Source organism: Manihot esculenta, chromosome 12 (genome assembly GCF_001659605.2).
Source record: "Manihot esculenta cultivar AM560-2 chromosome 12, M.esculenta_v8, whole genome shotgun sequence".
Taxonomy (NCBI): Eukaryota; Viridiplantae; Streptophyta; class Magnoliopsida; order Malpighiales; family Euphorbiaceae; genus Manihot; species Manihot esculenta.
Window position 1 is genome coordinate 1,126,107 of NC_035172.2, and position 71,601 is coordinate 1,197,707.

General features: G+C 38.0%; 5 protein-coding genes across 16 annotated transcripts in view; 1 reads left to right on the forward strand and 4 right to left on the reverse strand.

Annotated features, from left to right (window-relative positions):
- LOC110628746 (F-box protein At1g67340) overlaps positions 1-1,617 on the forward strand; it is a 2,108-nt gene extending 491 nt beyond the window's left edge. Inside the window, exons 2-3 of the mRNA XM_021775544.2 lie at positions 149-311; positions 430-1,617. Of these exons, the coding sequence (XP_021631236.1) occupies positions 149-311; positions 430-1,176 (910 nt within the window). The 3' untranslated portion in view covers positions 1,177-1,617. The remainder of the gene's footprint in view (positions 1-148; positions 312-429) is intronic.
- Positions 1,618-7,045: 5,428 nt separating this feature from the next.
- On the reverse strand, positions 7,046-8,929 carry LOC110628273 (REF/SRPP-like protein At1g67360). Of its 2 annotated transcripts, none has more exons than XM_021774860.2 (3): positions 8,771-8,929; positions 8,441-8,671; positions 7,046-7,699 (listed from the first exon to the last, which is right to left on the reverse strand). In XM_021774860.2, the coding sequence occupies exons 2-3, from the start codon at positions 8,669-8,671 to the stop codon at positions 7,250-7,252; spliced, it is 681 nt and encodes a 226-aa protein (XP_021630552.1). In that variant the 5' UTR covers positions 8,771-8,929; the 3' UTR covers positions 7,046-7,249. The 2 variants fall into 2 exon arrangements, with proteins under 2 accessions (XP_021630552.1, XP_021630551.1); XM_021774859.2 differs by having other exon boundaries at positions 8,441-8,697; positions 8,771-8,882.
- A 2,044-nt stretch (positions 8,930-10,973) lies between these two features.
- Positions 10,974-25,207, reverse strand: LOC110628270 (meiosis-specific protein ASY1). 10 transcript variants are annotated; one of them, XM_021774848.2, is made up of 22 exons: positions 18,099-18,759; positions 17,913-17,969; positions 17,003-17,099; positions 16,841-16,909; positions 16,641-16,733; positions 15,477-15,603; positions 15,311-15,380; positions 15,126-15,167; positions 14,647-14,775; positions 14,444-14,557; positions 14,255-14,297; positions 14,109-14,150; positions 13,839-13,963; positions 13,678-13,690; positions 13,495-13,571; positions 13,307-13,408; positions 12,728-12,878; positions 12,572-12,648; positions 12,413-12,470; positions 12,153-12,319; positions 11,935-12,072; positions 10,974-11,794 (listed from the first exon to the last, which is right to left on the reverse strand). In XM_021774848.2, exons 1-22 carry the CDS (start codon positions 18,099-18,101, stop codon positions 11,741-11,743), a joined length of 1,848 nt encoding a protein of 615 aa, XP_021630540.1. In that variant the 5' UTR covers positions 18,102-18,759; the 3' UTR covers positions 10,974-11,740. The 10 variants fall into 10 exon arrangements, with proteins under 10 accessions (XP_021630540.1, XP_021630542.1, XP_021630539.1 ...); XM_021774850.2 differs by having other exon boundaries at positions 11,935-12,081; positions 12,153-12,271; positions 18,099-18,757; XM_021774847.2 differs by having other exon boundaries at positions 11,935-12,081; positions 18,099-18,754.
- Positions 25,208-27,748: 2,541 nt separating this feature from the next.
- On the reverse strand, positions 27,749-30,360 carry LOC110628849 (cytochrome P450 78A5). Its single transcript, XM_021775668.2, has 2 exons — positions 29,341-30,360; positions 27,749-28,573 (listed from the first exon to the last, which is right to left on the reverse strand). The coding sequence occupies exons 1-2, from the start codon at positions 30,283-30,285 to the stop codon at positions 27,968-27,970; spliced, it is 1,551 nt and encodes a 516-aa protein (XP_021631360.1). The 5' UTR covers positions 30,286-30,360; the 3' UTR covers positions 27,749-27,967.
- A 7,979-nt stretch (positions 30,361-38,339) lies between these two features.
- LOC110628824 (mitochondrial import receptor subunit TOM20) lies at positions 38,340-43,801 on the reverse strand. 2 transcript variants are annotated; one of them, XM_021775635.2, is made up of 7 exons: positions 43,575-43,801; positions 43,263-43,341; positions 43,002-43,171; positions 42,870-42,917; positions 42,098-42,184; positions 40,363-40,535; positions 39,557-40,258 (listed from the first exon to the last, which is right to left on the reverse strand). In XM_021775635.2, exons 1-7 carry the CDS (start codon positions 43,671-43,673, stop codon positions 40,213-40,215), a joined length of 702 nt encoding a protein of 233 aa, XP_021631327.1. In that variant the 5' UTR covers positions 43,674-43,801; the 3' UTR covers positions 39,557-40,212. The 2 variants fall into 2 exon arrangements, with proteins under 2 accessions (XP_021631328.1, XP_021631327.1); XM_021775636.2 differs by lacking the exons at positions 39,557-40,258; positions 40,363-40,535 and adding an exon at positions 38,340-38,783 and having other exon boundaries at positions 43,575-43,799.
- Positions 43,802-71,601: the final 27,800 nt, after the last annotated feature.

Consider the following 71,601-nt stretch of genomic DNA (forward strand, 5'->3'; position numbering starts at 1 on the left):
GCAATTCCTACCACTTGCACCGGAAATTGTTTATGGATTATGTTTCTCCAAATTGGAAAAATTTTGATTATGAACCTGCAAATGAAGAAATGAAACTTCTTTTTATGGCTTGTATCTAACCGTGTATCTTTCGTTTTCAATGAAACAGATGTAAGAGATTAAATGGTTTAGGCCTTCATTCTCTGGTTCTATCTAAAGCTTCTCAAAAAAGCTTCGCTATTAAGGCCAAGGACTGGTCCGATTCCGCTCATCGATTTTTGAAACTCTGTGCCGATGCCGGAAATGTTGAAGCTTGTTATACTCTTGGCATGGTAAAATTTTTTTTCTTTATTTTTTGTATGAAAGGAAAAAAAAAAATTCATGTGTGTATACAAGTGATGCTAATGGAAGGGAAGTCTTAACCAAGCATTGATTTTTGGTTGTTGGCAGATTCGGTTCTACTGTTTACAAAACAGAGGGAGTGGAGCTTCTCTAATGGCCAAAGCAGCGATTAGCTCGCACGCGCCGGCACTCTATTCTCTTGCGGTTATGCAGTTCAATGGCAGCGGCGGCTCTAAGAACGACAAGGACCTACGAGCCGGGGTGGCGTTGTGTGCGCGAGCTGCTTTTCTAGGCCATATCGACGCCCTTCGTGAACTTGGCCATTGCCTACAGGACGGTTACGGCGTCCGTCAAAACGTCGCCGAGGGACGCCGTTTCCTTGTCCAAGCAAATGCTCGGGAGTTAGCCGCTGTGCTTTCTAACCCTAATTCAGGTCTTAATAATCGTGCCTGGCTTACTTGGAACCCACACGCTCACCCCAACCACAGGCATGCAAGTGGTCCTGGATGTCCTTTGTTGAGCGACTTTGGGTGTAATGTTCCGGCTCCAGAGGCACACCCAGCGAGCCGGTTCATGGCCGAGTGGTTCGCTGCACGTGGCGGAACGCCGGGTCCGGGGCTCCGATTATGCTCTCATGTCGGATGCGGAAGACCGGAAACTAGAAAACATGAGTTCCGAAGATGTTCCGTTTGTGGAGCTGTCAATTACTGCTCACGCGCGTGTCAAGCGCTTGATTGGAAACTTAGGCACAAGGAGGAGTGTGCTCCTGTTGTGCGGTGGGTAGACGAGGACGATGAGGTTGGCAATGGTGAAGCTGGTGGTGAAGGAAACCAAAACGTCGTCGCTGGTAGCTAATAATGATAGCGCAACTTCGGAGACTGACGGTAACGGCAGATGCGCAGATGTGATTACTAACGGCTGGATAACGGAAAATGATGATAGCTAGACCATTTTGAGTTGAAGTCTAAATTTAAACTTCTACTCTGGTCGTTAAATTAGCAACAGAAGATTTGTTCCTCTTGTTTGTATAGAGGGGTACCTTTTTTTAGGTTAAAATTATTTTTTTTTTCTTTTTAATTTAAATTGTAGAAGATGGATTCCAAAGGGGCTTTTAGTGTATGTGTCCTTAACCGGCTGCATTAAGGTGCAGGTGACTTTTCCTAGTGGCTGAGTTGCAAGGATGCTTTTCGTTTTTCTTTTTTTTTACTCTAAAATTTTCTGCCTTTTTCTCTGCGTTAGAGTCGGCTAAATTTGGTTAAGTTTCAAAAAAATGCAAATTCTGGCAATTTTCTGTCCCCTGTTTTTGGGTTAATTTTGTGTGAAGATTGTATGGTATGAAGAACAACATATTGGTTTTCGAAGGGAGAAAATAAGACGAAATTAGGTGTGGGAATGAGATAAATAGCCAAACTACCGCATGTGAATTGCTATTTGACATTTATTTGGTTATTTGCTTAAGATTTGATTTAGCTTCGAGGTTAAGAGAAGGGAATTTGCATATCTTAGATGTTAAAAGAATGTCCATTTCAATCTTTCTATTGAAATAGCTTCCAAATTTTAGAGCTTCCTTCTTGTAGATAATTGGCAAAGCAGCAACTTGAAAGAAAAAAAAAGCCAATTTTATGGGTGCTTAATTATTGCAATATTCAACCATCCTTATTTTATGTTTCTGGTCAAAAAAGTGGAAATCCATCAAAGAGATTGACCATGAAAGAAAAATTATAATAATTTTTTGGAAAAAAAAAAAGGGAAAAGAAATGGGTGTAGTGGGAGAAACATCCATTTATTTGTAAGTGGAGGTTTGTGTAGAAAAAGCTTGATGCAATGGTCACGAAAAGGGCAAAAAAAAAAAAAAAGATAAAAAGATTATTCCCATAAAGAGACCACATCTGATGGTGGGTATGCACTTATTCTTGCTTTTATAATTATTATCTTTAGTGGTAGTACTGAATATTTGGGTGGTCCAGGCCCAGCCCATTTAATAACATTAGTTGGGAATCCCAGCTATGGTTGAAAGCTGCTGCATGCATTAGACACTAGACAGGCAGAGCCAGAGCATTTTTGCAGCAAAAGCACATCCAAACTAAGCTAGTACTGTTAGGAGAGGTTTGACAAATTTTGGATCTGTGTACCACCAAATCTACAGCTGAATCTGGAAATTTAATTTTATTTTGTTGTAGGACACTATTTCATGTTATTTGCCAGTACTTCTTGGCTTTGGCATTTGTACTTCCTCCTTCCCATCTCACCCACCATTTCAACCAACTCATTCCTAAATCGTTTTCCATTTAATTAAAAAGATTTCAAGTTCAAGTTTATTTATTTACTTATTTTTATAGTGAAAAATAATAAATTTAATTTCGTTATGTAACGTGATTGTTATTGAGTGTAGAGTAATTTGAATGTATAAATGGACATTTACTATTGTGTTATCTTTATAGGTTGTTTTCATTTCTCAAAAGTGAAATCAAAAAGTGAAAAAAAAAAAAAAGAATTAGAATAATTTGTCATACCATTTTGTAAGAATAATAGAAGGAAAACAAAAAGAGAATCTTATAAACACAACTTTTTCTTTCCTGATGTTTACAAGAGAGTAAAGATGTTGTGTATTTAATCAAATAATGCATAAACGTGACTTAAAAGAACCTAAGCTTAATCATCCACATAGATAAAGATGCTTTAGAACTCTATTTACTAAGTGGTCAACTAAAAAAGCGAAAATAATAATAATAATAATAATAAATTGGTGTAGATTTAATGTCAAGAAACAACCAATTTGATAGAGATGCAATAGACTCTATTTAATAAATGCTTAAATTAAGTCAAAATAAAAGATAAAATTGTATAGAATGAAAATGAGACAAGCAAATTTCAGATTTACAATGACTGAAAAGCCTACTACTTTCTGCAAAGCTTTCATTTAATTGCTTCTTGAGTTGACAGTTAGGGTTTTATCTTACAAGAGAAAAGCAACACAACAAAATAAAGTGGGCTTTTTCTTCTTCTTCTTCTGCACATCAAGGGAAAGAGACATCCAAGGTTCATTTAACAAATGCATACTCATTGAATTTTCCTACTTGTATTTTTGTAACCACTGAATAAAATTATAATTTAAGTGTAAAAATTAAAAAAATTCAGTTTATTTAAAATAGACGATGATTTTATTTAATTTCAAATATAATTAAAATTTATAATATATATTTTTTTACTATTTAAATAGACACAGACGGACTGGATTGAGCCCATAGAAAGAGGCCTTGGATTGAGCCCAATTTGAAACTAGCTGCCTGCTCATCCGCCGTCGTCAACTTCAGCTATTAGTCATACTCACAGGCCATTAACGCTTCTCTGATTCGCGAGTTCTAACCTCTCAACAGGTACTCTCAGTTATCTCATTATTCAAGCGATTTCCACATTCTATATGTATTCACCAAATCGATTTTAGGTTTAGATTTCTTATTGAAAATTGGGGTTTGATTATGAGTTTATTTGATTTGAAATACTAGGGTTTTTTAAAGGTCGTAAGGATGAGCTTTATCATGGAATTCGCTGAGAATTTGATTCTGAGGTTAATGGAAGATCCGAAGGAGAGGGATCGCAAGTTCAGGGAGCATGTATATGCTGTGAAGGATCGATGCAACAAGACCAAGGAGATGTGGAGTTATCCTCTCCGCCCTTATGGATTCTGGACATTCGAGCGCCACAATGCGCAGCTCGCTTGGGATGCTCAGATTAGTCAGGTGCCTGGCCGGAGGGATCCCTACGATGACCTCATCCAAGAAAGCTATGGCTCCCCCAGATGAACATTAAGGTTAAGTTTCTTCTTTCAATTATTGTTTTGAATGCTGGATTGTTGGATGAAGTTGGTGATGTATATTTGTTTTTAAGCCATTTCTGAGTAGGCTTCTCTCTTAGAGAGTTGAATAGAGGAAATTCACTATGCATCTGGCTAGGATCATAGTGGAGAAAACCGAGCTTTTTTTGTTTATCATGACACCGAACTTCATTGTATTTGTCTTCCAAGTTATTGAGATTGTTTAGAAAGTTTTTAAGACGTGAAAATTTTTGCTACAATTCTTCCTTTCTGACTTTTCCTTTGATACCTAAACTAAACTCGACCAAGATGTTATTGTGCTGCAAAAAATTATTTAAAACAATTCTACTGCAATTCTTGAGTCCTGATGAACATTTTCGTTACATCGAAATTGAGAATATGAAGTTGTTAAGGTGGTGCAATGAAGTTAATTTCAGAAATGCAGGTTATTTCGTTTGAGTTGTGATGTACTTTTGTCTTTATGATCCAGTTTCGTGTGTTGGGTTTGATTTGGTTGAGTGATTATTGCTCCTTTTGTTTTTTTCATTATAAGGTCTATGCCTAAGGTGGTGCATGATACCTGCTATTCCAATTGTTCTTGATCCCAGAGATCCACTTGAAGCAAATCCATGTTTCTTTCCCCTAGCCACTTTAGGATTTGTATTAGACTAAAATTTATCTGATCATATTGAAGACCAGCTAAATTAGCTTCTGAGGCTAGTTATGCGAGTCTGATTTTTATTTGTCGGAAGATCATAATTTATTGAATGGACAAAGGCCCAAGGCCATTACATCAAGATCATAAACACATGGGAAACCTCTAGGGCCCAAAGCAAATACAAGAACAAAAAAAGCCCAACCCTAGAAACCCGAATATGACCCATAGAAATCGATCCAGTAGAAGAGGCATCCAACAATTTGAGCCGGTTGCCGACCATCTGGAGAAACTAGCTTCAAGAAGACGATATTGTAACCTCCTAACGACAGTAGTTATGGAGATCATAAGAAAATTGACGGAAGAATAAGAGGGCAGAAAGCAAACAACGGCCAAAAGGATAGCGAAACGGTGTCAAGATGGAAACCAACTAAAAGCCACCAGATCGAAGCTGGAAAATCAATGAGCACGCCAACCTTAAGGACCACCAACAAAAAACCAAGGCAAGTTTCAACAACCAAGTGAATGCTGTCAAGGTTGGAGTGGTGTGCTCTTCGGCGATCCACTTGCGCCTTCCGGGGCTAAGCTCCACGAGCCACCACTGTCGCACCGCTGACGAATTTGGACCAAAAGGAGCGCAGGATTGAGAAGCCACCTTTGCATGCAAGAACAAAAAAAAAACACACCAAGAAACAAGCAAAGAGCATATCAAAGCTAATCTCTCGAGGATATCCACAGATCTGCTAGCAAAACAAACAAAAAGAATTTATACAGCCCACCCAGAGATGGGGGAGAGAAAACCTACTCTCCGGCAGGAGGAACCGACTTGCAGCAAGGCGAGGGAGACGAAGCTACTAGAAAAAACCAAAGAACTTTTGAGAGGAAAATCCTCTCTCTAGTTTAACTAGGAGAGATGGAGTTTTAATTCAACAGCACAATTGATTTGCGAGTCTCTGATTAGGTTGTGTTTTAAATGGAGACTCTGTCTGTGAGGTTTTATTGGTGTAATTAACTAGTTTGAAGAAACTGAAGTGAATAAACCCTATGAGTATTTGGTTCTCGTGTCACAGTAAATTAATGATCAGTGAGTTGTTTGGTTATTTTCATAAGTTTTGCGATAAATCTTTCATGTTACTCGTTCCTTCAAGAACAATTGGCTTGGATATGCGCCATAACTTCAGCAGATACGCAAGTAGATGAAAATTTTTTGTTGGTGAAACTGGACCAAACTCATCACTATATAAATGAATTAATATTTGATTCGAGGTTAATACTAGAGTGCATCTAATTGAAGTTCAACCTTATATGGGAATGGATTTTAAATGAAGAATATATATCAAGTGCATAAATTTAGATATAAATATTTGACTTAATGGTCGTTAAGCTTATTCTTATGTAAAGTTGAGCTTACAGTTAGCCGCTCACTTAATACTATAGCAAATCTATATACTCATTTATTTGACTGTGATTTCTTATTAATTATATGGGTTTCAATGAGAGCTGGGTAGCAAAGCTTAGCTGATTACAACACAGCGTGTCTTGACGTAGAATGAAAGTCGCATTTTCAACCTTTCTACTGTCAATATTGTGGTTGGTCTCCTGCATTGTTTATCAGCTTGTTTGTGATAATCTTTGAATATTCCTCACTATTTCATGATTTTGAATAATTTGTCCATGTCAACTCATTTTATTGGGTAATCATTTTGTGTGTTTACCTTGTTTGCCCACTAGTTCATGGTTTGTTATAGTCTTGAACATTTCATATTATGTAATAATTTTGAATTTTTTACTCAAATTCGAGATTTTGACAATCATAACCATGATTCCAATTTCATTCATATGAACCACATTGGTTTAGATTAAATGTTTTAATAACTTGTTAATTCGACCGAATACTGGTGTTTATGATCATCTAACATTTAAGAAGAGTGCTATTTCATAGTATGGCATTTAGTATGAAACATTTTATTTTAAAATTTGAAGGAAGTTTGAAGGTTGTAATTTATACCTGATAATAGGTACTAACCAAAGCGTATGTATGTATTAATGGGAAAAGCAAGGCGATTCAATTGAGGTATGAATAAAAGTCAGGTGGGTGGATTGTGCTTGCTCTCGACTCATTTATCACAGTTGAGGATTATTTTTAAGTATCTTAGCAAAATAGCTCCACTCTGACATGTTTGCCAGCCCTTTTTACCAAGACACGTGTGTTCGGAATATTATCCTCAAAAGTAATTACTTAGGCACATGGTAACTATTTTCAAATAAGACCGACTACTACAAACACGATTATTGTCCAAAAAACACAGAGCTGTATTTACAAAAACCTTTCACATTTATCACCACATTAACGAGTCCTAAAGATTCCATTTGCTGGCTTCCCATCTCTTAGCATTTCCGCCTAGACCCACGCACACTATCACATTTTCGCAAATCCCAATACAATTCAATGCATCCTTCTAATCCGAATCTGATGAATCATCATGTTTATGTTCAGTTCCATTTTCTTTTTTCTCTGCTTCATATTGCTTGTACGCCTTTGCTATTTCATCAATTGGAACCAATGGCACATATGCAAAGACTCTATAACCCTTCTGGGCCATGTCCTTAACAAGATAGTTGTACTTTTCCGACCAGTGGGCTGCTGTGGGAGTAGCCACATCTGCAACTTTGTGAACCACAGGAAACCGGTTCAATTTAATCCATACCTTTACCGATTGGGTCAGTGCAAAATGCCTAGACTCTGTGGCTGCATAACGCACTGCAGCACGTGGTCCCCCAACACTGGCCTCATGCACAAGTTCCAGAACCTTTTGGGATGCTACCTGTAATAAACTCTGGGCTTGATTCACAGCCTGCTTAGCTACTGCTGGAGCATGCTTGTCGAACTTCCGTGTACCTTCATCTACCTGCGGAAGCCAAACAGTTCATTAGCTTTTCTTCAGTCACATGACCAAAGTAGTAAAAAAAACAAAATAATTGTTTCATCTGGGCTCATTCTCAATCCAAAATAAAAAAAAACCATTGAGTATAACGTTATCAACCTATAGTTTATTTTAAAGGCATAAAAGAGTCAAGGTTAGATACAACAACATAGAACAGAACACCCTGAGCAAAAAGTCACTAATGAATTAGAGTCAGTTATGAAAAATGCACTTCCAGCTCAAAAAACCACCAAGCAACAAAGAATAGTTCAGTTTTTGCTTGGGTGGGTTAGTTCAGGAAAAAAAAAAAAAGATAAATAAATAAATCGACTCAACCGATCTGGAAACATAGCTATAAACACTAAAGTCTAAAAGATTATGAGGCAGATCGACAGAAAAAGGCTAGTGAATCCATTTAGCGGCTAATCGAACCGCTCGCTGGGAAATCATCTCCGCGGAAATTTATAAATAAATAGAAACATTAAGCAACTCACTAGGAAGTCGTTCCGTTTCAATTCTAAAGATTACAGTAACCGTCGAATAATAAGAAGAAAAAAGAAAAGAAAAAAAAAACAGAAGAGAAATATTGGCCGTAAACTTCAAGAATCGGAAACTGAACAATCTAGGGGGAAAACAACAATCACCGTCTCTAATTAGGAAATGCTACATAAACCAAAAAAAGGTCAGGAATTTCGAGTTCCAAGCAAAAGGATCGTACTAAATTACCTTCTTATCTAGAAAAACTAGAAGATCATCAGGAACGTCCTTAAATTTCTGGCAGACTGGGTTCACGACAGCAGTTACAGCTCTCTCGACGGCCCCAAACGTAGATCTCAAAGGCCCTGAGTTCTGCTTCGCATAATCGTACAGATTGGAGACGCATATCAGCGCCTGTATAGCAGCCATCCTTGCGAACCCTAAGTGCTTCAATTCTGAATTCTTCTTCTCGTTCTCCATCTTTAACATCAAGCACAGATCGATTGCTATCTCAGCAAACAGATCAACACTTGAAACAGTTAAGAAAAGCAATCAAGAAAGGAAGAGAAGAAAACGGACCTTAGAGCGTAGAAATGAAGGGCAGATTATTCTGTTTCTCTGCGTTTCTTTTCAGCTGCTTCTGTTTCTTCTTCTTCTTCTTCTTCTTCTTCTAGTGGCTCGTAACTGAATTTTCGGGTATTGGGGTTAAAGAGCTGCGTTTTATAGAATGGAGAATGGGAGAAGTGGTATAAGAGACGTGGCAGCGAATCTGAGCCGTTGAAATGATCGAACGATGAAATGGAAATCTTGGTGGGGAGTAGGGTGGGTCCCGATTGGATCAGAAATAAATCTGACATGGGCAATCTGTAGAATGGAGCCAGGAGGTTGCTTCTCGAGGAGAAAGTAGAGGGTTCGGGAAGACACGTGGCATTTGAAGAGAATGAAGTTAGCGATATTCAAAGAATTTTCTTTTGGTTTCATTACAATTTTAAGAGCACGAGTTATTATGGTAGTAGATTTTATATTATTGATTTAGTTATATTAATTAATTATTAACTTTTATTAATAATTTATTTTATAAATATATATTAGTTACATATTAATAATTTTATTAATTTTATATAACCACATATTATATTATATTGTAAAAAATATAATAATATTAATTCAGATGATTAAACTAACGAGAGTCACTCTCTCTAGAACATTTTCTAGGACCGAATGACAAGAACTAGAGGCGCAATTTATTTTTAATTGTTTTTGCTTTTCAGTATTTAAATTTATAAAGTTTGTAAAGTTTGAAAAGTTTAAGTATTAAATAGATTAAACTGACAAGAGTCACACTCTTTAAAACATTTTCTTGGATTAAATGAGAAGAACTAGAAGTATAATTTCTTTTTAATTGTTTTTGCTTTTCGGTATTTAAATTTATAAAGTTGAAAAGTTTATTTATTAAATATATTTTTATTATAAGTGTTGTGATGAATGATTAACCTCTTTTTTCTAAATAAAATTAAAAATTTAATTTTTATAAATAATATAAATATTTATTAAAAATATTTTATTTTTTAATGATTTAAATAAAATAATAAATGTAGTTATTAAAAAAATTATTTTTATTGATAGTTGGTCTTTAAAAAAAAATCTAAATTTATCATAAAAAAATTATTTATTTATTTATTTTTAATTTCCATCAATTCAAAGTCTCAAATAAAAGAGAATATTATTTCTTTATTCTCATAATTTTATACTCTCTAATTTGCCATCTTCCCGCTAAAGTGTGTGAGTTGTACTAATAAACGTATAATTTACTTAAAATAAATTAGCTAATCATGAATCCAACTTCAATTATTATCTTTCATTTTGGATTTGTGTATGAAGACAAGGAGAGGTCAACATCCTAAATCAAGATGATCCAAGATGCCATCCTATTTCATCTTTCACCTATCTTTGTATCCATTCGCTTTCAAAATTTTTTATCCGACAATGTCATTGGCTCTTCTTTCTAGAGGTCGCATCCGAAAAAGACATTTGCGAAGAACCACCATACCTCAACCATCAAATTTCCAACCTAGGGGCTTCCTGGAAATTCCATATTAATTTTAATCCGTGGGCTTCACAATTTCCCTCTGTATGTACGATTCCGATTTGATGTGATATTAGTTGAGAATAAAAATTGGATTCGATTCCTTAATTTTTAAGAGTTTAAAATTAATTTTTTATTTTAATTCTAAATTCTAATTCCAATTTAATCTTTCACACATTAGATTATAATGTTCTAGCATTTATTTTAAATTCGAAAATTAATATTAAATCTTTAACATCAAAATAATAATAAAAACTATAGCAATACTATAATATTAATATTAATAGCAAATGTATACGGAAATAATATTTTATAAGAATATTATTTTGTTCTGTATATATATATATATATATATATATATATATATATATATATATATCTTAATTATATCATTTCTAGTTAAAAGTGTGCATAAAATTAATAACTAAAAAGTATGATACATTACTAACATTTGATATATAGTAATAATTTTGATAAAGAATATTTATCCAACAAAACAATCAACATAAATTAAATTTGCTAGAATTTAGTTTTTATTCTAACTTTTTTTGTTCAGTTGCTATATTACATGATTTTTCAATTTGGTTTGAAACACTAATATTACAGCCTTCTTCCCTGGGTAAGATGAGAACAAGAAAATGGTAAAACAAATATATTATATGACATTGAAAAAACAATATTTATATGTAATTCATTAGGAGAAAATAAAAGTAAAGTTTCACTTAGGTTTGTAAGTTGCATTTCCCTTGGTCCAGAGGGCAAAACAATGGATTCCTTCTATTTGGGTTTCCTAGCTTACTATTTATTTTAGGGGAAGTGGATTTAAGTTGGCAAAATGCAAACCAAAGTACCTCTAAAATAACAGTTTTTGTTTTGAACTGATCTAAGACAACTCTATGGAACCATTTGCGGTTTATTCTTATGGAAAATACTTACACCCTTTATATAATATGCAAAAAGAATCCTTTATAGAAATCCACTTCTCTTGGGTTCGAAGATCTTGTAATCAAACTGTTCATAGCTTAAACAAAAAGTTCATTCAGAATAGCTCCTTTCATAATAATCCTTTTTTCAGATGAACTTTATTGCATCTCTTTCTCCTTGAGGATGTCTAGTGTTATCTCAACCGCAAAACTTAATAATAAGAAAACTTGAAAAATCTGAGATTAGAGATATTAAAGGTGATTCCTGATATACCATATTATTACAGTACTAAAAAAAACTGCAAAGCAAAAACCAGGAAGTACCAGTGTGGTGTGTAGAATCGATCGATGTATTTAGGAAGTAAAATGATATCAAATTTACTTTTCTCTGCTCGTGATATTATCCCATATCATGTTAGCAGTTGTAGATATGTGTAAACTGTAAATTGTTATGCTTGCTTCCTGTAAGACCTCTAGAAAAAGCTACTTCTTTCTATTCAAAATAAGAGGAAACTCCATGAAATTGAGCTCCGGAAGCTCTCAAACGGCTTGAGATCTCTGGCGCTTCACGTACTGAATAATTGGCTCCTTAACCTGCCAAGGTAATAAAAGGTCTCACCAAGTGTATTAAAGATAGAGCCTATGCAATACTCACCAGTCCTGCAATAGTATAAAGGTGATGAAGCTGAACTATATATATTGCTTCATTCCCTGGAGAGAAATTTGAAGCTTACCGTGCTTGTTTTCCTAGTTCTTTTGTCTTGAGTAGATCTGCTGCAGATGACTGTGTCTGCCTCATCACAGTAATTTGTGGTTCCATTTGCTCTGCCATTTTCATTTCCTGGAGCGAAACTCTCTCTTGAAGCAACTGGCTGTGCGTTCTAAAAGCAAACCATCAATTAGTCGGGCCGTGGAACAGTTAATAGGATTTATAGTCCGATAAAAAACTAACCTCTGCTCTGCTTGTGGGAGTGTTGCCAACTTCCTTTGTCCTTGAGATAGTCTGCTCACTCATGCTTGATTCATTTTGATTAATGTCGGATCTAACCCTCATGCGTGTAAGATCTGATCCTATTGAATGGAGGACACCACAGGTTGAGTTATCCCTGTGGTTGTTCCCTGATAAACATTTCATGGTTGGAATTGCCAGTGTCTAGAAAGTGTATAGTACATGAAGCAAAACTGAATTCTTGGAAAACTCATGGCACATACCTATTTTCTGGAATTCTAGATGGCTGGACTTGATACTTTGTTGATTGTTATCTACATCCTGGTCAAATACAAAAGAATTTGAAAAGATTCTACAACTAGATTTTTTTTTTCCGACTACAACTAGATAAGGAAGCAGTGAAGTAGTGATTTTCTTGTCACCATAACATTATTGTCCAAAGCTTTCTTGACTTCTATAAGCTTTTTCTCAGTTTGACTTGAATGAATAACGCGCTTGCCTGTGACCAATAACAATTAAATAATCATAATTAGGCCTTCGAATTATGAAAATGAATACCTTCTACTTTAACAACATACCCAGCCTACGGCTGCCTTTAGCCTCAAGGAAACCGTCTCGGGTCATTTTCTCAATTAATTTGCGGACAGTTGTCTGATTGGCCTCTCCATCTAGCTGGGTCTGAAGCTTTGCCACTGTCACATATTTCAGAGGAAGAGAATGATATAAAGCCTGAAATTGAAGAAAGTGAAGTCAGTATATATAATGTGGAAATCAATTAACTGTGATCTTTAGTGTTGGGAATAGTTGGTTTGCCTATTAAAACTAATGCTAATATTTTTATTCACACAACTTCAAAAGAAAATTGGGAGAAAAAAATAAGATTTAATTGAAATGGCAATGATAGAAATACTTTAATTAAAATCATTTCAATGACAATTCAAATTTAAGGGCTTCGTTTGATGGCTAGTTTTAATTTTAATACTTTCAGAAATTCTGGAGACTTCTAACGAAGTAAAAGTAGTTAAACTCTTATGAGAAGACATTGCATTCGAATGCAATCATTTACGGTGACAATAAAAATTGCTCTGCTAAGATAATTTACCAGTAAGCTTAGGTCTACATAGACCACACCTCATCAGAAACACAAGAAAACTCACCCTCATGTACATGTGGTCATCGATCCGGGGAGCTTTGTTATCAATTGAAACTGCTGGGCCCTCCATTTCCTCTTTCACTAAATTGAACTCAAAGTCGGATTTCTAGTATTGTATTCCATGAAAAAGAAAAGTATTAAAAACCCAAGTCAACAAGCAAATGAGGTTGTTTTGGTTAACGTGAAAAGAACCTTCTGCTTGTCTTTGGCGTAGGTGTCTGTTCCAGTTTTTGATAAAAAGCCTTCTTTTACAAGCTTGTCCATAATTTCTGAAATCAATAGAAAAGGAATCAAGATGGCTAGAGCACATGCTAAGAAAAATAAAATTTCTGCGATGCCCTTTCCACTTTAAGCTTTAACAAGTATCTCAATTACCTTCAGTCAAAACCTGCATTAACAAACCAAAGTCAATTATTGACTAAAAATTAAATTACGATGGTGCGCCATAATTAATTTTTCCTACTACGCCTGCCCTCCCAGACCCCCGAACTCCATGAGAAGAAATCTAGAGAAGAAAAGGACGAAGCAACTCTTACTACTGAGATATCTGGGAAATTGGAGAGAACGTCATTAAGCCCAATAGTATCGAGGTGATGGCTAGCGATCCAGTCTTTCACCCTAGCCAATTGCTGTTCATCCTCATCTGGATCCTGAGTGTCGTCTGCACAACATATAACGGATCATTAACTTGAAGAAAAATGAAAAGAAATTTCTAGAAACCAAGTCGATAAATACTAGTGCAGTTTTCTCCTTTTGGATTTTGAAACTCTTTTAATAGCTAACTCCCTTGTGATGTGAACAGTTACCTTCATGAACCGTGTCATTGTCTTCCTCTGGTCGTCCCTTTTCTGCCAAGATAAGTACTCATTACTTTCAGCGTCAAACTCTCCAAATTCTACTAGCAACATGGAAACGAGAATTAAAACGATGGTGCAAAGAGCCATGTAATTACCCACTGGTGCAACTACATATTGGTTTTCTTGTGATTGGTCAACCTGAAATTGAAAACAAATTTTGAATTTAGAATGCGCAAGTTAAATCATTGTACCACGCATCTTTATCTAATTGTCCTAATTGAAACTCATGTTAATCATTTGAGAGGCAACTAAAGCATAACAATAAAGGCGTATAATAACTTCACCTCACTGTCAGATTCAGAAGAATTGTCCTTCTGTAGAGAATCAGCTCCTAAGCTCACTTCATCCTCTTCCATATCATCATTTTCATCATCGCAAGGATCAAGTACGCTCCTTACCTGTCCAAGCAGGCGTTAAACAAACGCTGATCAGAAACAGGAACCATGAACAGGAAATTTAAACCATCAGCAAAAATTTTAGTCCTTACTTTGAGAGCAAGTACAAAATGCTTGCTGTTGACGTTCCCAACCTCCATTTTGAGAGGGCTTTTGGTCCAAGGGTTATTGGCCTCCTCTTCTGTGCAGCTCCTGAAGAACGGAGGTTCATAATCTGCTGGCTGCAAAGCCAAACAATTGTATGATATTGTTGTTTTTTTAGGTTGTGTGAAAATATCTAAAATGCTTTCTCAAGCTCTTCAACCAATTTTTCACCCATATTCAGAAAGACAAAATTTGTGAGCTTAACAAAACCAAAAGCAGCTCAAAATACGTCCCACTTGTATCTGACCAGCCTGGCTGTATCAAACCAGCAAATCAAGACGAAAGAAAAAGCATAACCTCGTAAATGACCTAAAATGCTTTTTTTTTTTTCGAAAAATTAGGAAATTTATGTTCTAAATCATAAAGAGAAATCACTTGAGTACAAAAGTATAGAATCTAATTTTAAGAATGCAGATAATGGAAGTACCGTCACATCGTCATAGTAGAGTAGTTTCATCAGTATTGTGCGCTGAAAGAGGGTTAAAAAAAAAGCCGATTTCTTCCAGTCAGCATGCAAGTATTGTTAAATGTCTTTCAGGCACTTTTGAATCAAAAGGAAGGCAGCTTGCGACATATCAGATAACACATGCTTTAGTTGCTAAATGGATTTACCTCTTCAGGCATCCTATCCAGAGTTCTCATCAACTGAACCAGTGTACGGATCATTTTACATGCTGAACTCCTGAATATCCAATAAATTGGGAAAAAATTATAAGTTTTGAACGTAAACAAGTAGGAAGAGGATTAAGATTTAACGATAAGACACTATTGAAATCACCTCATCTGATTGGGAGTGACCTCTGTTGTGGAGTTACATTTGAATGTGCCTCCCTGTTTCTTGTTTCCAGTGCGATTGATATTCATTGAAACATCTTGACTGTCAGAATTAGAATAACCGAAGGAAACTGCAAAGAAAGAAAAGACATGCTACTGAAACTGACCCAAACACCAGTTCAAATGTAAAACAAATAAAGGTTATTTGCAGGAAAAGCAATCAACAATTATCAACTAGAAGTTTCCAGTGACAATCACTGCCATACAAACTGCCAAGCTGCAATTGGTTACTGTTTTGAGCGTGGAAAACGAGAAATTATTTTTTTTGGGTAAATTATATTCTAATATAATTAATAGATAGTCACTCTATTTTTAAAAGATGTTGTTCTATTCTAAAATCTGTTAAAAAAATATATATTTTTTTAATTTCAAAAACACTCTTTGGAAACCTCGCCTATCGCTCTTCTTCGTTTACTCCCCTTCACATTACCTCTCAATTAAAACATGTAATATTGGCTTTGATTGGCTTTCAACGAATGGTTCGAGATTAAGTGCAACCAAAGTGGAGCTTTTCTAAATAAAATCAATATGGAGCTCCTTAAAATTCCTGCGTGGCTGGGCTAACCTCAAAAGTCCAATAATGTCATCGAATTGTTCCGGCATGGAGATTTATCATCTGCTGCCACTCAATTGGACAGGAAGTCCTTTCTCTATTTTCGACTACAACGTATTCACTGCAGTAGGTTGTGATACTCGTGCTTTAATGATAGATAATCCCCTCCAACGCCTCGGGTGTGAGTAAAAATGCCATCGCTGGAAGGATGTTGATTGGCGAGAAAAGCTTTCTAATATCGTAAATGGTTCCTCTGGAAATTACTGGATCTCGGTAGATTATTGTGATGGCATCGATTGCAATACCATTTCTCAAAGCTAATATTACATGTTGACAATGTAAGGGAAGTAAATGAAAAAAGAGGGAGATGGTGAGGTTTTTTTAAAAGGTATCTTTAGAATTAAAAATATTTTTTAATGGATTTTAAGATGAAATATCCTTTAATTTTAAAAATATAGATATTAATTTATTAATTATGCTAAAATATAAGAATTAAAATGTGATTTTTTTTTTCAGTTAACTATCCTTTATTCAAAAATCAGAAATCTTACTTACACGCATATTCCTCAATCATTGGGCCTTCCATTCCCTCACAAACGGAGAACAAAAGCGTCTTCAAGTACTTCTTCTGTAATGCATCATAAACACCTACAAAGGGATAGCGATAGAACTGTACATTAGTTAAAGAAATTGACGACGGGAGGGGACAAGACCGATAGAAGATAGACAATGATATTAATCTGGAGACTACGCACCTTTCTCCATCCAATCAATCAGTCTACGAGACTCTGCATCCATAGGCATCAACTTCTTGATCTTCATCTCTGTTGATTATATCGTAGTCTCAAATATAATAACCAACCAGCATCTCATATTCTTGTGCAAAGGAGAAAAAAATGTATATGGCCTAAGCATACCTAAAGCGGGAACAGACTTATCATTGAAATACTTCTCTGGAAAGAGACCTCTGATGTAACTAATATTGAATATGGCAATACGGAGAAGGTTCCTTGTCTATTCAAACATCATACAACAGAAGATCAAGTTTGAGTGGAGAGAAAACAAGGAAGTATTACTAAGTCGATTTCAAGTGACCATTAATTTTAAAAGATTTTACAGATCTATTGACATAAAAATGAAAGCAGCTTACAGTAAACAAATTTATGAGCACAGAAATTATGAAATAACTTCAGGAAGCTTTAAAGACTCTAGGCTTCACCGAAATTACGGAAATACGAGACACCGTTTTTTTTTTTTTTACCAAAACTCATGTCGAGATCGTAAACCAGAGCAGCTCTAACCATGAGGATGCAAAAAAAATTATTTAGAAAATCAGAGGTCGAGTAGCGGGATTAGTAGTGTCAGCAAACAATCAACAAATATTCAGGCATTAGATTGAAGTTCAACGCGTGAACAGGTTGCTATAAAATAATGAGCTAACCAGATCAGTCTTAAACGGCATTGAGCTGAAACTTTCACATCAAATACACATTCGAGAAAACATAGTATTCTGTATCCAAAAATTTTCATCTATTTGAAAATTTAGACACGAGAGAGAGCTCAAATTTTATCTAACTAGCATTCCATTGCGGTGTTTAAATAGGAGTTTTTTTTTATAAAAAAAAAAAAGGAAGCAACAACATGATTAAGGCTATATTTAATATTTAGCCAAAGCGAGCTCACTTTTCAGAATTAACTTAGAACTGAAAGCTCTAACAAATGCGAAAAACTATGAATTAAACATAAACTAAACAAATTAAAGGAGAATGATAAAGAACAGAGTGATGATATCTATAATGTAGAAACGGTTTAGCTCGCCGTCGATACCAGAAGAAGAGAGTCCTGCTCGGTGATCTCCGTTTCTTTAACCCTCTGTGCTACAACCTGAAACGGAAACCAACGAATGAGCTCAGATTTAGAAGAAAATGAAGGATAAATGCAGTAGGAAAAGAGGCAAACTAAAAAATGAGAAAGAAATGGAGGATCAAGGAAAGGGAGGCTTTCTCTTCGCACCATGGCTGTGGAGTTCCTAGAGACAGATGATAATTTTGGAAAGGGAGAGAGCAAAAGCTAAGTAGAGAGTGTTTGGTTCAGAAAATTTGAATCGGAAAAAAAATGATGGAGAATGGCGCGAGAGGGGAGGGAATTTCAACTTGGGGTATATGAAGGCCGTTAGGATAACTTAACCGCGGTTAAGCAGTTACCCGCTTACCGTCCTTAATCGTGGTTAACTGAGGCACACAAAATAAATCGCATGTGGAAAAAGTTGGATGTTAATCGTCAACATTGGGGTAATTTGGTCATAGAAAAATTGGTAGTTAGACATGTACATGTCCAATGGGTGGTTAAACCTTCCATGGAGTGGTTTTTCATCTAAATTTATGGATCTTTCCTTCATGCACATTTCAGCCTTTCCTCCAAGCAAATTACTTGAGGATGACTGGTGCTGAAAACAAATTTTATCTAAATGATTTTAATTCTAATAATTTAAATATGGTTGTGTGTATTTTCTCCCTTTTTCACATAAAATCATTTCATGCCCTTTACTTTAACTTCATTTTACTTACCTTTCAACTTTTAAATAGTAAATAATCAGCAAGTAAATATCACACTTTAATCACATAAACTAAATTATTTTATAATATGAAATTTAAAGAGATGAAAATACGAGGAATATACATATATGCATTTAACCTTTAAACTATTTATCACATTTTTATTTAATTAATTAGAATTACGCTTTCGATATCTATAATTTTTATCAGGAAAATTATAGGAAAGATGTTGAAAACTATAAGCCTAAATTTAATCAATTAAACAAAATTTAAAAAATGTTTCAATTAGAATTACAATTAAGTTATCCAATTTAACTTAAATTGTCCTGATTGAAATAATTGAATTAAATTATACTTTTACGAAAAACTTTTGAAGTTTTTTCACATTTTATGAAATCAGTGGCTATAATTATATTAAAGAGAAAAAGAAAAAAAAAAGTACTTGAAAATGGCTAATAACGGCAATTTAAATATTTTAGCAAAAAGTTTACCGCGGTTACTTTGAATTTATATTACTTTATTTAAGCAGGATGACCAGGACACCGATTTTCACTAGAAAACGGCTTATGAAACCCGAATTGGGATTAGACGACTCCGTATCACAATTATCCACAGCACCCGGTCCTCAAACAAGCTCCAAAATAGCAAAATCCATTTCGTATTTCCAGAAAAGTCACCTCACTGATCCAACTCGCTTTGACACCGAGAACCACCATGTTACATAACCACCAGCATTGGCACCTATGAGGCCATATAACTTGAGAGAGTAACCAAACCATATGCAACACATTACATGAAATTGCCATTGATTTGTTATAGCCTCCAAATTCTTTTATAAATATCCCAAAAGAGTTTAAATAAATCTCTCCAAGAAACAAATTCCATCACCTTCAAGCTCATAATAGAACACGAGTACATGTATATTAAACCACTATGAAACTTTTTATTCCAAACTAACCTCATTGAATATAACTATAAAGCACTTTGACATGTCCTCTCCTTGTAGGAAGGCTTTGAACTGTTGAGAGCAATACAACAATGGAAACATTTCCCCCTATCTAGTTAGAATGGAAGCAGTTCAAATTTTAAAAAGCATGCCAAGGACATCCTCTGCAAGAGGGGGTTTCCTCAAATTAAACTGTATAATAATATAGAGAATTAAGTCTGCATTAGAACTTCCAATTCACGTTGAGGCTCACCTTTCCAAGGGATCTCCCCTATTTGAATGTAGAGGATAAACAGCTGCAGCAATTTTGTCCCAAAGATTGTATTTCTTAGCAATCAGCGGCCTCACATCTTCAACCCCAACTAAGCTCTCCAAAAATGGAATGAGTAAAAGCAATTCTTGATCTGAACGATCATCAAACCAGCTCTCAATTGGTATACCATTGTCCACTTGGAACCCAAACGCCTGAGAAGAAAGGAAAACTAACTTTTTGAGACTTGAAGTTTCAATAACTTCAGAACTTTAAAAGAAAATGTTGATTACTGGTAGAACTACATACACTAGGTAAGAATGGTTGCTTTTTAAGTTCACAAGCATGGTTCCTAAATACATCAGATAGATAGTGATAGTTGACGCTTCTGTTATGGATACACATAAAATCAATTCACAAAGTACTTTCTCAGCAAGTCCCACAATTTAAGTTTCCCAGCATGTTCAAGATCTGCTCAACAAATTAGAAGTAATATTGACATCCCACCCCAAACACTCGGTGAAATTCTTCAATTAATTGTAACATAAATTATTTTCATGCCATTAAGATACCTCTCCTCAATTGTATACCTAGTGCTGTCAGCCAGAAAAGCCCTACCAAGTAAACATAAAAAGCGAATGCAACACAACAAAATCAAAATCTAATATGGTGATACTAGTCATATAAGTTTCTTGAATACTCTAAGTATTCTAATGAAAACAGAAGAAAAGCTCAGGTAAATCAGTAACAATAAGGAATTCTCAATATGTACCTGAGGAGAGTTGTCAATTATAATAACACGTGCCAAATCACGGCCAAGAACTGACAAATCTTTGATGTAATTCCCCTCCACCAAAACACAAGATTCACGGTAAACACGATGGCGGAATATCTTCCTCTTTGGATCAAGCACATTGAGAAGCTGCTCCGCATAAATACTTTGACTAGCAGTAAATATAATGATCTCAAAAAGAGTGGAAACTTTCTCCATAAAATCTTTGAGGTGGGGACGGCATCGAACATAGACTGTATGCTCCTGGAGGTTAAAGTTCACAGGAAACGTGAAGTCTGCATCATCACAAAGTTCTAGTGTGGAGTGCACCAAAGTCTCTGCCAAATCAAAACTTCAATTAAAATCACTGAAGTATGAAGACCAACACGATACAGAAGGTAAATGATGGCAAAATATCCATGTCACAACTGTGCAATCAAAGATAAAATCAAAACTGCAAGTGTCAAAAAAAAAGTTAGAAAGAATTCTGCAACTTCACAAGTACAAGAAATCATGAAGTGGTCAGGCATATAAAAAAAGGGGCGCATCTGAAGGAGCTTGACGTAACATGTAAGTGCACATCTAGATCAAGTAATATAATTGATTAACAGCAAATAAAATGATGCATATGATAAACATGTAAGGGTCCAATTATTTCTAAAAAGTTCCTCACCGTCCAAGTCTAAAACAAGAGTAATAGGAGGGCAGCTTCGTGTCTGTTTAGGTAGCAGCATTGGCCGAAATGTGGGGACAACTGAGGACAGCTCAGGCAAGTTCTTTATGAATAAGTAAGGATCAAAGTCATCATATTCCTCGAAATCATCATCATCCTTGGTTGACATGCAATCTTGATCATACTCATCTACACATTCCAATTTTGAATTCTTCATGGCAAGATATATAGCTGAAACTTCAGATGAAAGGCCAGCCCCTTCTGAATCTCCATTAGAAGGAGAATTGACAGTATTTGTATCTACAGAAAATAACATGGATGATGTGTTTGGATCATCTCCTATGTAATTATGGCATGTCATCTTTTCATCTTCTCCTGAAGTAGACTCTAAAGTGTCTCGAGTAACATGGTGATCCTGCATATCAATATCTACATTTGGGTAGCATGTTCTACCCTCCTGGTGTAATTTCTGGTCCCCATTTTGAAACGATTTGAAGAAGTTGACTAAACAACAGAAATAAAAACCATTATAAGCAAAAGGGTTGAGATAGCAGAAACATTATACAAATGCACATAGGTAATAGCTTTACTGACAAAAAGGTCTAATATATTCATCTACCTCCATTGGCAATTTCCTCTCCAGCAATTTTAGACATGCGAAAAGCTGGAGAGAATATACATGGTTCCTCATTACAACCCTGCAAAACAAATTACGAATTATGCAGCAAAAATCTTAATGACCCTAACATAAATACTTCTACTTTCTTTATACTTGCTCTTTGATGTTGTGCATTTCCTGAGTCTATTGAATTATACATCTCCGCTGAGATATGACGATAACATAATGACAGGTACAACATGAAATGCCATGAACATGTTGACAAACCCAAATATGCACCAGACAATTACCTCATGATCACACAAAGAGGCAGCATTAGATGTCCCATTATGCCCTGAGCTGTATGTGGTATTCAATTTTGTAGCAGCAACAGGCTCCTCATTTTTCTTTTGAAGACTGCCTACTGAGTTTTGGAAGCAGAAGAAAATAAACTAATTTCATAACTGACTTGTTATAGTAAACTAGCAAATAAGAAGTTTTAACACTTACAAAATTTGCACAATGCTGACTTCAAAGATTTTAAAATCTCTCCCTCAGAACCCTAATGTGAGCACTGACAATGTGAGATGAAACATGATGCAACCATGATGTAAAAGCTCCATTTGTTTGGCACAAAATAAACTGTCAATGAAAAATCATTTCTTACAAAATGGCTTAACTTTTTGTTGTTTGGTGGCAATACTGAAGTTCAGTTAGATGGCATTTATATTATATTAGAAAATATTAATTTATTTCAGTGCATAAGACTTTTGGACTTGCAAACTTCATATTTTCTTTATAGTAAAATAAGAGAAAATTTGTTAAAAGAAGGAAATAATTTGTAATTACTGTTGGTGATCAATGAGGGGCACCAGTGATCCATGAGGGCTAGAGATTTCTCCTATTTTTACAAGTTTCTGAAAATCTCAAAATTACTTTCTGCTTCAAATCATAAATTGGTATTCTTGAAAATGGTCAGTTTGCATTAGGCTAAAAATTTTTCACCCGTGCCCAAACGCTAGAAAATATGGAACATGATTTCTTGGAACAATTTCTACCATATAAACAGCACCAAATGGGAAAATAAAGCAAAGAATGAAAGAAAATAATCACAATTTCATGTATAAATGAAAGGCATATCTTTATCAGCAAATTTAATGACTTTCAAGAGGAAAATGCATGTCTGAACTAATGGTGAAGTAAGGGATAGTTAAAATGCCCTTTATGATAAAAGTACCAATGTCAACAAGAGGAATTAAGGGGGAACAAGGGGGTAAGGAGAGGGGTGTGAAAAAGGTGGGGGGGAAAAGACTAATCAGACTAATAAGCATAAGATTACCTCAAATAACTAATAATATGTGTTGCTGGAGTTGAATAAGCTTAGGGAGGTAATGACATCAAAGATACGGTAATGTGTAATTTACATTTCACTAAGACAAACTATATTGCAACATCTTGCTAGATTCTTTTAGCAGTTAATTTTACCCACTACCAGGGATTACAAAAAAGGTTCTAGCTGATACTATCATGCATTTCAGTACCAAACAGGATAAAACAAGTCTAGAATGCAAAACTATGAGGCAATTATTTATGTTAAGATAACTACTGACCTTAATTAGTTTGGAATTAAAGGTTAGTTATTGCGTTATGTTGTTCATGAGATAGATAACCCCAATAATGATCAACTCTTGGAAACCACTGCCATCTCAGCAAGATTCATATCATACATACACCACCAGGAAGAAGGCAACATACCACATTTCTGCTTTCTAGCTGAAGATGTGATGAGCTCAGTGACTTTCTTCTGATTAGCTTGCACATTATCAGGAGCTTTCTTCTGAGTTCTAGAAATCCTGGGAGTGTTAAGTTCTCTTGAAGTAGTTCTTCCAGCAATTCTTTTCTTCGTTTGCATTTCCTCAAGAATCCTTTATAAATTCCAGAAGACTACTCCTACTAGCTCTCCTTCAGCAAAGCAATCCAAAAATTGCAAATACAGTCCTGACCAGAATATCCTATATTCATAATAATAATCAATCAAACATAGCTCGATGACTGTACACAGGACAAGAATCAATTATAGTTTAAAAACACTGTATTTTTTTAAGTACAGTACAGCACAACATAGGAAGAGTATATATATCTCAATGTGATTTAATAAGTACCAGATTATAGACAGAACAGCATAGATCCCTACTAAAGTTGAAAATGAACAACAGCAAATAAATCTTAGGCTTCACCACCTTTGAGATTTATTAGCTGAAGAAAGAAAAATCATGGTTCAAAATAAAATTGCTTCAAAACTTATAAAAGAAGCTCCCCTCATGGATCGTGGTCAAAAGAATTCCTAATTAATCGCCATGGCTTCATTTTTCTCATGAAGGTTGTGATACGGAAGAACTTGAAATTTCTTGGGTTAAAATTACTTAAAATGCTGTATAGAATACGTGGGCTTACTCTAATAGATTTATTACATCCATAAATGGCCACAAGTACAAATCTTGACTCATGGAATTTGAACTAAGGGTAAAAAAAGTTCAAACCCTTGAGCTTCAAATTGCATATGCAAACACAAGCTGAGTTTCTTCCAAAAAAAAAAAAAACTAAAAATCAGCATGACACAAATTCTTTACCCGACACAGCAAGCCAAATAAAAAAAAATCAATTTTCCGTAGTACTCAAAACAGAACCCCCCCCCCCCCCCCAAAAAAAAAAAAAAAACCATCTTCCAAAAAGAAAATAATGCTTAACAGATATCACTGGTAAGAACCAGCTGGAGAATGGAGCGTGTCAACTAAGGAAAATGCAAGCAAAAACCAATCAGAAAACAAAAGCTGAAACCCTAATCGGCCTCCAGTTTTAACACCTCAAACCTTTAAAAATGAAAAATCCACAACCATATTCAATATCGAGCATTTAAACACGTAAAATGCATCCCAACAAACTAAAATCCTACAAAAACACAACCACCAATCACACTATAAATAACATAAGTGGTACAGAAAGCTATCTTGAGCTGAAATATAAAAAGCAAGTTAAGCTCACAATTGCTTGCCTGGATCAAAATGGAGCTTGAATAGATTTCAGCTTGCGAATTAAATGACAGAAACGGATCCAGTAAGGTGATAAATTAAGGAAATGAGAAGACAGTGAGCTTGAGAAAACTAAAACCCTAGATTTAGACAGAGAAATTGATTTTGGGGTTTTGCTTTTGGAGGTTTTTCCCTCCAAGGGAAACGAAAAGAGAGGGAAATTGAAAAGGGATGGGAAATTATTTTTGCCTGAGCGAGGGGGTCGAGGTGATAAATATAAAATCGGAGCAAAAATGTTTATGGATAATCAATTATTCGTATAATCTTATATATTTAAAAATACATTTATACTTTTAATTTATTTTTTATCCTTAATTCTTCACCGGCGCAAGTAGAGTATTTATTATACTCGCTGTATTTAGAAACTGCGAACCCAAATGACGAAACGTGTTCAATTAGAGTCGCGCGTGAATCTGTTAGACAGAACATTGAATTTTTCGTTTGCTGATAACTGGATTTGTTTAGTGAGAAGGAAAACGAGAAAGAAAGACACAAAATTGTGTGCGTCCCGTTATTATATTTTGCTTCATTGGATTCCGTCCTGTGACGCACTGTCATTTTGTCTTTAATTTAATAACGGTGTTCATACTTCTTTTAAATTATATTAGGGACATGCAATTTATAATATTTATGCTTTGACCCCAACTTTGAACGGTGTAGGATGATGGGTGTTGTCGGATACCGATCCGATCAAGTTTTATTAGCTAATTAAATTCTAATAGAATGAGTTGGATTAATTATAACGAGATTTTGAATGAATTCAAATTTAAAATATAATATCTTTTATAGATTTAGATTAAATTTAAATTTTATTTATAAGTTTGTATTTATTATTAAACTTATTTATATAAATAATTAATTTAATATAAAAATATATATTTTATAATAATATTTATATATTTTTTATTTAAAAATTAAAATTTAAATATCTTTTAAAAATATTAAATTTTTTAAGTGAAAAATATTAATGGAAAATATTTTTTATATAAATTATTAATTAAAATATATAAAATTAAATAAATTTAAATTTTATTCAGATAATAATAATTAAATTTAAAATAAATTTACATATTTTATTTTAATTTTTAATTAAATTTTTTTAAAAATTAAATATTATTAATATAAATTAAATTTGAGTGCAAATGATTTAATTTTTACTGAGATTTCCATCCATTTATATTCGTACTTATAATTTTCATAATATGCATATAGTTTTATTAATTACATGTATTCTTTTAATTGTGTGATAATAAATGATAGTTCCTATATTATTCATGTTAATTTAATCTTTAAATTTAAAATACATATAATTTTTCTTATAGTACGTACATATTTCCAACATTTTGATTTCTACTTTATTGCATGACATGTTATTGAAAAAAAAAATCAAAGGTAAATAATATTCATCCAAACCATAGAAGGTAAGGAGATATAATTAGATCAGTCCATTAAAAATAATAATAATAATATATAACCAATCCATTCCATACAAGAAAGGGCATAAGGCCCAAAACATGCAGGAATCAAGTAGGTTACCCGAAAAAATTAACCTGATAATCCATCCATGTCTTTGTGCCTCCGCTGCCTCAAAATGTCGATAACTCGATCAAGACAATCAACAGAAAGGAGAAGTTTTAACCAAATCAAGGAAAGGTAATTGGGGCCATAAAAAGGGAAATCCAAATGATTTCCAATACAAATACTATATAAAATATAATTATTTAGTTATTTCATTTACTTAAAATGATAATAATATATAAAATTACTAAAATATCAATATCTCAAATTAATTTGTAATTCTAAAATATAATTATCAAATTCATGCTATTTCAAAACCATGACTAATTAAATCACACTAATTAGATTAGATAATAATTTTCATTGTATTAACTATTATTGTAATTTTTATTATAATAACGGTATCAAAGCAGATAGCATTGGCGAAAAAGATGAAGATGAGACAGTGAATTAGACAGCACGGTAGAAAAAAAAAAAAACGTGGTTGTGATAAAGAAAGATATTATGGTATATTTAAATTTTTTGGGTTTAGAAGTTGGAGAATGACGTTATAATATATTTGCATTTTTTGGGTTCAGAAGATGAAGGATGTTTGTGAATTTGGATATCTAGTTAAATTGTTTATTTTAATTAAAAAGTTTAAAAATTCTATAAACATGACATGTTTTACTGTTAAAATACAATATTTTATTGAGTTAGGATCAAATTGAGCACAAGTGAAAAGTTTAAGGGTTCAGACAGAAAAAAAAAAAAAAAAAAAAAAACGAAAAGTATAAGGGTATTTAGCTAAAAATTTTATTTTGGACTTGTCTGAACATGGTAAAGAAGTTTAAGGACAAAGTTTAAATTTTAATCCAATAGAATTACGTTGCATACATAGGAGAAAGAATCCTTTTTTGAAAATTTAAAAATTTTAAAATCGGAGACTTTAGGTTCAGGCTCTGACGTGTTCAATAATTAACGCCACGTAATAGCAAGGATATTGTAGTATCCAATAGAAGTGACCGTTTGGAATTAAAGCCCAAAGGGCCATTCCTGCATTAGTCCCTGGCCTGGCCAGTAGCCAACCTTATTAATGGATATGATTTTCAGGCCAATTGGGCTTCCCAGCGTCTTTTTCTTCTTTTATTTTTATTTATATTAGATCAATCATAGTCGGTGAATTTCAAACCATAATGCCAATAGAATTATTTTGTTTACAATATATTTTTTTGTCACAATGGTTTTAGTGTGTTTAAAAGGGAAGAGAGAATAAAGGAGGGAAAGGGAAGTTTTGCTTCGACACTACAATGAAAAATCATGTAGTGTTTCCACATATACATTATTTATTTTATGAAAGATGTTTTACAATTTCGCGAACTTCATATTTATTTTGCAAACTCTAGAAAAAAGTGCACATGACCAACATCTTTTATCACTTCATTTTACAATTAACCCACTCGCTTTCAGTACAACTAAACTTATTAAACAAGCTCCCTGTTTCACAGCCTAGCCAACCGATCAACCGCGCGACAAACTAATGGCGTTTTCATTTCAAGCGAAAGCTTCAAGCACTCGGACAAATCCACAGGCTGCGCCGGTACCCATTTGTATCGGTGCAGAAGCCGTCCGAGCCATAAGTGGACTGTGGCTAAGCCCAATGCCTTGCCTGGACACACCCTGCGCCCCGACCCAAATGGTGCAAGCCTTAGATCCGATCCCATTATGGGCACGTCCTCTTCCAAGAAACGATCTGGATTGAACTCCCATGGGTCCTTCCAGATTGATGGGTCGTGGGTTATGGCCCACATGTTAACCATTGCTGTTGTGCCAGCCGGGATGAAGATTTTGTCGATGTGGACGTCGTGGACGGCGAGCCGAGCCCAGGAGAGCAATGGGCCAGGAGGATGCATCCGAAAAACTTCTTTGACGATAGCTTGGAGGTAGGGAAGATTAGGGATGTCGGAATCTTGAACCTGGCGGTTGAATCCGATGATGGTGTCCAGCTCTTGGTGGGCTTTTGCTTGGATCTCTTGGTGCATAACTAATCTTGCCATGATCCACTCCAGAAGGATGGCAACTGTGTCTGTTCCCCGGAATATCATTTCCTGGTGAAGAGCCACGAGATATTAATTCATGTAGTGAGATTTTTTCTTTATAAGTAAATGTATATATTCATAATTAATGATCAATATATCATTAAAATAACACCAAAGAGTGAGATAATATGATATGAATTTCTCGTCCTTTAATCAATAGTCTTGACTCTTGAATTTGACATTTAAAAATGGAGCCTCTTTAAATACTTAACAGGAAGTCGTGGGTCAATTCGGGGCCAAGCTAAATTTGTGGGTTCGTTTTGTATGATGGTCCATGATATAAACACACAAAGATCTATTTAAATATGTGTTTTTAAAGAGAAAATTACTGTTTTGTTAATGTCACATGAGAATATTTACTCATTAATCATTTAATTTTAAAAAATATTTAAAATATTTTTAAAATTTTAAAAAATTTACTAATTAATTTTTTTTATTAATTTTAACTGTTAAATTTTATAAAAAATTAAAATATTTTTAATATGGAATAAATAAATAATAGATATTTTTATAAAATTAAAAAATCAATTAATAAGTTTTATTATATTAAAAAAATAAATAATAAAAAATTTAACTGTTAAAATTAATGGAATCACGTAGTAATATACTTTTTAAAATTTTGATATATTTTTTAAAATTAAAAAAAATAAACTAATAAATTTATGTACCACAAGAATTAAACATTTTTTTTTTTAAATAAAAGCTATGAAGTATCTATCCTTTTAAGGGCCAAAATGAAAAGAACTTAAAAAATTATGTGCAGAAAGAATCTTTACCCACAGAACAGGCACCATATCAGATTCACTTAGCTGCTCCTGTTCAGGCAATGAGAGCAAAGCACTAAGAAAATCACTTCCACCGCTAAACTCCCCGGTTGCTTTTCTCTCTCTCACAATCTCCCCCGCAACACTCTTAACCTTTGCTGACAATTTACAGCATCTTCTCTTCACCCCATAAAAATCCATAATCTTTACTGGAAAATAATCTTCCAAATTAAACTTTGTAATCAATTCATATCCTTCTTTAACCATGGTGCTTAATAGCTCCTTCCTTTCTGAACAGCCATGGCTGATCCCAAATACGCTCTTCAGTACATTGCTTAAAGAACCCTGCTGTAATATCCCTCTCAAGGCAACAATCCCTCTACCCTCCATCTCATTTCCCACTTCCACTATCATTTCATCAGCCAAACGCTGCCTTAGTGGCTCTAGGGTAGAGATTCTCCTAGGAGAAAACATGTAGTTTGCTGCAATTCTACGAAGCTGTCTCCAGTAGTTTCCAGAGGGAGCAAAACCAATGGCACGTTCAAACATCAATAAACGAGCTGATTCTTTTATAGGACGGTCAGAGAAAGAAGACCCAGAAAGGATTTCCTTGGCTGTGTTTGGATGGCTACTAATGACCACACGGGTTGAGCCTAAACTGAACGCCATAAGCCTTGTTGCACCCAACGACCAAGCCATAGCAGCCAATTTGCGATGAGCCAGTGAACCCATTTGGGGTAGGATGCCAAATATAGGCCACCCAGTCGGACCACCAAGTTCTCGACAATGGTGGTTTCTCCATGCAAAGCCACCAGGAACTAACCAGCAGCTCAAAGAAAAAGCAAAGGAAGATAACAATGAGAAAAAAAGGAGAGTGATAATCCATGGAGTTTGATGTGAGGTTGCTAAAAAAAAGACTAGTAAAGAGAGATGCACAAGCTTGGAAGAAGACTTCATTTGAAAAATTTAGGAGAAAGGATGATAAAAAGAAGCTAAGTAGTGATTGCTTAGGGTTTTGATTTGTATAAATACTAGTGCTTGGGTGGGTTAAGTGTTGGATAATTACTTAGCCAACCTTGATTAGTGGATAATTAATCATACTAATCACTCTTGATTATGAGCTATAAATAATTACTTTGCCTTTGTAGCATTGGTGTACCATGAACTAATAGAATATGCACACGCAATATGATATTGCAATAAGTGTCTCTCACACTTGCATACAAACATGAAAGGAAATTTCACTAGTAGGGCGAATGCATTCCTCAATTTAGGTAAAATTTGAATCTAAATGTATCTTTAAAATAAAGAAAGAAACGCATCATAATAATGATATTCTCTTCTTTGTCTATTGTCTTTCTTTTAAAAATCAGACATATCTATTATTTATAAATAATATTTTTAAAACGTAAATACTATTTCGTTATATGATCAATTCATCTTTTCTTTAAAAATAAAACATGTCTGTTATTTATAAATAATATTTTTAAAACGTAAAACCTATTTCGTTATATGATTAATTCATCTTTTCTTTAAAAATAAAATATATCTATCATTTATAAATAACGCTTTTAAAACGTAAAAACTATTTCGTTATATGATCAATTCAGCGTGAATATATTTTCAACTTACTACTTTTTTTAATATGCAAAATGATAAAAATCGATGATTATTTTTGTATTCTTCCTTTAAGATACATCAAAAAATTGTACCTTATTTTTCTCCGAGCATATCATTATTATATGCTTTAATTTTCTTGAGCTAATTTAAAAGAATATTCTTGCACATTGCTATAAAGAATACTCTTACATTATTATTATAAAAATATTTACTATAAATTATTATTTTATACGTTTAAAATATTATCATAAATTAAAAAAATTTTTTAAAATGAAAATTGGGGATTGAAAAATAAAATCTAAGATCTCTCAGATTTACTTAAATGCATTTATCACTAGACTAAAACTATGAATGTTATCATAAATTAATATTAATAATTTAAAATTCATTACATTTATTTTTAATGCTATAGAATAAAATAGTGATTTATGCACGTTTCATAATAAATAAAAAAATTCAGGTAAAATTATATGTAAAATAAATAATTTATTATTAAAATATATTATGGTATATAATAAAAAATTAAATTTTCTTTACAATAAACTTCTACCAAACCATTATTTTAATAATATCGCAATAATAATTTTATACAACAATGCTACCAAAACACTAAAGTAATACATTAATTTCTTTTAAATTATGCAATTAATGCATTACTATAAATCATTATTAATATAATTATTTTATTAAATAATATAATACAATAAATCATTATTAATATAATTTAATTACAAAATTGTGATTTATTTAAATTAATATGAAAAATTCAATCTCGACGGATTTACATCTTTCATAATATTAAGAAAAAAAAAGCATCATATATTGAACGGATTCTTAATTAGGAATCCCAAGTGGAACACGTTTAGTTCATATGTTGGATCATAATTAAATCCACACTATAAATTTGTTTCAATTATTGGATTTCTACGAATCTAATAAGTGCAATGAGAGGAAATGATGGGTAACTGTTGGGATGTTAGGAGAAGGAAGGGCATGAAACGACAGTAGATCAATCCCAGGCCTTCGTCCGCATGAGGGACAGAAGAGGGGATATTTAGAGGGTCGTTGCCGAGATCCGTTTATTTATATCAATGTAATAAGTTTATAAGTATATAAAAAAATTTATCATTCTCTTAACTTTTTACTTTAATGTTTATAAATATTCTGTTTATAAACTAATTTAATCAATTAAATTATTATAATTTTTTTATTAAAATTTAAAATTGGCCCAATAATTAAATAATGGTCGATACTCATCCTTTCTAGCTCAAGGTAGATTGGATTAAGGCAATAAGCATTTCCATATAAGCTAATTGGAAAAAAAAAAAAAGAATTTATGATTCTATTCAAACATTTTAATTTTACACTTTAATATTATGTAAATTATTTTCAATTTTAAAATAAAAATTATTTAAAATTAAGATTCAATTGTAATTAATAACATCTTACTTGAGACTGAATACTCTCTTAACTTCTGTTTTACAAAATTCTCATAATTTAAATTCTCCTGATATTTAATCCCATCTTTGGCTTTTTTTTTTCTAAATTAAAAATTTTGTACAATTATCTATAGTTAAAAATATGTAAATAAATTTTAATTTGACTCACACATTTAAATTTATTTATTCGAAATGTCATAAATTTTTTGATCGGTATTGGATTATTGCATTTATCAATTTTATTATATTGTTTGCAATGAAAAACAAATATATCATTTCTATTTGAGAAGGGAAAACCATATATTATTAGATATTCTTTTTTTTTTTTGAGAAAATTAGATATTCATCTTATTATATCATTGATCATGCTTAATATTTTAAAATCATATAATAACGGTATTTTCCTTTTTTTTTCAGAAAAAAAAAGAGAATTCTATATCACATTAGAATATCGAATATTATGTTCTAAAAAAATCAAATATAATTAACGAGTTGGATAATATTAACTCGTAATGTTATTTAATTATAATTAAAAAATAAAATTAAAAAGTAAATATGTATCACCCACTTATTCTTGCCAGATATGATTAAAATAGAAGAAAAAAAATAAATAGTGGAAAATAAGAGGAAATTTGAGCTTTGAGAAAAGAAAATAATTTTTTATTTTCTCCACTTATTTTATCTCTAATTTAGAGGAAAATAATAAAAGAGTAAGGATTTTTATATTAAAAAATGTGAAATTATTTTTTTACAAAATTTTTTTTTTTTTGCCTTTCATCCTTTTACTTATCCGAACAATAAAATGAAAAATAACGAGAAAAAAAATTTTTTTCCCTTGCTTAATTTTTTTTTCCATCCCCTAAAGTTATCCAAACGGAGGTTTTCCGTCCCCTAAAGTTATCCAAACGGCGCACTAGAGAAGATCAAGACTTATGTGAATTTTCCTAACGACAAGATAATAATTGATTCCTGTGCCACTTAAAGAAGATCATGACTTGTTCATATTCCTAACTAATGATCCAATGGCTTAACAACAAATCAGAGTCTGTAAAACAAAACCATTTATTTGTACTTGGTATTAGGACTAAGAACCTTTCCTTTTACAAAAACGCCCCACACAGTGAGCGACACGTCTATAGAATATCAAAAGGATCGTACCCATTCTATATCCAATTTAAACCCACCAATAATGGCGATACCACTTCATTTCAGATAATGGTACCCTTCTCTCTTTTCACTCTTTTGCTCTTACCTCGACGCGTCAATTGCCAATGTCCATATCCCTGTGCATGTCCTTGCCTGAAAAATGACCCCCATTCTCTGTTTTTATCACTAAGTCATAAACCTCATACTATACGTATTATATTCTATACTGAATTTTCTGCTAAGGTCAAGAGGCACTGTGATGATCGCCGGATCTCATCTATTTTGAGTTAAGCTGTGAAATCCTTAGACTAACTTTGCCTAACATCTCAGACTCTGATAAAATAGATCAGATCACCCGTAAGTTTAGATTCAGTGAAAAAAATTAAGTTCGGTGATGTGACGTGATAAAAAATAGTAAATTCAGTCATTTTGCAGTTCTATCCTCATACGCATCGGAGAGAATTAAATGGTGGTCTGATGTGAAAAGGAACTCTAACGCTTTTATATGTACGGACCTGTATGACAGAGACAAGTGACACTGTAATGGAAAGACTGTTAAACGTCACAAAGAAAAAAGCATAACAGGAAGACACTATAATGGAAAGATTGTTAAACGTCACAAAAGAAAAAGCATAACAGAAAGGAAACACTTCCTCTCCAACTAAACTTATCCATCTAAACTTGTACACACTAAAAAATCTATTAGATCTCGGTACATCACACTTAAATAAGAATTCATGATAATTATTTGAGAATAAGATAAAGTCTCGAATTCAAAGTAATAATAAAGTTTTTTCCACTTAAATCACCAATTTGAGTTTTATGAAAAATTGTAAGTTTTAGTTCATTCCCTGGAAGCACATTTGGACATCCTCCCGGCCAATAACTTAATATTTAAAAGAAAATTACTAATTAATTTATATAATATAAAAACAAATTATTAATTAACTTTCAAAAAATATATTAAAATATTTCTAAAATTTTATAAAATTTATTAATTAATTTCACTGTTTTTATTAAAAATTATTAATTAATTTTTTAATTTTATAAAATTTATCTAAGTAATTCTTTCATATTAAAATTATTTTAAAATTTTATATAATATTTAATAATTAAAATTAATAAAAAATTTTTATAAAATTTTATAATATTTTAATATATTTTTTAAAATTAAAAAATTAATTAATAAATACTACAATAATATAAAAATTAAATAATAATTTTTATTGTTTAAAAATTATACTACAGCCGATTATAAAATAAATAGAGATATTTATTATTTAGTCTCTTAATATTATTATTATTATTATTATTATTATTATTATTAATAAATTTGAAAATCTATTATAACATCATTTCTTTTATTTTATTAATAAAATAATTATTTTATTTATTTTTATTTATTTTTATCGTTAAAAATATTATAAAAAATTAAACTATTTCTTTTTTTCTTCTTTTTAAAACAAATTATTTCATGAAACAAAATAAATATATTTTAATAAAATTTTAAAAATACAAAATTTAACTAATTAATAAGGACAATATAAAAAATATTATTAAAAATAAAATAAAATTTTAAAAATATTTCTCTCGTATTTTATTGAGAGAAAAAAAGAAGATTTTTATTGATAAAAAAAATAATAAATTTTTAATAAATTTCTGAAAATAAAAAAATTAACTCATTAATAATTTCAACATTCAAATACTAAACAGTAAATCTTCTAAGCAGATAAGAACCGTCCAGTTATCCACTAACCTTTCTACCACGTATCTACTGCACTTCACACTCACAAGTCACAGCCGTTTTTGGTGCTGAACTGCCAGGATATGCACCAATCTAATATTTTAAAAGTTCACAATTTTACCTCAGAAAGGCACACCTGACTACGACATGCTTCCCCTAGTAGTGGCGAGCGCAGCTTAAATGACACTAACTGGTTCATGACCTAAGTGGACTGCATCACCGTCACCCACCTGTATCCTAATCATACCTCCGAAGAACTATCCAACATTTCTGTGCAATGAGGGCACAGATAATTTAACAAAGCTAACCCATAGGCATGCAAATGCTTTCTCAATAACCAAGAATAAGTTCTAAAAACAAGAAATGTAACCCTTAAAGCTAAGAAATAGAAAAGAGAAATATCTTGAAACAAGCAAGAACAGCACAAAGAGTTAAACTCAACCAATATTATTGTGACATCTCATCATCTCTGTAGAATCATCCACAGTATACCAATATGTTAAAACCCCAACTTTCTAAACAATCACGACTTTCTTCTCCATTCAGCATTCTTACTAAAACAAACTCAACACTATTCCACCGATCCAAGTACTTGGACCAATGGAATTTGTGTTTTTCAATCTCAGTCTCAACATCCAATAGCATGATCGCTTTCTTTTCCCCCACAAAAAGCATCCAAGATTACTGCGGCCTATAACTAATTCTGCATCATTCATTGGAAGATATAATCCACTCAATCAAAAAAAGTAAATCAAGAGACGTGGATGCTCCCTCCCCCGCAAAATCTCCTAACTCTTTATTATTGAAACGATACCACCAGGTAATATAGAAAGATAAAATCCACCAACTACTGTATTGCCTCTGCAACAATCACTGGATGGGAGAATCACGAAGCACCCTCAATGAAAAACAAATCTAGGACAAAGACCCTCAACAAAGATTCGACCAATAGGTACCAATGAAAGAGGATGGACCCCATTACGCAGAAGTTAAGTCGTCTTTGCGCAAGAAAAATCATTATATAGTACAACTTCGGGGAGCATCACCATCTCCTGCAAGCGGTCGTAATAAGAACTAATCAAAGTGGACTACCTTGTAAACTTCTATTAATTTAACATTATCATGCTGCTTCCTAACACTTTAACCTGGTGTTTGAAAAAAAATATATCTCTCGTATTCTCTTTTTAAGATCTGTGCCCACTCATAGAAAGGCATCCACTGTGGATTTGCCAGCTTTATCCAGCACTTCATTCCATTAAGAGAAAGAGGTGGACCTGGTAAAGGATTTGCAAGGTAGTACCCACTTCCTTTTAGAAATATACTCCACATTGTCATATGTGATAACATTAACCACACACCTGCTGGAGAAGTTAGAGATTATGCAAGAAGAATCCTACTGCTAGCACAGCAACACCAAGAACGGTTCAGTTACAATGTGCCAACTTTGATTCGATACAAATACACATAAAACACAGAAAATAGGAACAACAATACAATAAACTAAATCATAAGAAATCAGGACCTACAAAAAATTTAAAAAGAAAAAAAAAAAGAACTACCCACTCCAAAAAATAGCCATCTTATAGGCAAAAATAATATCACACCAAACATGTAATCTAAGTGATCCAGCTACCATACTGACTGCAAGTAAATGAAGAAGTGACGGGGAGAAATGGGATTGAACAGAAGCATAAGAACCAATCAATAGATATGATCTCTCCCAATTATATGCTGCTGCCATGATGAGACTGTCTTAACAAAAGTGTTGCTCACAAAAATTGGATTCTAGTAGGGTGTAAGCCATTAAGGCAAAGATGGATAAAAGTAAGCTTCAACTGAACAAACAGTTTTTATTGGCCAAGCGGCCTAGACACGCTACCGTTGCTCCTTTTTTATATGTTTAGGATACTCAGCAAAATGCCTCACACGGAGAAGAGAGTTCAAATAGAAACAAAATTAAGCATGATGATCAGTTAAAGATAAATTGCTGACAAAAATTCCCTTCAACCTATTGTCTCTCCACCTAAGGAGACAGTACCGTTTAACTAACTTGGGGTGTAATGTAAAAGAATTGCTTTGTGGGTTTCTGGGACAGGATAAAGAAAATAACACCAGATACAACGAGTAAATTTCGTTGGAGATTAAATATGCAAAAGGCACATTAATAACAAATAGAGACATAAATAGTGAACAGATTGTGCACATATCAAATAATTGCTTAATCAATAAGCAAATCAAAAGAATCTCATGTTAAACAAAATTCACACATTAAATTTAATAGCTAAAGAGGAACAAATATGAGATTAACAAGAAAAAGTGCTAGATTCAGAAATAAGAATAGTAAAATTCAGTAATTCGCATAGCTCGAGTAGCTGGTAAACAGTAGATACTAAAAGAAATCAGATTGACTTTATGCTCAGTACATAAATGTCTGATAAGTGGACATGTGAAATGAAGTCAAAATATTTTACTTGCTTGAATGTAACAGACTGGAGGTGAAAAAAATTCTCAACATTTAGATTACAGTAAATGATCTGCAGCTTCAAGCCCTTATTTTCCCTTTTCATTTTGGGTACCAACTACCAAGCCTCTTATCACAGAGCCTCACTAAAGTAGTCCTTTGTTCACACGATTAAAGAATCAGAAGGTTTAAAGTTAAACAAGTTATCCTATCATGAATTTGTTAACTATTTCAAAAAATAATAAAGTCATTGGTTTGTATTGCTTACTGCAGCCTTATATCTTTCTAAAGATTTAGCCTAAACCAGGTGGGATGGGAAGAATAATCCATATACTCAAACCTACCTAGTTTTGGATCAAGCTAATTGACTTGAGTTTCACATTGTAAATTTACTATTTAGCTTCAGGTTCTCTCTGTAAGTAGGAAAAATTTGACTACTTTAAACACTATATAGAATTTGAACTGACAAATTAAATGAGAAGGAAGTAAATAGTCAGCACCTAGGTTTGAAGGAGGGGGGAAAGTGAAACACAATAAGAACATGATCAAAATTTGCAAGATTTATATTGGTCATTATGGCCAGGTTAGTCTCCTTTCCCAATTCAATGAAATCAAATCAAATAGTATCTCTAACCACCATTGCCCCTGCTGCTGCTTAATGAGAAGCACAGTTTCACAACTTACTAATCTGAGCAAATGAAAGAGAGAGAAAGAAAGCATCGCAGTTTGACTACAGACACTAATGGCTAAAATTTGCACAAGAATAACCATGCTAACGAATCTAGCAATAGAGAAACAAAAGATTCAAAATAAACATGTGGAATGCAGTACCACATGCACATTCAATCAACTACATGACTTCCTGTTGGAATTGTTTGATCGACATCTGAAAGCATTTGGCATTTTACTTTATGGCTTATCTCGAAGGTGGAGGAGGAACATGAGATTTCGCCATTCCAATCCATGCAACAACTCCAACTGCAAGGATTATCCATCCAAAAATGTCATATTTTAAATCACTACTCTTCTTGTTCTTCTTGGAACCCTGAAATGCAGATGAAGGGGGAAAACGATGAAGGGGTTCAGTGAAGCTGCTAACAACACAAAGCGAGGATTCAAAACAGTACACATGATGAAATTCAAATTATCAGACTCCTTCATGCAGTTGGAAACTACACTATAAACTTCAAAAGTTCAAATTATCAGATTCACTTCTGCAGTTGGAAACTACTTAACAGTGACAGCAAACTCCACCATTCACTCCCATTAACTAATCGAAATAGTTGTAGGAAATTCAACCCTTCTTGCATAATATACAAATCAATGTAATTCAAATTTTCTATATTCAGACTTGGCACACCCTTGACCCATGTTTGTTTATGATTGGGATTGAGGCTGAGTTGAGTTTCATAGGGATGGCCAATGGTGCTTTGACTAAAAGAAGAGAGGGGCAGTGCTCAACCATATCTGAAGCCAAAACAACCCCATGCAAGGCTGTGTACCTGTGTTATACCCATGATAATAATGTTGCAGATGAAGATAATATGCAATTATGCATGAGTATGAAGTAATGGCCACAAGGCTGAAGGGGGACTCTTCATCACATAAATATAAACAAATTAACATAGGAAAAATATTTCAGGCTAACACTATGCATATAGTTGAGTGCTTATATGTCATAAGACTCATAACACTAGTCATGCTTCAGGCTAATTTACTGGATATAGACATTGCAGCAAGTACACTTACGTCCTGGATTGAAGGAGGAGAAAGAAAAGGAAACAGAACAGAGAGGAAAGAGAAAGAACAAGAAAGAAATAGAGAGAGAAGGAATTCTTTTATTATTGAATTCTGGACTACACATCAGTTACAATACTCCCTATTAATACAACATATTATCCTATATTCTCAAAGCTCCTATTCTCTTATAATTATTATAAATTCCCCATTCCCTGAGATCATTCTTGTCCTCGAGAATGAATGCAAAAAAAAAAAAAATCTATGAATAAAATATCTGTGGAATGCTAAGCTAGGAGCTGCACTTGAATTCTAAAACTGAATTGCCACAGCCTTTTATCTCAGCTGATTCCCCATCAAATTGGAACATGGATGTGCAGGAAATGTTACTGAATTGCCATAGCCTTTTTTCTTAGCTGATTTCCCTTCAAATTTGAAACATGGATGTGCAGGAAATGTTACTGAATTGCCACAGCCTTTTATGTCAGCTGATCTCCCTTCAAATTGAAACATGGATGTGCAGGAAATGCTCTACAAATATTCTCTTAGAACAATCACCCATTATACCTTCTCCCTACAACGAGATTTTCAATTCCAATTTCGTTTCATTTCTTTGCCATTTCTCATATTCATCCTCTTTGAGAAGTGAGATCTCTTAGGAAACATATTCCAACTCATAACAATGAAACTCAAAATCACTCTCTTCACCGACCTTGATTACCATTGAGCCATCCAACTTATGCCATGAATTTGCAGAGGACCACAAGTAGCAAAAGCAATGCCCTGAAGGAAGAAAAACATGGTCAACTTTCAGCCCATCATCAGGGGTGGAAACAACATCCCCTGTTCATCTTCTGAATTCACCAGTTCAGGTGACATTAATCTACCTTACACAATCTATAATAATCTTGGTCTGTTTTTCTGAGATATCTCGACTGAAAATTCTTAGGTTAGGAGTATGAAACTTAACATCCACCTCATGGCTGCAAACCACTTCCGAATTCTCTTCCACATTAGCAGCAGCAAGTGAAACATGAACTTTCAATTGCTCCAGATACACCTGCACATAAGATATTTCTTTACTGGAATCTATATTTGCATTTTATTAGTTCTTTGAATTAAACCTTCCAATTTCCCATTTTCTCTAGATGATATTTCCAACGTCTCCCATTTTTTATCCAGCCTCTCCTCTACTCTTTTAAATGCTCTGTCAATAGCTTCACAAATGTCTTGATCTAATTCCAGCAGCTTTTATTCCCAAGATTGCTCTTCCATAATCAGAAAATACAAGAACAATGAAAGAGCAGTGAGAATGCATCAAAATTTTCAAGAACAGGATGTTGGATCCAAAATTTATTAATTGTGGCACCTAAAATGGAGTTGCAGAGCTACAAATTAGGGAATAAAGGAAAAGAACTCCGACTGTTGGAAGTCCTGGTTGTTGCAAGTTTGTAACCCATAATAGAAGGGAAAAAAATGATAAATAAAGATTCATTTCCATAAAGAGAAAGAGAGAGAGAATCAGCAATAGAAGATGAAGGAGTTGAATTTAGTAGCTGGAAACCCTGGAAACAGGCTCCGAAACCCTAATTTCAGTCTTCCTTTCTTTCATTTTTTTTAGAAAGGAAAGAAATGTAGAAGGACAACAAGAAATATAGAATTTCAAGAAAAAGAGAAGGGGAAAGAAGAAGATAAAGCAGGAGATAGAAAGAAAGAAGAAGAGAGAGAGTTTAGAGAGAAGAGTTTGGAAAGGGCAGAAGAAGAAAAAAGAATATTAAGAAGGGGTAGAAATCTCAAGGACAGAAGAAGAACAAGAATTTAGAGAAAGGAAGAAGTTAGAACAAAGCAAGAAGAAGCAGAAGAAGAAGAAGAAATTTTGGATTTTGAAACACTGACCTGATTTGAAGCTATGCCCTCTTGGAACCAGCTCCTATACCAATTTGTTAGTGGATTGAAGGAGGAGAAAGAAGAGGAAGCAGAACAGGGAGGAAAGAGAAAGAACAAGAAAGAAATGGAGAGAGAAGAGAAATTGAGAGAAGGAATTGTTGTGTTATTAAATGCTAGACTACCAAAATCAGTTAAAATGCTCCCAATTGCACAACATATTATCCTATATTCTCACAGCTCCTACTTTCTTATAATTATTATAACATACCTGAACAGAAAGTGATATTACTCAAGCCAGAAATTCAAAGCATAGAAAACTAAAATATGCACTGATGGATATTCCCACAAGCAACAAAATCCTTCTAAATGCAGCAATTTCTCCCCCTGAATTGTGGCAATCTATTAAATTTGCAGGTTAGAATAAGGTAAAGTTCCTATTCTGTGCTGGCCAAGAATCTCAAACAGAAATCTTATGAATTTAAACAAAAAAATTTCCTATTTGAACTTCCTGAATATGTCTTTTCTGAAAAAAGTCTATACACAATAAAGAAACCATAAGGAACCCATGTATGAAAGGTATAATGTTGAAAATTGAAATCAGAACATATTGTGTTCAAATATTCATTTATCTTGTGAGGAGGACAATGACATCTTTTTCTCAGAGGCCAATGCTAAAGCTGGACAGAAATGTTAACCATGCATGCTTGTCATTATAAAATCATCATCCCTCCTCACCTTTGCATTGGAAGAAGCAGAAGACCCTCCACCCAGAGCCTGTTGACTGATTCCATGCTTATGAATCTCCATGTGCAGCTCTGGAGCCTAACAATAAATAATCAGAGATAAAATTTATAAAATGTTATTTAAAAAGAAAGAACACAATGAACTCTTGATTATGTATTCTGTTTAGATAAAATTTATAAAATGTTATTTAAAAAGAAAGAACACAATGAACTCTTGATTATGTATTCTGTTTAGTTGCTGAGTTACCATGAAACCTTTACAAGTTTAGATGATATCTTGATGGCAAATTATCACTTTGTCCTCTATACTATTTGAATTCCACGGAGGAAAGTATCAATTGAAAATTTTTGAGTATTAATCTTGGAATTGGACAAATATACAAAGAGAAAATTAACAATCAGCCAATTGTAGACTTAATCCCCTAATTGACCCAGGAGAGGTTCAAGTTTACATCAATCAGTTAATTATCTGAAAAGTTGCATAGAAACCTTCAAAAATTAACATATCAACAAATTTGAAAAGGTAACACTTCAAATAGTCAAATATGCATATAATGCATCCTTCAGGCTTGCAACATTGCTCCAAATTCAAATATTAGATACTTTCCACATTCCCATGCTCATATTTTATAGAGGGCTATATGATATAAGAAAAGATAGCAAATATGAAAATTGATCTTAGCAACTTGAGAATCACCATATTCACCAGAACTACAAGAAAGGCAGTTTGGAAGGGGAAGGGGGGAGGCTGCAAGTAAGTATACCTTTGCAGTGACTTCTAGGGATTTGCGATAGAGATCATTACTGGGTTCCTGCATCGACAAATTGCAGTCATAAGCTTGTTTTCAGAATCTAACATTAAGCCAAATTATACCCTGAAAACATAAATAAATTACCTCATCTACAGCTTGTTGGAAGTAATCAGAAGCTTTGTCAAAATACACTTTGGCCTCAGCAAGGTCAGGAGTCAGAAATGCATAAGAGGTATTAGCATTTCCAATATACCATAGAGTGTCAGCCTTGGCAGGATTTATCACCAAAGCCTCCTCCAACTTCGAAATGGCATCTAGAGAGTTAATATCGACTCCATCAACCTCAATAAATACGTAAAGCAAAGTAATAACAATTGCTGATTCTGCTCATAACTATTAAAATACCAGTTAACATATTTTTTGCATCTGGAACGCTCTGAAATTGCGACAGTTCAATCAAAGCTCCGCCCCACTTTGTCAGATTCTGCATACACAACTCTTCTTAAGCAACAATTCACTAAACTTCTCATCAAATTATATAGTTGTATAAATTTTTTCCAAAAAAATCCAGCCAAACATAAAGCAACATTGGCAACTTAAACAAAACTACTCTTGTAACAGCACAAAACAAGACTAAACAGCAAATAACGAGCAAGCATGCGTATCAGAGAGTGGCTCCGATAAAGAATACGGAAGGTAAAGGAAGAAGATACTAACATCGGCATCGAGAGGATCCTTGGCGTAGGTTGCTTCGGCAGATTTTCGAGTATGCTCAAACATCAGAAGCCGATCGAAATCATCCTGAGAGAACTCCATTGGCTCTAGGGTTTCAGTTAATAGAACAAATAGACAAGGAACAAGATCAGTGGAGAGTGGAGGCTCTGAAGAAACTATTCGGCAAGCGGTTTCCAAACTTCCCTTAGTTCGCGCGAGCGATCTATAACGTCGTCGCACGAGTTAAGTGTTGGACTGTTGGTCCGCCTCAGCATTGGCCCCCAAGTTCTCAAGTCGCTGCTTCGTGGGCCTTTGCGGCTCATAGGATTTGTTTGGACTTTTTAATTATAATAATTAAAAAGTATTTAAAAAATAAATTTGATAAATTTGAGTTATAAAAAAAATTAAAACGATAAAATAACTTATTTCAAACTGCTTTTTTAGTAGTATTTAAAAAAAAATACTTTTTATTTTAAAAAGCCTTAACTATCGACCTCTATGCTAGACATGTACTAAGAGTTTTGTTTCTTTGAAATTAGAAACCACGAAAAAGCTTTTCAGAAAAACCATAATTTTATATATTATTGACAACATTTTAAGAAATGCTTTTGGTATAATTTTTAACTAACTTTTAATTAACATATTTAAAAAGTGCGTTTTTGTAACGACCCGAAAATCGGACCGCTACCGGCGCTAGGATCCAGATCGGCTTAAGGCCGCCGGGACCCGTAGCAAGCCTGACATAGAACCTGTAAACCTGTTCAATCCCATACATGATCAACAATCATACATAAAAATTTAAAACTTTCCTTTTCATCATTCCTCATACACCAAACTCAACCTGTGCATGCACTAACATAATCATAAACTTGACCCCTCAGTGGGATCTCATCATTGCCCCAATGGGCGATACATCATAAGTTGAGTTGGTAAAACATAAACATCAATAGACATTAAGATCATGTATCAACAAGGGATTACAATACTCATAGGGTCAAGCACAACTATAACCTCAATATACCTCATTACATAACATACTATAATCTCTTACATTACATCATAGTACAATTATCATGTCCACAATCTAACCTATTACATAAACATACTTCAAAACTCTGGCTAACCTCCTGGTCTACCCTGTACCTGCACATCTGGGGTTAGGGGAGAGGGGTGAGCTACAAAGCCCAGTGAGCAGAATAGTAAAACATTTAAAACATATGATAACATGAAATGCATCACATCACAGCTAATCACATCAAGGATGAACTTGTCACCAATAGTCCTCTACACATTCCAATAGTGCCAGGGGCGTAGAATGGGCCTCACTGGTCTTTCTCTTACATACATAACATAACATAACATTCCATAGTGCCAGGGGCGTAGAATGGGCCTCACTGGTCTTTCTCTTACATAGTGTCAGGGGCATAGAATGGGCCTCACTGGTCTTCCGTACCGTATCATCATCATATCATGACATAGGAGGACTAAAGGATCATTCAACATTCATCCGCATCATCAACATAATATGCAATGCAACATATTCGTGAATTCTAATGCAAGCACCCTATTATATCTCATGGCATTCATGATGCATGAATCATGCTAAAACTGATTTATTTATTTAAAAGCATAAGAGTTATTCCACTCACCTCTGGGTAGCTCTGACCAGACACTGGGGCAGCAGACTCACTACTGGGGTCCTCGGTTCCTCGGGTCCGAACCTACACAGGTGGACTCAATTGAGGGACCAAACATACTAGAACATAACTCTAAAAACTGTTAGATAATAATGCAAAAATATTTACTGCACTTTTACTGTTAGTTTTAATAAGTCAATGTTTGTTATTTTAGTTCCTATTTTATTGTTGACGTGAGATATTTAGTATCCACGAAATCTGGGTTTTTGATCATTTTGTGATTGTATTTAAAGAGCATTTGATGAATAAAAGGATATCCCATTTTTCCTCATATTCTCTGTTCCGCTCTGTTTTTATTAACATCTGGTATCAGAGCCTGGTTCTCGTCCAGATGGCTTATAATTCAGTAGGAGTTAATCTCTCACAACCTTCGGTTCCAATCCTTCGAGGAATCGACAATTATGATATCTGGAGTGTCAAAATGAAAACTCTTTTCCTTTCCCAAGAGTTATGGGATTTTGTGGAGAATGGTTACAACGAAACAGCATCCGCTGAAACTCTCAAAGACTTGCTGAAGAAAGATAACAAAGCTCTTTTCCTCATCCAACAAGCTGTAGATGATGCTATTTTTCCTCGAATTTCTGCTGCAACAAAAGCGAAAGTAGCATGGGATATACTTCACACTAACTACCAAGGTGTTGAGAAGGTGGTTACAGTAAAGCTGCAGACACTTCGCAGGAAGTTTGATTGCTTTGTTATGAAGGATAGCGAGTCTATGCATGAATATTTCAATAGAGTAATGGAAGTTGTAAACCAAATGCGAAAGTACGGGGAGCGGTTGTCTGATCAAAAGGTTGTGGAGAAAATTTTGCGGAGTTTGCCCAAGAAGTACGAGTCTGCCGTAGCTGCAATAGAAGAATCGAAGAACTTAAGCACCCTGACTATTGATGAGTTGATGGGTTCTTTACAATCCCATGAAGATAGGCACCGCGGTTACGAAGAAGATGATGTAGAAAAAGCCTTTCATGCCAAATTGCAGATATCTAAAGAAGGAGAAAATTATGGCAATGACCATAATAATCGCGGTGGACATTCTTCGCATGGAAGAAGAGGAGGCAGAGGTAACAGAGGGGGTGGACGAGCTGGTGGTCAGAGTCAGAATTACAACACTGAAACCAGTAAAGGTGAAAATCGTTCCCGTAATTTTACATGCTATAATTGCGGGAAACAAGGTCATATAGCGAAGTATTGTCGACAGAAAGGAAATCAAGCAAATTTGGTCGAGCAAGAGAATAAAGATGAATGTGAAAGTTTATTTCTTGCTGCCTTGGCTACTAAAGAATGTGATTCTAATGTGTGGTATATGGACAGTGCTAGCAGTAAACATGTGACTGCTAATTTGGGGGCTTTTGTTTGTTTGGATAAGTCCTTCAAATCCAATGTTAAAATGGCGGATGGAACAATTCGTCAAGCCCATGGCAAAGGAATTGTGAAGATGAATGATTGTGAGATTAAAGATGTTCTCTACGTGCCTGATTTGGACTCAAGTCTTTTAAGCGTCGGTCAATTTATGAGAAAAGGGTATTCACTCCTGTTTGAAGATTTCTCCTGCAGCGTATTTTCAGATGCAACAAAAAAGAATATGTTATTTCGCGTCCCAATGAGCGACAATAATATGTTCCCTCTTGATCTTGATGACCAACAGAAAGCACTGGCAGTTTCATTAGAAGATGATGATTGGTTGTGGCATCACAGGTATGGACATTTAAACTTTACCAGCTTAAGTTTAATGTCTAAAACTAATTTGGTGGATGGATTACCTGTCATACATTCTGTTGATGATGTGTGTGAAAGTTGTGTGATTGGAAAACATCATAGAGATTCTTTTCCCAAAGGCAAAAGCAGAAGAGCTTCTCAAACAGCTGAACTTATACATGCTGATGTTTGCGGGCCGATGCGTACTTCATCTCTTAATGGCAGCAGGTACTTTGTTGTCTTTGTAGATGATTATAGTCGAATGACTTGGGTTTTCTTTCTTAAAAATAAATCAGAGGTGCTGCCAACATTCAAGAAATTCAGGAGCGTGATTGAAAAACAAAGTGGCAATGCAGTAAAAATTTTGCGGACGGATCGAGGAGGTGAATTTATCTCTGCAGAATTTGACAAATTATGTGAAGATTTTGGGATTCAGAGGCAGCTTACAGCAAGTTATACTCCCCAACAGAATGGGGTGGCGGAGAGGAAAAATAGAAGTCTTGTGGAGATGGCCAAGAGTATGTTGAAAGCCAAAAATCTTCCAAAAAGTTTTTGGGCAGAAGCTATTCATACTGCTGCCTACATTCTTAACCGGAGTTCTACATCAGCTTTATCAAATCAAACACCATTTGAAGCTTGGAATGGGTGGAAACCAAAGGTAAAACATTTTAAGATCTTTGGTTGTGTTGCTTATGTGTTAGTGCCATCTCAAAAGAGAGGAAAACTTGATGAAAATAGTGTGAGGTGTATTTTTGTGGGTTACAGTATGGAAACTAAAGGTTATCGTTTTTATGATCCTCTTTACAAAAAATTAATAATTAGCCGTGATGTCATTTTTGATGAGAAAAGTGAATGGAGTTGGAGTGAGATGCAGCCAGGGGTACATTTTTCACAAAATAATGAAGAATTTATTCCTGAACAAATTCAAAATGAAGGTAACAATGGTGGTTCAGATTCATCATCTCCAAATACTCCCATTTCCAGTCCTTCTAGTTCGACATCATCCTCTTCATCAAGTACACCTCCACGAAAATGGAGATCCTTACAGGAGGTTTATGAGCAACTTGATGAATGTCATCTTGTGGTCACTCAAGAACCAAGCAGTTTTGAAGAAGCAACAAAAATCATAGAATGGCAAAAGGCAATGGATGAAGAGATGGATGCCTTAGAGAAAAACAAAACGTGGGAGTTGGTTGACTTGCCATTTGGTAAAGAAGTTGTGGGGCTGAAATGGGTGTACAAGGTAAAACACAAGCCTGATGGGTCTATCCAGAGACACAAAGCTCGGTTAGTTGCACGTGGTTATATGCAGCGTGAAGGTGTTGACTTCGAAGAAACATTTTCTCCAGTGGCAAGGTTTGACACTATTCGAGCTACTCTTTCTATTGCTGCTTATCTTAACTGGAAAGTTTTTCAGTTTGATGTCAAATCGGCCTTTTTAAATGGTATTTTGGAAGAAGAGGTTTATGTGCAACAACCGAAGGGCTATGAAATTTCTGGTGAAGAAAAGAAAGTGTACAGGTTGAAGAAAGCTCTCTACGGTCTCAAGCAGGCTCCGAGGGCCTGGTATGGGAGAATCGACTCACATTTTTGCAGAAATGGTTTTCAAAAGAGTGCAAGCGAGCCCACTTTGTATGTCAAGAGAAAAGCAGACAATGAGGTATTGATCATTTGCCTTTATGTGGATGACTTAATCTATACTGGAAATAGTATTGAGTTATCCACTGAATTTAAGAAGATTATGGTGACCGAATTTGATATGACTGATTTGGGACTCATGAGTTATTTTTTGGGTTTGGAAGTGAGTCAAGGTAAAGCTGGAATTTTTGTTTCACAACAAAAATATGTGAATGATCTGCTTACAAAATTTAACATGAAAGATTGCAATTCAGTCACAACTCCAATGATCACAAACCATAAATATTGCTTGGATGATGGAGAAGAGAAAGTAGATTCTCAATTATATCGGAGTTTGGTGGGAAGTTTACTTTATTTGACAAATAGTCGTCCGGATATTTTGCAAGCAACTAGTCTCCTGTCAAGATTTATGCAAAGTCCGAGCAAGGTTCATTTTGGTGCTGCGAAGAGAGTGTTAAGATACTTAAAGGGAACCTCTTCTTATGGGCTGTTCTATTCTAGCTCAGACAATTTTAAATTGTATGGTTTCTCTGACAGTGATTGGGCAGGTTCCTTGGATGACCGTAGAAGTACTACAGGATATTTATTCTTGCTTGGGTCTAGTGCCATATCCTGGAGTTCTAGAAAACAACCATCCACAGCATTATCGTCGTCTGAAGCTGAATATATGGCAGTCACCTCAGCAACTTGTCAAGCTATTTGGCTCAGACGAATTTTGCAAGATATGAAGTTTGAGCAGAAAGAAGCAACTGTTATCTACTGTGATAATCAGTCCACAATTTCAATGGCCAAAAATCCAGTTCATCACCAAAGGACAAGGCACATTGATATTCGTCATCATTTTATAAGGGAGCAGGTTGCGGAAGGAAGTATCCAGTTAGAGTTTTGCAATTCAAGAGAGCAAGTAGCTGATTTGTTTACAAAAGCTCTTCCTCTTGAGAAGTTTGCATATCTCAGAGATAAGTTACAAGTTATAGATTTTTGCATTAAGGAGGAGTATGTTAGATAATAATGCAAAAATATTTACTGCACTTTTACTGTTAGTTTTAATAAGTCAATGTTTGTTATTTTAGTTCCTATTTTATTGTTGACGTGAGATATTTAGTATCCACGAAATCTGGGTTTTTGATCATTTTGTGATTGTATTTAAAGAGCATTTGATGAATAAAAGGATATCCCATTTTTCCTCATATTCTCTGTTCCGCTCTGTTTTTATTAACAAAAACATCCCCCAAAAACCCCCTAAAACATCTCAAAACATCCATGCAAAACATGCAAAGAAAGGCTGGACAGGGCACTTTCGGCGGCAGGTTCGGCGGCCGAAAGTCCCAGACAGATCCGAAAGTCAGGCACTTTCGGCAGCACTTTCGGCGGCCGAAAGTCCCAGACAGATCCGAAAGTCCTCTTTCGGGGGCAGGCTTCGGCAGCCGAATGCTGCCTCCACAAGGGGGTTCGGCGGCCGAAAGTTCCTTCGGCTGCCGAACCTGGTTTCTCCCAAATGGACAGAAACTCGGCTCAAACGAGCCTCTTGCCTCCCCAAGCCTCAAATCATGCATAAACTTGTTCTAAAACATGCATACATATCATACATTACACCTAGGGGTCTCAAACTAGCATATACCCCAACTACAACACTTCAAACACACATCAACAACATACATTGTCCATAAATCACATAAAACCTAACATAGCTCAACTAACTTAAACATGCATTTCTACCCCATAAAACTTCATAAAACTTGTTTAAAACATACATTGAGCTTAAGATCGGCTCTTACCTCTTGAAGATCGAGAAAGGGGCGACCAAAACTCGGAGATCCAAGCAAATGAGCTCCTGAGTTTCCAAATGTAATACCCGGCTAGACTCCGGTATCGGAATCCCTACCGTCCGGTGGGACTTCGGATGTCGGAAGCCTCTAGAAGGGTAAAACTATAATTTTATGAAATGATTTCATGTATTTCATGGTTTTAAGTATGATATTAAATGAATTTTTACATGAAAAACCTTTGGAGACAAACCCAGGTTCGGCCGCCGAAAGTCAAGTTCGGCCGCCGAACATGCATGTGTTTTGGAGGCATGTTAGGCCCCCGAAAGCTTGAGTGAGGGAAGTCCAAGTTCGGCCGCCGAACCTCATGTTCGGCCGCCGAACCTTGCATGCATGCGGAGGCACTTTCGGCCCCCGAACGTGGTCTGGCCAGCCACTATAAAAGGGTCCCTTAGCCGAAAACGGGCGAGTTTTTCCCCATTTTCGGCCAAGGTGAGCTTTCTGCCGCCCCTCACCCATTTTTGATGTTCTTCCTCTAAATCTTTCAAGATTTTCACTTGTTTTCCCTTGGTTTTGAAGATTTAAGCTTTTGAAACAAGTTTTGGAGCTTGGAAGTCTTGGAGCTAAATCCCTCCATTTTTCCGAGCTAGGGTCGTTCTTCCTCTCGATCTTCAAGAGGTAAGCTTCGATCTATGCTTCTTTTATGTTTTATGAAAGTTTTATGCAAGTTGATGGGATAGAATGCATGTTTAGGCTTGTTGTTAGGTTTATGAGCTTATGGGTTGTGATGCTTTGATGAACAATGTATGTTGATGTTTGTGTGTTTGAAGTGTTGTAGTTGGGGTATATTATAGTTTGAGACCCCTAGGTGTGATGTAGGATGTGTATGCATGTGTAGAAACAAGTTTATGCATGTTTTGAGGTGTTTTGGAGGCTGAGGACACAAGGGAGCCAAGTTTCTGCCCTTCGGCAGAAACTCAGGTTCGGCCGCCGAAGTGACTTTCGGCCGCCGAACCCCCTTGTGGAGGCAGTTTCGGCTGCCGAAGCCTGCCCCCGAAACTCAAGTTTCGTCTCTGTCTGGGAGGTTCGGCCGCCGAAAGTGCCGCCGAACCTGCATGACCTTCGGCTGCAGAGGGACTTTCGGCCGCCGAACCTGCCGCCGAAAGTGCCCTGTTCAGCCATTTCTTGCATGTTTTCATGTGATGTTTTCAGGATGTTTTAGGGGGTTTTTGGGGAGTATTTTAGAGTCATATTCAGGTATGTTTAGTCCCTCATTTGAGTCCACCTGTGTAGGTTCGGACCCGAGGAACCGAGACTGTAATACCCGGCTAGACTCCGGTATCGGAATTCCTACCGTCCGGTGGAATTTGGGTGTCGGAAACCTCTAGAAGGGTAAAAGCATGTTTTATAAAATATTTTCATGTATTTTAATGTTTTAAGTATGATCTTAAATAAGTTTTTGCATGAAAATTCTTTAAGGAAAAACCCAGGTTCGGCCGCCGAAACTCACTTTCGGCCGCCGAACATGCATGGACTTTGGGAGGCACGTTAGGCCCCCGAAAGTCTAAGTGAGGGAAGTGCAGGTTCGGCCGCCGAACCTCATGTTCGGCCGCCGAACATTGCATGGATGCGGAGGCACATTCGGCCCCCGAACGTGGCCTGGCCAGCCACTATAAAAGGGTCCCCTTGGTCCGCACGGGCGAGCTTTTTCTCTCCCATTGTCGGCCAAGGTGAGTCTCCACCGTTCCTCCCTCGATCTTGAGTGTTTCCTGTAGATCTTTCATGGTTTTAACAAGTTTATAACCTTGTTTTGAAGATTTGTGAGCTTTGAGCAAGCTTTGAGTGCTTGGAGGTTCAAAGAGCTTAATCTCTCCATCTCCAAGCTAGGATCGCTTTCCTCTCGTTTCTTCAAGAGGTAAGGGTCGATCTTGAACCCTTTTTATGTTTTAAACAAGTTTTAAGTAAGATCTATGGGTAGAAATGCATGTTAGGACATATGTTGAGTTTATGGGTTTTGATGAAGTTTGAGCAATGTAGCTTGTTTGTGTGTGAATGAAGTGTTGTAGATGGGGTATATGCATGTTTGAGACCCCTAGGAACTTGTATGCGTGTTTTGGTTGAGAAATATGCATGATCTATGGTTTTGGGAGGCAGGAGGTTCATTTGAACCAAGTTTCTGCCGTTTGGCAGAACCCAGGTTCGGCAGCCGAAGGGAGTTTCGGCCGCCGAACCCCTCTTGTGAAGGCAGCTTTCGGCTGCCGAAGGTGCCCCCGAAAAGAGACTTTCGTCTCTGTCTGGCACTTTCGGCCGCCGAAGGTGCCGCCGAACCTAGCTGAGTTTCGTCTCTGTCCAGGACTTTCGGCCGCCGAAGGTGCCGCCGAAGGTGCCCTGTTCAGCCGTTTCATGCATATTTTCTGTGATGTTTTCATGATGTTTTAGGGGGTTTTTGGGGGATGTATTAGAGTGGTGTTTATATATGTTTGGTCCCTCATTGGAGTCCACCTGTGTAGGTTCGGACCCGAGGAACCGAGGACCCCAGCAGTGAGTGAGCTGCTTCAGTGTCTGGTCAGAGCTAACCAGAGGTGAGTGGAAACAAGCTTAATGTTTTAAATCAAATAACTGAATGGTTTGAGCATGCTTCACGCATCATGATGACATGTAATAGGCTGATTGCATTAGTTCACGAATATGTCGCATTGCATTTTATTTTGTGGTTGTGGGTGAATGCTGTATGATCCAATTAGTCCACGAGGCTTTATATATGATATGACAGGAAGACCAGGACCCCATGCTACGGCCTGGCACGAGGCTTTATATATGATATGACAGGAAGACCAGGACCCCATGCTACGGCCTGGCACGAGGCTTTATATATGATATGACAGGAAGACTGTAACAGCCCGGAAACCGAACTGCCACCGGCACTAGGAAGACCAGGACCCCATGCTACGGCCTGGCACGAGGCTTTATATATGATATGACAGGAAGACCAGGACCCCATGCTACGGCCTGGCACGAGGCTTTATATATGATATGACAGGAAGACCAGGACCCCATGCTACGGCCTGGCACGAGGCTTTATATATGATATGACAGGAAGACCAGGACCCCATGCTACGGCCTGGCACGAGACTTTATGTATGTTATGACAGGAAGACCAGGACCCCATGCTACGGCCTGGCATGAGACTATGTTGGGACTAATTGGTGACAGGTTCACCCTTGATGTGGATTGTCTGTGATATGATGCATTTCATGAAAGCATGAACTTTAATATAATGTTTTCAGTTTCTGCTCACTGGGCTTTTAGCTCACCCCTCTCCCCTAACCCCAGGTTTGCAGGTACGGGATTGATAGAGAAGAAAAGAAGAGAAAAGTCATATGTATGTAATAGCTAGAGTTTGTGGACATGACAAATGATAAGAATGTAATTATGTTATTGAGGATAGAGTTGTGCTTGACCATAGTATATGTTAATCCCTTGGTATGTACATGATCTTATTTTATGATGTATATGTGAACCAACTCAACACAGGATATATATTGCCCATTGAGGCTTTGATGAAATCCCACAGAGGGATTAATGTTTATGTATATGATGAATATAGTGCATGCACAGGTTGAGTTTGGTAAATGAAGAAAAGAAAAGTTTTTAATTCTTATGTATGTTTGTTGATCATGTATGGGATTAAACAGGTAAACAGGATGTATGTTAGGCTTGCTACGGGTCCCGGCGGCCTTACGCCGATCTGGATCCTAGCGCCGGTAGCGGTCCGGATTTCCGGGGCGTTACAGAGTGGTATCAGAGCCCTAGGTTCATATGGTCGGACCTAGAGTGTCGGGCTCATAGATGTTATAGAAGGTCAAGCACAATAGGCAAAAATCATGTCCACTAGGATAGGATGTAGAGTCCTGTCTTGCTATGATTGTATGATATGCCATGATGATATGCTATGTGTGTAATGTAGCTGTGAGGTTCATGCTTGCCGACATGAACCATTTAATGCTAATGTTTATGTGATGTTTACTGTTTCTCAGAAAACAGGATGAGAGGAACCCGTCGATCTGCACGATTGACTGGAATACCACCTCAGGACGAGGGCATTGATGCCCGTCCTTCAACATTGCCTAGGGCAATGTCGAGTAGGTCCAACAGGGACCGAGCAGTGAGAGACCCTAGAAGGTCTTTAGATCTGGGAAGAAGCAGATCAGTCAGAGGAACAGTGCAGGGAGGTATGTCAGAAGATATGGGGGATCAGATGGATGTTGATCAAAGGAGGGATGGCAGTTTGGGCGTCAGTATGTCAGAAGAGGGTATGGGGGAATCCCAAGGAGGCACTCAGGCCTCGGGATTTGTTCAGCCACCTCACTATCCGCCCTACACCCAAAATCTCGGGTATTCGATGGGAGGTACATCGGATTACCCTAGTTTTAACCCTTACTCCACACAGATGCCATACCCACCATACTACCCTCCATATCCACAGTACCCAATGTACCCACCTCCACCATATCATCCAAATCCAGCAAACCCTACCTCAGGGGATGCTGTACCTCCTCCGCCACCAGCACCTACAGTCCCAGATACCCAGATACCTCAGCCTAGCTCATCTGGGGGAAGTAAGGCTAAAATGACAGATTACATGAAGTTGGGTGCTCCCCAGTTTGAGTCAGGTGATGACCCGTTTGTGTATTTGGAGAAGGTCAAGATGATCACAGAGGAGATCGGAGCTGATGATAGTAGAGCCATTCAGATGGCTGGTTTCACCTTGAAATGCAAAAAGGCCCGTGAGTGGTTCAAAAACTATGTGAAGCCGAGGGTGGATAGCCTATCGTGGGAGGAGTTCGCTAATGAATTTGCAGGATGGGCTTTCCCTGATAGTTCAAGGGAATTGAAGATGATAGAATTCGAGCAGTTGAGGCAAACCGATGACATGAGTGTAGACGAGTATACTGACAGGTTTATGGAGTTGCTGCCTTTTGCTGGGCAAGACCTTAGCACAGACCAGAAGAAGTCGAGGAGGTATATCATGAAGCTCCATCCCAGGTATTCCTCCTTGGTACAGTCAGCAGATAGAGAGAGTTTTCACGCCATAGTAGACATGGCTAGGAGAATGGAGGCTAGTGCCATCGTTCAGGGGACAGTCAAACAGACAGTGGCACAAGCTTCTGGTTCTAAAACTCCGGGAGGGGGAAGGTTAGATCCCTCTACCTTGAGTGCAGCAGCTTCAGGCAGTAAGAGATGGGGTAAGCCCAAGGGTAAGAAGAATAAGTTCTGGAACAAGGTCAAGTCTAGTCTGGGGTTTGGCAGTGGTTCTAGTTCTGGGGCAGATAATGCAGCTTGTGCGAAGTGTGGTAGGCCACACAGGGGTTTATGCCGGTATGGGACGACGACCTGCTACAGATGTGGGCAAGAGGGGCATATGTCATGGCAATGTCCTAAAGCAGTTCCTATGGCACAGACACAGCAGACAGCTTCAGGAAGTGTGGCACAGCCAGTAGCTCCAGCTGCTACACAGGCCAGTGGCAGAGGCAGAGGGAGAGGGTCAGCCTCTTCTTCAGCAGGGTTCAGAGGTGAGGGTCCGTCAGCTCCAGCCAGGATCTTCACCATGACGCAGCAGGAGGCTAACACATCCAACACCGTGGTGTCAGGTAATCTCATCATTGGGTGTTCTGATGTGTATGCATTAATGGACCCGGGTGCATCTCACTCTTTTATTGCACCGAGAGCCGTTCAGAGGTTAGGATTGATGGTCTCTGAGTTAGAGTGTCCCCTATGGGTCAGTGGACCCAAGTGTGACCCGTCAGTTGCAGAGTCAGTCTGCCAGTGTAGTCCAGTTTTTATAGAGGGAAGATGCTTGTCCGCCGACCTTGTGGTTCTAGATTTGACAGACTTTGACGTCATTCTAGGGATGGATTGGCTATCTACCCATGGTGCTACCTTGGACTGCAGGGACAAAGTAGTTAAGTTCAGATGTCAGGATGGGTCAGAGGTCGTCTTCAGAGGAGACAAGAGGGGTACACCTAGAGGTCTAATTTCAGCTCTTCAGGCTCGTAGGTTGCTTAGGAGGGGATGTCAGGGGTTTCTAGCTCATGTGAGGGAGTTGGATAGTCATGTTAGAGAGCCCGCCTCAGTGCCTGTGGTGAGTGAGTTCTTAGATGTTTTCCCAGACGAGCTGCCAGGGTTACCACCTGCTAGGGAGATAGAGTTCGAAATTGAGTTAATGCCTGGAACTAGGCCTATCTCTATCCCTCCCTACAGGATGGCACCAGCTGAGATGAAAGAGTTGAAGGAACAGTTGCAAGAACTGGTGGACAAGGGTTTCATCCGACCGAGTACCTCACCTTGGGGTGCTCCAGTACTCTTTGTGAAGAAAAAGGATGGATCCCTCAGGCTTTGTATCGACTACAGGCAGTTGAACAAAGTCACCATCAAGAATAAGTACCCATTGCCAAGGATCGACGATCTATTCGACCAGCTAGCAGGAGCGGGTTGTTTCTCCAAAATAGATCTGAGATCCGGGTACCATCAGTTGAGAATCAGAGAGGAGGACGTGCCAAAGACGGCCTTCAGGACCAGATATGGGCACTATGAGTTCCTTGTAATGCCGTTTGGGTTAACCAACGCCCCTGCAGCATTCATGGACCTCATGAACAGAATATTCAGACCATACCTGGATCACTTCGTTATTGTCTTCATAGATGATATCCTAGTGTATTCCAGGAATGCAGAAGAGCATGCCCATCATCTGCGGATAGTTTTGCAGACCTTGAGGGAACATGGCTTGTATGCCAAGTTCTCCAAGTGTGAGTTCTGGTTAAGGAGCATATCATTCTTGGGGCATATAGTGTCAGAGAATGGAATAGAGGTAGACCCCAAGAAAGTAGAGGCTGTAACTAACTGGCCCAGACCCACCTCAGTGACAGAGATCAGAAGTTTCTTGGGTTTGGCTGGTTATTACAGGAGGTTCGTACAGGACTTCTCCAAGATTGCAGCTCCTCTAACCAGATTGACCAGAAAGAATCAGAGGTTCGATTGGACCGACCAGTGTGAGGAAAGTTTCGAAGAGCTCAAGAAGAGGTTGACTTCAGCACCAGTGTTAGCTCTGCCAACCAGCAATGAGGACTTCACAGTATTCTGTGATGCATCCAGAGTAGGCTTGGGTTGTGTGTTGATGCAGAATGGTAGGGTGATCGCTTATGCTTCTAGACAGCTAAAGAGGCATGAGATGAATTACCCCACACACGATCTGGAGATGGCAGCAGTTATCTTTGCCCTCAAGATGTGGAGGCATTACCTCTATGGGGTAAAATGTGAGATCTTCACAGATCATAAGAGCCTGCAGCACATCTTGAGTCAGAGAGATTTGAACTTGAGGCAGAGGAGATGGGTAGAACTGCTCAGTGACTATGATTGTAAGATACAGTACCATCCGGGTAGGGCTAATGTAGTAGCTGATGCCTTAAGCCGGAAATCACTTGGCAGTCTATCCCACATCACGGCAGAGAGGAGACCGGTGGTGAAGGAATTTTATAAGCTCATTGAGGAGGGTCTACAGATGGAGTTGTCTGGTACAGGTGCTTTGATTGCACAGATGAAAGTAACCCCCGTGTTTCTGGAGCAGGTGGCTCAGAAACAGCACGAGGACCCAGAGTTAGTGAAGATCGCCAGGACTGTTCAGTCAGGCAAAGATAGTGAGTTCAGATTCGATGATAAGGGGATCCTCCGCTATGGGAACAGACTATGTGTACCAGATGACATCGGGCTTAAAGGAGACATTATGAGAGAGGCTCATAATGCAAGATACAGCATTCACCCTGGAGCCACCAAGATGTATCAAGATCTGAAGAGGGTGTATTGGTGGCCAGCTATGAAGAGGGAAGTGGCACAATTCGTGTCAGCCTGCGAAATATGTCAGAGGGTGAAGCTGGAACATCAGAAGCCGGCTGGAATGCTTAACCCGCTACCTATTCCAGAATGGAAATGGGAGAACATAGCTATGGACTTTGTAGTGGGGTTACCGGCAACATCCAACAGACTAGACTCCATATGGGTGATTGTGGACAGACTCACCAAATCTGCTCACTTCATTCCAGTTAGGAGCAACTACTCTGTGGATAAGTTAGCGCAGGTTTATGTGGATGAAGTCGTCAGACTACATGGGGTCCCGGTATCTATAGTGTCAGATAGAGGGCCCCAGTTCACCTCCAGGTTTTGGCGGAGTCTGCAGAGTGCTATGGGTACCAGGTTAGATTTCAGTACTGCCTTCCACCCCCAGACTGATGGACAGTCAGAGAGGACCATCCAGACCATAGAAGATATGCTCAGAATGTGTGTGCTAGATTTTGGCGGTTCTTGGAAGCAACATCTACCTTTGGTGGAGTTTGCCTACAATAACAGCTATCATGCTAGCATAGGGATGGCTCCCTATGAAGCTTTATATGGGAGGAAGTGCAGGTCACCCGTTTGTTGGGAAGAGGTAGGAGAGAGGTCCTTAGCAGGGCCTGAGCTTGTTGAGATCACCAGCAGGGTGGTGCCCATTATCAGAGAAAGGATAGAGACTGCCACCAGCAGGCAGAAAAGTTATGCAGACATCCGCAGGAAACAGGTAGAGTTTCAGGAGGGGGATCTAGTATTGCTCAAGGTGTCTCCGATGAAAGGGGTGGTTCGATTTGGTAAGAAGGGTAAGCTAGCTCCGCGGTACATTGGACCCTTTGAAGTCCTGCAAAGGATTGGGAATGTATCGTACAAGCTGGACTTGCCTGCTTCTATGGAGAGAATCCATCCGGTTTTCCATGTTTCCATGTTGAGGAAGTTCGTGTCAGATCCGGGCAAGGTTCTTAGCGAGCCTGATGTGGAGATCCAAGAGGATCTCACGTATGTTGAACAGCCAGTACGGATTCTTGACACTCAGATCAGAAAGTTGAGGAACAAGGAAATCCCGATGGTGAAAGTCCTTTGGAACCACCACAATTTGGAAGAATGCACTTGGGAGACCCGGGAGTCCATGCTCCAGCAGTACCCCCACCTCTTCTAAGGTTAGTTGAGATGTGTTCCATGTGCTATATGTGTGTATGTTATGTTTGTTTCGCTATGCATGTACTAGTTGAGGAACATTCGGGGACGAATGTTCTTAAGGGGGGGAGAATGTAATACCCGGCTAGACTCCGGTATCGGAATTCCTACCGTCCGGTGGAATTTGGGTGTCGGAAACCTCTAGAAGGGTAAAAGCATGTTTTTATAAAATATTTTCATGTATTTTAATGTTTTAAGTATGATCTTAAATAAGTTTTTGCATGAAAATTCTTTAAGGAAAAACCCAAGTTCGGCCGCCGAAACTCACTTTCGGCCGCCGAACATGCATGGACTTTGGGAGGCACGTTAGGCCCCCGAAAGTCTAAGTGAGGGAAGTGCAGGTTCGGCCGCCGAACCTCATGTTCGGCCGCCGAACATTGCATGGATGCGGAGGCACATTCGGCCCCCGAACGTGGCCTGGCCAGCCACTATAAAAGGGTCCCCTTGGTCCGCACGGGCGAGCTTTTTCTCTCCCATTGTCGGCCAAGGTGAGTCTCCACCGTTCCTCCCTCGATCTTGAGTGTTTCCTGTAGATCTTTCATGGTTTTAACAAGTTTATAACCTTGTTTTGAAGATTTGTGAGCTTTGAGCAAGCTTTGAGTGCTTGGAGGTTCAAAGAGCTTAATCTCTCCATCTCCAAGCTAGGATCGCTTTCCTCTCGTTTCTTCAAGAGGTAAGGGTCGATCTTGAACCCTTTTTATGTTTTAAACAAGTTTTAAGTAAGATCTATGGGTAGAAATGCATGTTAGGACATATGTTGAGTTTATGGGTTTTGATGAAGTTTGAGCAATGTAGCTTGTTTGTGTGTGAATGAAGTGTTGTAGATGGGGTATATGCATGTTTGAGACCCCTAGGAACTTGTATGCGTGTTTTGGTTGAGAAATATGCATGATCTATGGTTTTGGGAGGCAGGAGGTTCATTTGAACCAAGTTTCTGCCGTTTGGCAGAACCCAGGTTCGGCAGCCGAAGGGAGTTTCGGCCGCCGAACCCCTCTTGTGAAGGCAGCTTTCGGCTGCCGAAGGTGCCCCCGAAAAGAGACTTTCGTCTCTGTCTGGCACTTTCGGCCGCCGAAGGTGCCGCCGAACCTAGCTGAGTTTCGTCTCTGTCCAGGACTTTCGGCCGCCGAAGGTGCCGCCGAAGGTGCCCTGTTCAGCCGTTTCATGCATATTTTCTGTGATGTTTTCATGATGTTTTAGGGGGTTTTTGGGGGATGTATTAGAGTGGTGTTTATATATGTTTGGTCCCTCATTGGAGTCCACCTGTGTAGGTTCGGACCCGAGGAACCGAGGACCCCAGCAGTGAGTGAGCTGCTTCAGTGTCTGGTCAGAGCTAACCAGAGGTGAGTGGAAACAAGCTTAATGTTTTAAATCAAATAACTGAATGGTTTGAGCATGCTTCACGCATCATGATGACATGTAATAGGCTGATTGCATTAGTTCACGAATATGTCGCATTGCATTTTATTTTGTGGTTGTGGGTGAATGCTGTATGATCCAATTAGTCCACGAGGCTTTATATATGATATGACAGGAAGACCAGGACCCCATGCTACGGCCTGGCACGAGGCTTTATATATGATATGACAGGAAGACCAGGACCCCATGCTACGGCCTGGCACGAGGCTTTATATATGATATGACAGGAAGACCAGGACCCCATGCTACGGCCTGGCACGAGGCTTTATATATGATATGACAGGAAGACCAGGACCCCATGCTACGGCCTGGCACGAGGCTTTATATATGATATGACAGGAAGACCAGGACCCCATGCTACGGCCTGGCACGAGGCTTTATATATGATATGACAGGAAGACCAGGACCCCATGCTACGGCCTGGCACGAGACTTTATGTATGTTATGACAGGAAGACCAGGACCCCATGCTACGGCCTGGCATGAGACTATGTTGGGACTAATTGGTGACAGGTTCACCCTTGATGTGGATTGTCTGTGATATGATGCATTTCATGAAAGCATGAACTTTAATATAATGTTTTCAGTTTCTGCTCACTGGGCTTTTAGCTCACCCCTCTCCCCTAACCCCAGGTTTGCAGGTACGGGATTGATAGAGAAGAAAAGAAGAGAAAAGTCATATGTATGTAATAGCTAGAGTTTGTGGACATGACAAATGATAAGAATGTAATTATGTTATTGAGGATAGAGTTGTGCTTGACCATAGTATATGTTAATCCCTTGGTATGTACATGATCTTATTTTATGATGTATATGTGAACCAACTCAACACAGGATATATATTGCCCATTGAGACTTTGATGAAATCCCACAGAGGGATTAATGTTTATGTATATGATGAATATAGTGCATGCACAGGTTGAGTTTGGTAAATGAAGAAAAGAAAAGTTTTTAATTCTTATGTATGTTTGTTGATCATGTATGGGATTAAACAGGTAAACAGGATGTATGTTAGGCTTGCTACGGGTCCCGGCGGCCTTACGCCGATCTGGATCCTAGCGCCGGTAGCGGTCCGGATTTCCGGGGCGTTACAGAGACCCCCAGCAGTGAGCCAGCTGCTTCAGAGTCTCTTCAGAGCTAGCCAGAGGTGAGTGGAATAAACTTTAAGTTTTAAAGCAAATTAATGAAATGTTTTAGCATGATTCACGCATCATGAATGCCATGAGATATATCAGGTTGATTGCATTAGAATTCACGAATATGTTGCATTGCATACTTTGTTGTTGATGTGGATGAATGTTGAATGATCCATTAGCCCTTTTATGTCATGATAACCTATGTGAGTCCAGGTGTGCCTGCTACGGCTCTACGCCCCTGGCACTATGATTGATTATGGTAGTCCGGGTGTGCCTGCTACGGCTCTACGCCCCCGGCATGTATAAGTAAGAAAGATAGGGGCTAAATGGTGACAAGTTCATCCTTGATGTGAAATGTTTGTGTTCTGGCGCATACATGAAAGCATGATTTAAATTGATGTTTTATTATTCTGCTCACTGGGCTCTAGTAGCTCACCCCACTCCCTTTATCCCCAGAGTTGCAGGTACAGGATAGATCGGGAAGTCGGCTAGAGTGAAGTAAAGTCATGTATGATGTAATAGATAGTAGTGGACATGAATATGATGTAATGAGTATTTATGACTATGTTAATGTAATGAAAGAGTAATGTATAGTTATGTAATGATGAGGATGATTGAGGATTAGTATGTGCTTGACCCTATGTTATGGTTATCCCCTTGACACATGATCTATAGAAATGTTTTTATGATGTATTTAATAGTCCAAGCTTATCGAATGATGAAATACCCCATTGGAGCATTTGATGAGGACTCCAGTGGTGGTTATGTTATTAGATGTGCACATGTTCAGGTTAAGCTTGGAAAAAGAAAGAAAAAGAAAAAGTTTACAGTTTATGTATGTTGTTGATCATGTATGGGATATTACAGGTTACAGGAGGAATGTTTGGCTTGCTACGGGTCCCGGCGGCCTTAAGCCGATCTGGATCCTAGCGCCGGTAACGGGTCGGATTTCCGGGTCGTTACAGAGTGGTATCAGAGCCCTAGGTTCATATGGTCGGACCTAGAGTGTCGGGCTCATAGATGTTATAGAAGGTCAAGCACACTAGGAAAATCATGTCCACTAGGATAGGATGTAGAGTCCTGTCTATATGATGATATGATATGCCATGACGATATGCATGTGCATAAATGCTATGATATGATGCTATGTATGTGATGAGGGTTCATGTGTTTCCACATGAACCATATAATGCTAATGATTGCTTATGCTATGTGCTATTTTTCAGAAGGTAGAATGAGAGGAACTCGTCGATCTGCACGATTGACTGGAGTGCCACCTCAGGACGAGGGCGCTGATGCCCGTCCTTCAGCTTTGCCTAGGGCAATGTCCAGTAGGTCCAACAGAGACAGAGTAGCTAGAGACCCTAGAAGGTCTTTGGATCTGGGTAGAAGCAGATCAGTAAGGGGAACAGTGCAGGGAGGAATGTCTGAGGATATGGAAGTAGATCAGAGGAGGGATGGCAATCTTGGTGTGAGCATGCCGGAAGAGGGCATGGGAGAATCAGAAGGAGGCGCTCAGGCCTCGAGTTATGTCCAGCCACATCACTACCCACCCTATTCACACCATCCAGGGTATTCGATGGGAGGTACATCGGATAACCCCAGTTTTAGCCCTTATCCTCCACATATGCCATACCCACCTTACTACCCACCATACTCTCAGTACCCCATGTACCCACCTCCACCTCCCTATACCAGTACAGCAAACCCTACCCCAGGGGATGTTGCACCTCCACCACCACCAGTACCTACTGTCCCGGAAACACAAGTACCCAAACCTACCTCATCTGGAGGGAGCAAGGTCAAGATGACCGATTACATGAAGTTGGGTGCTCCTCAGTACAGAGCAGGTGATGACCCATTTGAGTATCTGAGCAGGGTCAAGACTATTACAGATGAGATAGGGGCTGATGACAGTAGAGCCATTCAGATGGCTGGGTTCACACTGGAGTGCAAGAAGGCACGTGGTTGGTTTAAGAACTATGTGAACCCGAGAGCGGACAGTATGTCCTGGGAGGAGTTCGCAAATGAGTTTGCAGGATGGGCTTTCCCTGAGAGCTCTAGAGAGCAGAAGATAATAGAATTCGAACAGTTGAGGCAGACTGAACAGATGAGTGTGGAGGAGTACACAGACAGGTTCCTGGAGTTGTTGCCATATGCTGGGCAGAATTTAGACACAGATCAAAAGAAGTCAAGTAGATATATTATGAGGCTGCACTCCAGGTATTCCTCTTTGATACAATCAGCAGAGAGGGAGAGTTTCCATGCCATAGTGGATATGGCTAGGAGAATGGAGGCTTGTGCCATCGTTGAGGGGAAGGTAAAACAGTCAGTGGTACAGTCTTCTAGTTCCAAGACCCCAGGTGGGGAAAGGTTAGACTCTTCTTCTCTGAGTGCAGCAGTTGCAGGCAGTAAGAAGTGGGACAGAGGCCACAGAAAATCTAAGAAGAATAAGTTCTGGAACAAGATCAAGTCAGGTCTGGGTTTAGGCAGTGGCTCAAGCTCTGGCGCAGAGGTTACAGCATGTATGAGATGTGGGAGACCACACAAAGGAGTATGTCTGGCAGGGACAAACACATGTTTTAGATGTGGACAAGCGGGTCATTTGGCTCGGGACTGTCCTAGAGCAGCTTTTGCAGCACCGTCTCAGCAGACAGCCTCCGGTAGTGTGGTGCAGCCAGTAGCTCCAGCCGCAACACAGGCCAGTGGCAGAGGCAGAGGGAGAGGGTCAGCCTCTTCATCAGCAGGATACAGAGGTGAAGGTCCATCAGCTCCGGCACGGATCTTCACTATGACTCAGCAGGAGGCCAACACATCTAACACCGTGGTGGCAGGTAATCTCATCATTGGTTGTTCTGATGTGTATGCCTTAATGGACCCGGGTGCATCTCATTCTTTTGTTGCTCCGAGAGTCGTGGAGAGGGTAGGATTGATGGTCTCTGGGTTAGAGTGTCCCCTATGGGTCAGTGGACCCAAGTGTGACCCGTCAGTGGCAGAGACAGTCTGCCAATGTAGTCCAGTTTTCATAGAGGGAAGATGCCTTTCCGCCGACCTTGTGGTTCTAGATTTGACAGATTTTGACGTCATTCTAGGGATGGATTGGTTATCGACCCATGGTGCTACCTTGGACTGTAGAGACAAGGTAGTCAGATTCAGAGATCAGGATGGGTCAGAGGTCGTCTTCAGAGGAGACAAGAGGGGTACACCTAGAGGTCTGATCTCAGCCCTTCAGGCTCGTAGGTTGCTTAGGAGGGGATGTCAGGGGTTTCTAGCTCATGTGAGGGAGTTAGATAGTCATGTCAGAGAGCCCGCCTCAGTGCCGGTGGTGAGTGAGTTCTTAGATGTTTTCCCAGACGAGCTGCCAGGGTTACCACCTGCTAGGGAGATAGAGTTCGAGATTGAGTTAATGCCTGGTACTAGACCGATCTCTATCCCTCCCTACAGGATGGCACCAGCTGAATTGAAAGAACTGAAGGAACAGTTGCAAGAACTGGTAGATAAGGGTTTCATCCGACCGAGTACTTCACCTTGGGGTGCTCCGGTTTTGTTTGTGAGGAAGAAGGATGGATCCCTCAGACTTTGTATCGACTACAGACAGTTGAACAAGGTCACTACCAAGAACAAGTACCCTTTGCCGAGGATCGACGATCTATTCGACCAGCTAGCAGGAGCAGGTTGTTTCTCCAAAATAGATCTGAGATCAGGGTACCATCAGTTGAGGATAAGGAATGAAGATATACCGAAGACAGCTTTCAGGACCAGGTATGGGCACTATGAGTTCCTTGTGATGCCGTTTGGGTTGAACAACGCCCCTGCAGCATTCATGGACCTCATGAACAGAGTATTCAGTCAGTATCTGGATCACTTCGTTATTGTCTTCATAGATGATATCTTAGTGTATTCCAGAAATGCAGAGGAGCATGCCCATCACCTGAGAACAGTTTTGCAGACCTTGAGAGAGCATGGCTTGTATGCCAAGTTCTCCAAGTGTGAGTTTTGGCTTAGGAGCATATCATTCTTGGGGCACATTGTGTCAGAACAGGGTATTGAAGTAGACCCCAAGAAGGTAGAGGCTGTAGCTAACTGGCCTAGACCCACCACAGTGACCGAGATCAAGAGTTTTCTGGGTTTAGCAGGTTACTACAGGAGGTTCGTTCAGGACTTCTCAAAGATTGCTGCTCCTATGACCAAATTGACAAAGAAGAATCAGAAGTTCATATGGACCGATCAGTGTGAGGAAAGCTTTGAGGAGCTTAAGAGGAGGTTGACTTCAGCACCGGTGTTAGCTCTGCCAAAAAGTGATGATGACTTCTCAGTATATTGTGATGCGTCCCGTGTGGGATTGGGTTGTGTGCTAATGCAAAATGAGAGGGTGATCGCTTATGCTTCAAGACAGCTGAAGAAGCATGAGCTGAATTACCCCACACATGACCTAGAGATGGCAGCAGTAATCTTTGCACTCAAGATGTGGAGGCATTACCTTTATGGGGTAAAGTGTGAGATCTTCACAGATCATAAGAGCCTGCAGTACATCCTGAGTCAGAGAGAACTGAACATGAGGCAGAGGAGATGGGTAGAGCTGTTGAGTGACTATGATTGCAAGATTCAGTACCATCCGGGTAAGGCGAATGTTGTGGCAGACGCCTTAAGCCGGAAATCACTCGGCAGTCTATCCCACATTTCAGCAGAGAGGAGGCCGGTGGTGAAGGAGTTCCACAGACTTATGAGTGAGGGATTACAGTTGGAGTTGTCTGGCACAGGTGCCTTAGTGGCTCAGATGAGAGTGATGCCTGTGTTTCTGGAGCAGGTAGCTCAGAAACAGCATGAGGACCCAGAGTTGGTCAGGATAGCCAGAACGGTTCAGTCAGGCCAGAGTGATGAGTTCAGGTTTGATGATAAGGGGATCCTCCGCTACGGGAACAGATTATGTGTGCCAGATGACATTGGTCTGAAGGGAGATATTATGGGGGAAGCCCATAATACCAGGTATAGTGTTCACCCTGGAGCCACCAAGATGTATCAGGATCTGAAGAGAGTGTATTGGTGGCCAGCTATGAAGAAAGACGTGGCACTGTTCGTGTCAGCCTGCGATGTGTGTCAGAGGGTGAAACTAGAGCATCAGAAGCCGGCTGGAATGTTGAATCCACTACCGATTCCAGAGTGGAAATGGGAGAATATAGCTATGGACTTCGTAGTGGGGTTACCGGCGACGTCCAACAGATTAGACTCCATATGGGTGATTGTGGACAGACTCACCAAATCTGCTCACTTCATCCCTGTCAGGAGTGGTTACTCTGTGGACAAGTTGGCGCAGGTGTACGTAGATGAGATTGTCAGACTGCATGGGGTCCCGGTATCTATAGTGTCAGATAGAGGGCCCCAGTTCACCTCCAGGTTTTGGCGGAGTCTGCAGAACGCTATGGGTACCAGATTAGACTTCAGTACTGCCTTCCACCCACAGACAGACGGTCAGTCAGAGAGGACCATCCAGACAATAGAGGATATGCTCAGAATGTGTGTGCTAGATTTTGGCGGTTCTTGGAGGCAGCATCTACCTTTGGTGGAGTTTGCCTACAATAACAGCTATCATGCTAGCATAGGGATGGCTCCATATGAAGCTTTGTATGGGAGGAAGTGCAGATCACCAATCTGCTGGGAGGAAATAGGAGAGAGGACTCTTGCGGGTCCGGAGTTAGTAGAGCTTACCAGCAGGGTAGTACCCATAATCAGAGAGAGGATCAAGACTGCTGCTAGTCGGCAGAAGAGTTATGCAGATATCCGCAGAAGACAGCTAGAATTTCAGGAGGGGGATTTGGTTTTGCTCAAGGTGTCTCCTATGAAAGGAGTGGTTCGATTCGGAAAGAAGGGTAAGTTAGCTCCACGGTACATCGGTCCTTTCGAGGTGCTTCAGAGGGTCGGTAATGTGTCGTACAAGCTAGACTTGCCTGCTTCGATGGAGAGAATCCATCCGGTTTTCCATGTTTCTCTGTTACGGAAGTACGTGTCAGATCCGAGCAAGGTTCTTAGTGAGCCTGATGTAGAGATCCAAGAGGATCTCACCTATGTAGAGCAGCCAGTGCGGATCCTAGACACTCAGATCAGAAAGCTAAGGAACAAGGAAATCCCGATGGTGAAAGTCCTTTGGAACCACCACAATATTGAAGAATGCACCTGGGAGACACGGGAGTCCATGCTCCAGCAATACCCCCATCTGTTTTGAGGTGAGTGTTAGTTGTTCTATGTGTTGCATGTATGATATGTTGTATGTTATGATTAATGCCATGCTTTGTATGTTAGTTGAGGAACATTCGGGGACGAATGTTCTTAAGGGGGGGAGAATGTAATACCCGGCTAGACTCCGGTATCGGAATCCCTACCGTCCGGTGGGACTTCGGATGTCGGAAGCCTCTAGAAGGGTAAAACTATAATTTTATGAAATGATTTCATGTATTTCATGGTTTTAAGTATGATATTAAATGAATTTTTACATGAAAAACCTTTGGAGACAAACCCAGGTTCGGCCGCCGAAAGTCAAGTTCGGCCGCCGAACATGCATGTGTTTTGGAGGCATGTTAGGCCCCCGAAAGCTTGAGTGAGGGAAGTCCAAGTTCGGCCGCCGAACCTCATGTTCGGCCGCCGAACCTTGCATGCATGCGGAGGCACTTTCGGCCCCCGAACGTGGTCTGGCCAGCCACTATAAAAGGGTCCCTTAGCCGAAAACGGGCGAGTTTTTCCCCATTTTCGGCCAAGGTGAGCTTTCCGCCGCCCCTCACCCATTTTTGATGTTCTTCCTCTAAATCTTTCAAGATTTTCACTTGTTTTCCCTTGGTTTTGAAGATTTAAGCTTTTGAAACAAGTTTTGGAGCTTGGAAGTCTTGGAGCTAAATCCCTCCATTTTTCCGAGCTAGGGTCGTTCTTCCTCTCGATCTTCAAGAGGTAAGCTTCGATCTATGCTTCTTTTATGTTTTATGAAAGTTTTATGCAAGTTGATGGGATAGAATGCATGTTTAGGCTTGTTGTTAGGTTTATGAGCTTATGGGTTGTGATGCTTTGATGAACAATGTATGTTGATGTTTGTGTGTTTGAAGTGTTGTAGTTGGGGTATATTATAGTTTGAGACCCCTAGGTGTGATGTAGGATGTGTATGCATGTGTAGAAACAAGTTTATGCATGTTTTGAGGTGTTTTGGAGGCTGAGGACACAAGGGAGCCAAGTTTCTGCCCTTCGGCAGAAACTCAGGTTCGGCCGCCGAAGTGACTTTCGGCCGCCGAACCCCCTTGTGGAGGCAGTTTCGGCTGCCGAAGCCTGCCCCCGAAACTCAAGTTTCGTCTCTGTCTGGGAGGTTCGGCCGCCGAAAGTGCCGCCGAACCTGCATGACCTTCGGCTGCAGAGGGACTTTCGGCCGCCGAACCTGCCGCCGAAAGTGCCCTGTTCAGCCATTTCTTGCATGTTTTCATGTGATGTTTTCAGGATGTTTTAGGGGGTTTTTGGGGAGTATTTTAGAGTCATATTCAGGTATGTTTGGTCCCTCATTTGAGTCCACCTGTGTAGGTTCGGACCCGAGGAACCGAGACCCCCAGCAGTGAGCCAGCTGCTTCAGAGTCTCTTCAGAGCTAGCCAGAGGTGAGTGGAATAAACTTTAAGTTTTAAAGCAAATTAATGAAATGTTTTAGCATGATTCACGCATCATGAATGCCATGAGATATATCAGGTTGATTGCATTAGAATTCACGAATATGTTGCATTGCATACTTTGTTGTTGATGTGGATGAATGTTGAATGATCCATTAGCCCTTTTATGTCATGATAACCTATGTGAGTCCAGGTGTGCCTGCTACGGCTCTACGCCCCTGGCACTATGATTGATTATGGTAGTCCGGGTGTGCCTGCTACGGCTCTACGCCCCCGGCATGTATAAGTAAGAAAGATAGGGGCTAAATGGTGACAAGTTCATCCTTGATGTGAAATGTTTGTGTTCTGGCGCATACATGAAAGCATGATTTAAATTGATGTTTTATTATTCTGCTCACTGGGCTCTAGTAGCTCACCCCACTCCCTTTATCCCCAGAGTTGCAGGTACAGGATAGATCGGGAAGTCGGCTAGAGTGAAGTAAAGTCATGTATGATGTAATAGATAGTAGTGGACATGAATATGATGTAATGAGTATTTATGACTATGTTAATGTAATGAAAGAGTAATGTATAGTTATGTAATGATGAGGATGATTGAGGATTAGTATGTGCTTGACCCTATGTTATGGTTATCCCCTTGACACATGATCTATAGAAATGTTTTTATGATGTATTTAATAGTCCAAGCTTATCGAATGATGAAATACCCCATTGGAGCATTTGATGAGGACTCCAGTGGTGGTTATGTTATTAGATGTGCACATGTTCAGGTTAAGCTTGGAAAAAGAAAGAAAAAGAAAAAGTTTACAGTTTATGTATGTTGTTGATCATGTATGGGATATTACAGGTTACAGGAGGAATGTTTGGCTTGCTACGGGTCCCGGCGGCCTTAAGCCGATCTGAATCCTAGCGCCGGTAACGGGTCGGATTTCCGGGTCGTTACACCAAAGCTCCTAACTTGTTTAAAATGCTCAAAACTTGCAATGTGAGGTTAAAACTCAAGAAAAATGGAGGAGATTTGAAGAAAGAACACAAGATTTGGGGAGAGGGAGGTCGGAAGCTAGCTGTGGCCGAAAATGGGAGAAAGCTCCCCCATTTCGGCTAAGTGCCCCTTTTATAGGTGGCTGGCCAGGCCACGTTCGGGGGCCGAATGTGCCTCCGCATGCATGCCATGTTCGGCGGCCGAACTTGAGTTTCGGCGGCCGAACCTGGACTCCCCTTTTCTCATGCTTTCGGGGGCCTAACGTGCCTCCAAAACGCATGCATGTTCGGCGGCCGAACTTGACTTTTGGCGGCCGAACCTGGGTTTTCCTCCAAAGACTTTTCATACAAAAACTCATTTAAAAACATACTTAAAATTATTAAAAACATGAAAACATATCGTAAAAACATACTTTTACCCTTTTAGAGGTTTCCGACGTCCGAGATTCCACCGGATGGTAGAAATTCCGATACCGGAGTCTAGCCGGGTATTACATTCTCCCCCCCTTAAGAACATTCGTCCCCGAATGTTCCTCAACTAGTACATGCATAGCAAAACAACATAACATACATACATAACACATAGCACACAAGGATACTAACCTCTAAAAGAGATGGGGATATTGCTGGAGCATGGACTCCCGTGTCTCCCAGGTGCATTCTTCTATATTGTGGTGGTTCTAAAGGACTTTCACCATCGGGATTTGCTTGTTCCTTAGCTTTCTGATCTGGGTGTGTAACGACCCGGAAACCGGATCGCTACCGGCGCTAGGATTCAGGTCGGCTTAAGGCCGTCGGAACCCGTAGCAAGCCAAACATACATCCTGTGAACCTGTTTAATCCCATACATGATCAACAACATACATAAAAATTAAAACTTTTCTTTCCAAGCCTAACCTGTGCATACATAACATATCATAAACCCCCCTCATTGGAGTCCTCCTCAAATACTCCAATAGGGTAACATAACATAACATAGGCTTAGATAACATAAA

Coding starts and splice junctions, on each gene's coding strand:
- LOC110628273 (XM_021774859.2), bottom strand. CDS start 8,680: ATGTTAAAGATGGAGAACGAGAAGAAGAATTCAGAATTGAAGCACTTA. Junction 7,700..8,440: donor TAGTTTTTCTAGATAAGAAG/GTAATTTAGTAC, acceptor TGGCTTCCGCAG/GTAGATGAAGGTACACGGAA.
- LOC110628270 (XM_021774847.2), bottom strand. Junction 13,409..13,494: donor ACGCCAAAGACAAGCAGAAG/GTTCTTTTCACG, acceptor ATACAATACTAG/AAATCCGACTTTGAGTTCAA. Junction 12,471..12,571: donor CTTTGGACAATAATGTTATG/GTGACAAGAAAA, acceptor GTATTTGACCAG/GATGTAGATAACAATCAACA.
- LOC110628849 (XM_021775668.2), bottom strand. CDS start 30,285: ATGAAGTCTTCTTCCAAGCTTGTGCATCTCTCTTTACTAGTCTTTTTT. Junction 28,574..29,340: donor ATATGGTGCCTGTTCTGTGG/GTAAAGATTCTT, acceptor GCTCTTCACCAG/GAAATGATATTCCGGGGAAC.
- LOC110628824 (XM_021775635.2), bottom strand. CDS start 43,673: ATGGAGTTCTCTCAGGATGATTTCGATCGGCTTCTGATGTTTGAGCAT. Junction 43,172..43,262: donor TGCAAAAAATATGTTAACTG/GTATTTTAATAG, acceptor TTAACTCTCTAG/ATGCCATTTCGAAGTTGGAG. Junction 42,185..42,869: donor CCCTAGAAGTCACTGCAAAG/GTATACTTACTT, acceptor ATTTATTGTTAG/GCTCCAGAGCTGCACATGGA.